A 72089-nucleotide genomic window follows, 5' to 3' on the forward strand; every position below is an offset into this window, starting at 1 on the left:
AATTCTGATTACTTACATCTCACATTTATATACAAAAGATCCCTGAATCAAGCAAAATGTCGTCGCAAAATCCTGTGTACCCTTCTCAGCGAAGCCGCCATTTTGAAAGAAATCGGTCATCGGTAGTGATGTCATACGTCAACATTGTTGCACATATTAGGCAATTTCTTTGAGGTGAAGGTCGGTTGAACAAGAGTAAACACAATGCCCATACCATTCCGATTGCACTTTTAGTATTGTGATGTATATTTTGCGCATCGTTCAGATATTTTTTCATGAAACTGATTTCAGTATCTATATATATCCATGTTCAACACCATATCATGTGTGGATATAAGGTATCCGTTTTTATTCTTTGAAAGCTTTTGATTGTTTGAATAATATTTACATGGGAAACTGTCTAAGTAAGTGTATTATACCACATTTTAAGCCTCTACACAAGTGTTGGAAGATCACACGTAGCCATTACTGCAACATGTGCTTTAGTTCCCGTGATGTGCAAAATTCAATACGTTGGGACAAATATTGCAGTTTCATATGAACAGGTTAATAAACAACGATTTAATTCCAACTTATAAGTAAAACGGATAATATTAATGAAAATGATTTGTACATTTTATCAAATGTAGGGGCACACATACTACTATTTAAAGGAATTGTCTTGTTCATTGTATTGGTTCGTGTCGTTTTTATAGACAAAACTATTATCAATATTAATTGACCAGGTGCGAGTTTGTCAAAACGTTTCATGATTCATTATCATTGTTTTTCGATAATAAAGTCAATTCAAATGCGATTAAAATATATCTGATGGCAGAATGTCTAACTCAAACAAATATTTATACGGAAATTGTTAAAAATATATACATCAGGTCAAGTCTTAATTTGGACAAGCATTACGTCCATTTTCTAATACTTCTTTACTGAAACATCGATCTCTTTGTACCTTTCATTGCATACTTATGAAGGGAATTGATTTTATAATCATGAGAAGAAAAGTCTTTTTCCTAAATGAATACTCAATGAACATTCAGGTGTTGTGAAATTTTCATTTATGCTAAATTGATGCTAGGCAGGTGCGCGTGTTGCTCACAATAAGATATGTAGTAAAACCGTGTAATTGTTGATATATTCAGGACACTATTTCAGTGATAATACCATTCATTTTATATTTTGGCTGAAAAGTGTTGAATTCTGACACAGAAGCCGAAATCTTTTACACATTGAGTGGAAAATAGGGCCTGATTTTTGATGTAGTACACTTGCATCTTTTCTTACAGATTGTGAAACTACCAAAAGGTATCCTCTCACATTGGGGAAATTTGTGTTGGAATAGTTTGGTTCACTGTGAACAAAACATCACGAAAATATACTGTCCATATCCACAGCAAATTCTCTCCATGTGATCGGAGTTACATTGACCTAATGTAAACCATAGCTGAGTTATGCCCCCTTATCTTTATACGTGCATGACCTCTCTGTCGACGTTTGACGTCATAGTAGAAAATCTATTTTTGACATTTATTGCGGGTCATTTTTGATTTTGTGAGTATGACGTTATGCATTAGCACATGCATCCATTTCATATACACTTATGTCGTTCAGATATCAAGCTGTATTTTCTTCGCTGACACTTCCCGTAAAGATGCCAAATTAAAAAAATCGTAGCAGAGTGCTTTTATTGGTGCATGATAAAAAACTGAGAAATTTACTGTTTTTGAACACACAAAAGTTTTGGACAACTTTTAGCAGTGTCTCTTTCTCAAACCCCTGAGGTAGCCGCAATTATATTTATACCAACGGATAGGAAATCAAATATCCTACATGTCTGTGCAATTTCATAGCCGTACGCAGATCCAGGGCCACGCGAGCGCAAATCTCGCACAACGTTCACTTTTCAAACTTTATGAAAATGTGCGCCTGAAAAAAACTCGGCATCCAGGGGGTTAACACTGTACTGCCATTAGACTTGCTACCATACCGCCCCTTTGAGAAAAGTGACCTTGCTGCAACATCGGACCCCAACATCCAGTATGGTTCAATTCAAAGAGCTAATCTACAGTATGTGACTGTATGGGGTAATCTAAGCTTGTTTTTTTCTGTTTTGTTTTGTTTTATGCATTTTTTGTTGTTTTGCTTTTGTTTTGATGTTTTTGTTTAGTGTGTGTATGCTTGTGTGTTTTCTGCTCCTTTTTTCAAAAACAAAAATTGGCTGTTCGGCGTGCTAAGCACTTTGCTGGAGACCTACTCCCACAGGAAATGCTTACAGAAGCACTCGGAATTAAGAGGTCTTGATTACACACAGTATATGCAGTTCAAAGCAAAGGGTTTTGCACATTAAATTAAATACATTATCACCTTCTTTTAAACACCTCTTCACGGATATCAGTCTTAGATTATTTTACATGAGCATGCACCATATTTACAACAGGGCACCAGACAGGTCATGATTTATACAAATTAATTTACAGTTAACATCTGTACAACAAATGTACGACACATCACACTTGATATTTGTCAGCCACCTTGAACAATAAAGCTATCAGTTAAGAGCTATCACGTAGCAACCATCTAATAAGCACACTACCTTTGTGCTTGTATCACAATGGAAACGATTCAGCCTACTTTGATCTATCATCTGTATACTGCATGCTAAAAGAAACCATACGAGAAATAGGCAGATTTTCCTCATCCAAATCAACCCATCTTACTGAGTGCACTACCCACCACCTCCTAACATAAAAGCCTGACTACATACCATCTTCCGTGGAAGACAGTGCAATCAGGAGAAGTGTCTGCATGTTCCAGCATTGAACGTGATGGAACATAATCTGCAAGGCATCCCTCTAGACACCTTGCTCCAGCCATGTTGCAATGATATACCTCTAGGGGAGGGATGATTGTGTTTAATGTGTCTTCAGCATTGGCAGCTGTCATTAAAGTCATTATATCACGTGATCTTGTGTTCTGCTGGCTTCAATGTGGTTTCCAGACATTATTACTTCTCTCACTCAATAAAACATTTATTAATCTATAACACATTGACTGAGATATTGGTAATGCCGAAAATCCCTAGGCACCACTTTGTCCACATTACAGAGTATACATTCAGTTTATAGTCATTTGACTGAAACTGCACCAAAAGTGAACGTTATTGTTTGTCTATCAAAGACCAGTGAACGCAGTTGACTACATAGCAAAATTGGGGGTTGGGAGGTGTAGCTCAGTGGCTGAGGTGCTCGGTCGTCTATTGGAAGGCATGGTATTGATTCCCCACATGAACCCATTTCTGGAGTCCCTCGCTGTGAAATGCGGGAATACATGTATTGCAAAATGTGGCGTAAAATTAGACTCACTCATATTTCATCATGGTCTGTAGGTGAGGGAGTTTGGACTAAATGAACCAGTAGTCTATAGCATGAGACATGATCATGATAGTCTGTATAGTGAACCAACAGTAACTTGTTTTAGTTCTTACAAAACGGTTCTTACAAAACCTACGATGACCATTAATGCATAAAGGGACAACCCTACCACCCCGCTACCTCCAACAATCTTTGCCAGTTTACAAATGCGCAGAATTTTGTGAGTGAGTGAATATGGCTCCATGCTGTTTTCAGTAATATTCCAGCAATATGGGGTTCAGACATTATACTCATGTCGGGAATTGAACTGGTCTTCAGCATAATGAACGATACTTTAACCATTAGGCTATCCCACTGCCCCTTTAACCTATGAACACAAAATGTCTGGAAATATAATGAAAGATTGGACTCAGCTGCCTGATATACATACAAAGCTTCATCATTTTCATCCAAGCCAAAAATACCCCCACTTTTTTGGAGTTATTGAAACTATTTTACAAGTTATGTTTTGTTTTGACATAATCATAATAAATTTAACACAATGGCATCAATGATGCATGTGATGGACTCCACAACTAGAAAGTACTACAATACCTATAAGAGGAGCCAGACAGAATGGACCTCCTCGGTGGTCTGTTTAACGTTTGGTTGTTCTTTAATGCCCCACTAAGCAATATTACAGCTATATCACAGCAGTCTGTCAATAAACAACTATTCAGCAGACGTGTCCATTGATCCTGGCAATTAGGACACAATGACATACAACCAAGTCGATGAGCCTAACCATCCAATCCTGTTGGTTGCCATTTACGATAAGACTAAAGTCTAAGTCTGTTTTATGGATATAGCTGGTTCATTCAAACCTAACTAATTAATGGCCTGTTTTCTTACTTGGAAGGACAGATGAGAATAGCACTATTCAACATGAATGGCAGTCCATGAAACATATTTAAAGGCACCGTATGAATGTATACCACACCGCACGTCTCTAACAATAAATAAAGCATTTCTCTCAATAATACTATCAGCCCTCAGGAAGCTTCCATACAATTTATTCAAAAACAAATAAGTATTTATAACCCTCTGATACCCTCAGCATTGGATGACCCTAGTAACAGTCTTATGAGCTAAAAGCACAAAGAAGATGATTAAAAACAGATACCAACATACCCTCTATTCCTTCGACACCTTACAAGAAATAATCAGAACCTTAAGCATGCCCACATGTGCATTCCTGTCTGCTGGCTCTAGTTTATATGATGCTGTTTTTAAAGTGCTAGCCCACAAAGATTATAATAAATATCCCACACAGACTCAGAATACAGATTCTGATCCAACCAGTCCTTGTTTCATCCCTTTCATGCTGAACAACAGGAAGGGTAACAGCAAGTATCATCTTTTAATATATTGAGTACCATGTGGACATTGGATGACTGACCTGCTTGTCTCATTCTTTCCATGTTGAATAAAATGCACCATAACAGTAAGTACCATCTTTAAACATACTGAGTATCATGTGGACACTGGTCAATCTGACCTGCCATTATTTCATCCTTTTTATGCTGAACAACAGGCAGGGTAACAGCAAGTATCATCTTCAAACATATTTAGATTCACATGAACATTGGTCATTCTGACTTGCTCTTGTTTCATAACTTTCAAGTTGAACAACAGGCAGCACATCAGTAAGTACAGTCTTTTACATTTGGGGTATGACATGGTGACGTAATACATGAACATGTATATTGTACTATTACATCTTGTCTTAAAACTACAGTTGAAAGTAGAAATGGATAAGAAAAGATAATAACATAACAAAAGCAGTTTTTTCAAGGGTGCCATTCATCTTAGGTATCAAGAGTTATCTCCCATATACTAAAAGCTCCAGCTCACCTGACTGATTATTAATGAGTAGACATTTAAACATTACTCCTGCAAATAAATGTTGTCATCAAGAAAAAATGTAATAATGTTGATATTTGTTTGAAAACAGACCAAAATAATGAATAATACCTTATTCTCAGCTTATTTACTTTCCTTACAAAAGAGGCCAACAAGGAGTCTTATATAAACCTTAAACCTGTCAGGCAATGACTGTCAAAACTCCAGTAAATGTGTGTATGGTCCATTGGTGTCACATGAAAAGACCTGTCTGTTGCCATAGGTACCAGCTTGGACAGAACATCCAGCTTCTCTGGAACCTTCAGTCTCCTGTAAGGCAGTTCGGCACAGCGACACAAAGTCTGCGTACAAGGACGCGCCTTCCTCTTTATCAATGTTTTTGTGATATTGCATTCTCTTGCCCTTTAGTGATCCACCAAGTGTTGCCTGTGGAATGATGAGGATGTTCCCAGGGAGGTCTAATATAGAAACACGTTTCCCTTCTGCAGTCTCACTTAACTGGGCAGACAGTGCACACTTCACTACAACCAACAACATTTATCATTACTTCACATTTATAGAAAATTTTATTACAGGGATGTCAGTCTTATCTTTTGTCCTTTTGTACATTGTGGACTAAAATTCAACACCAACATCTAATCAAATGAACAAAATATGATGTCACCGTAAGCAGAAATTCAGTCTCACTACAACAGAAAGCATTTACAATTATTTCATTTTCAGGGTTGTTGCTACCATTATGAAAAATGACCAGGCTTACACATGATATATGCTTTAATGGTCAAGTTCTAAATACTACGTAAACATAACATTTTGCAAATTATCAGGTTTACACTTAAAAAGAACTGACTTTGATGGCAATGAATATGTTTTTCAACATGACTGCAAATATTTGAAGTTCTTGAAAAGATAAAAGCATTACAGAAGAAAACAATGACTTTGTCTTATAAGTTGAAAAATATTACCCATTTTATCAAGGATATCAGCTGTAGCTCCCTTCAGAAAACACACATACATAACAAGTCCTTTTCCAATCTGAAATGTAATATATCCACAGATACCTGCTATAAATCATAATGAATAGTCAGATGATGCTGTACTACAGAAAGTAAGATATTCATTTATATATTTACTTGACTGTGTGGACTCTAGTTAGTAGGTTATTGATTTTGTACATGACATATGCTGGGCGGGGTCACTTAAATCTACATAAATTTTCGGGGAGGGGCATTTTACATGCTTCTCCATGAAAATCAGCTTAACTCAAACTCCACCACTCCACCCCCCGTAAATTATGGACTGTCCCTAAAGACAAGCCACCATACGTTCTATCCCCGAAATTAAGAGTATGAAAAAACAAGGAATGGCTTGATCTCTGTCGTTGTCGTTTGCGATATACCTCAACATATTTTGCTTCAGTATCCTCAGTAGCAGGCTGAACTTGTAAACGTGCGGACAGACATTGCTGTAAAACAATCCGAGCATTAGTTCCCTGCCCGCTCGCCATTGCAGTTTCGACCCTGCATGTACACATGTATGTGGACGTCCAGAGAGAGCGTCTGCATCCAAGGGAGGTAACTCTATTGTGCGTACAAAGATAAACGTATTTAATTAAACCTACAGCTGAAATCTATTACCAATACATGCTGAAATTACATAAGTGATATTGTAATACGAAGCAATAAAAAAGAGAGAAATTTATTCTTAACAAAATGCTCAGTGTCATTAGTCTAGATCTTAGGCGATTCAAAATGGCAGCTCCCACTGGGCATGACAGATCACGCCGTCCTACTGGAGAAGAGGAAGAAGATGATCCAGTTGAGACAATGTTGAAGAAAACAGGATGCGCCGAGTTGCATTATGCTGTTCAGGTACGCAGTGTGTGATTGGAAGTTCTGGATAATAATGGCGCACTTTTTTTCAATTTTCAGGCAGTCTCAACTAGATCTAACTCACTGACTGACACTGTGTCACTTTGCAAACTCACTTTGCGATTCAGTGAGCAAATCGGATTAGCCATTTATCTAATACCACTTCCTCAATCCCCACTTGGATAAAGGAGATGTGTGTGAGAATGATCAATAGCCCCACATTCACTAACCATACAGTATTTCACCCCTTATTTGGGTGTAAAAAGTTAGAACAAGTGCAAAGGTCATTCACAGTGAATCACACTAGAAGGCATGTTATCACGTAACACAAGCTGATATAGGCCGTTGGGCCCAAATGCGGACCGATGAATTACAATCTATCTCGAAAATAATGAAATATTATGAACGTAAAATAATCAATAAAACCCTGATCATAATCAAAACTTCATACCAAGTCTTATGAGTTTTTATGTACAGGCCAGTGACCAGTTATCGCTGCATACCAGTTATCACCATCGCCTGACTGCAGCACAGACAACTTGACCTATACTTTCATAGTATTTTGACACTGACACATCACAAACGTGATAGGCTACAAAAGTTAAAATCACTGCATTAATTTTACATTGTAGGAGTTACAAATGTGAATCCTCTTGGAAGACTAGACCCAAACATGTCAGGGGATGTCACATGACCATTAGTCAAATGTCCAAAATTATGAGAATTGGAAGAAAATCATCCTGACTATGTTGTGAATCTATGACATTACAGTTCAGTTCATAAAAAGAGTAGAGTTAAATTTGTGTAAACATATCCATAGTGCCAACACTTGATCACTGAACTTCGAATTGATCTAAATTTTCATCTCCGTTTTAGGGACTCAACAGATACCATGCAGAAGATACTGACAAAATATTACTAGCAGGCGACATGTCATTTTTCACCTTTTTCTTTACTTGACCCCTGAGAAAACAAACATTACCAAATCTGCAAACAACTACTCCAAAAGTCAGCTTTGTTAAGTTCATCCTCGTGGCAACATCTGAATATTCTCATCAGTTTGTATCAGCATCCATCAACATTTTTAAAGAGAGAGAGTTTTGTCCTTTTGTAATTTCTTTTTTTTATGTATAAATCCCAATCATGAAATTTCTTCAATATGTCAAGGTTTTAAACACAATATTTTTATCAAAACTAAATTATGGCACATTTGGTGAATAACATGGAAAATTCAGAAACAGCGATAACTGGTCTTGTTTAGTGTTGGGAATACACAAGATACACTACCATGCTTCATTTAGGCCATGTTTTGGAGAACACAATCAGAAACTGTGAACAAGCAGGGAGCAACGGTGAATAGCTGATCTATCACCCAAATGAATTTTGTTTCATTATATTAAGTAACAATGGAGCAAATCGTTCAAAACTCCTAAGATATGGCAATAACTGGTCCCAAGACTATTACTTTAGTCAGTAGAATTTTTGTCTTAAAAGTTAAAAACTATCATTAAAATATTGGCACAGTTCACTGTTTGTTATGAGGGAGGAGTGCAGTGAAAGGGACAGCCATGTATGCTATAAAAGATGGAGACAGGTTATTGAATAAATAACTTTGGTGGCTCTTGTGCACATGCTTCTTGATCACCTGGCTGTCCCTTTCTCTGCACTCTTCCATCGTAACAAACAGTGAATTGTGTCAATATTTTAATGATAGTTCGTTAAACAACTATTATGTTTTTAGGACAAAAATTCTGCAAAAACGGTGTCTTCCCACCCATTATGACTACTCCCAGTTTGACTGTTTATGAATGCAAACATATAATGGAACAACCCTTAAATTGAATAATGGATTGTACCTGTGTAGCTGATTACTCTCAGTTTGTCTTCTCTTTGGAAAAATAAGGGAGACTCCTATATCTTACCTATAATGATTAGAAGTAAAGTGAATCGGGGATCTTGTGGTCATTCATTGTTTGTTTTGATATTTGGAGAAAACTCTTCTACTCAGATTAAACCTATTGTGCAGGATATTTGAAAATTGGACTTAAAGGACTTACATTCAAACTATTAACCATAGAACACAAATATGTTCTCAATCATTTTTACCAAGTATGATTATGTCGTCGAATTTATTGCCCAAGCTGTTAATGCTACTTCCCTGAATCACTCTAGAACCATGATAAACATGATAAACCGGACAGAAACTCAAAATAATTGCATTTGAATTTTGGGGTTTGTGAAATGATCTATTGTCAATCTCAGCTGTAGTGATCTAAAAGCAGACAGATATAACTGACATGTATTGGAAACATCTATGTGTTCATGTGGTCATTATAACAGAGACATTACTCACTGCCTTTGGAACTGTCAAAATTTGAGAACAATTGTGTATTTTGTGCTTTGACGAAACACACATTTGTTTAAGCCATATCAAAGTACCAGGGCTCCATTGATCTGTCAATGGCAGACCCATCATACAACATATGTTATGTTTAGGATTTCACTTTCTTAGTAAAGTACAAATTCTAGTACTTTTTGGTTGAGTCCCATCCGGGATTCAAACCTGCACCCTCAGAGTCAGGCACCTAATCGCCAGCACACAACGTCAGCCGTCAAGCCCGCTGAGCCACCATGACTTCCACAATGGCTGAGCGGGCTTGACGGCTGACTTTGTGTGCTGGCGATTAGGTGCCTGACTCTGAGGGTGCAGGTTCAAATCCCGGATGGGACTCAACCAAGAAGTACTAGAATTTGTACTTTACTAAGAAAGTGAAATCCCAAATATAACATGTGTTGCATTTGACCACTTTCTAAATGGCATCGTGTAATCACGGACCCATCATAATGTTTACAAAGGCTATGTCGCTTTTGCTGCTCATAAAATTATGCGACGTCACAGTAACTTCGTAATTTACTTAATGTAGTGTAAATGTATATGATACATCATGTAATTCAGTATATCTGTATACTTGAACTCTTCCACAACAATCACCTATGTAGGTAGCCGAATAGGTCTTGTATGATCCTGGTACAGCTGTCAGCTATACCTGTTGGTGGACCAGTCTACCTGATGAAGGGGAAAGAGCTAGTAATTAATAACAACTCAAGTGGAACAGGTTTTGCAATGGACAGGTAGTCAAACTGGGAGTAGTCATAATGGAAATGAACCTCAGAGTTGGTATGTTTTGGTCATGATCAGTGTTTCATTGTGTATTGCGTTTATTAGTTTTCAAGTTATATTGCAATTCATTTGTCCACTTTTGAGCCAAACGGACTAAACCAGATATGTTCATGACTGCGTGTTTTCAAACTTCATGGTTTGTCAACCATAAATTCATTATTCACATGGTGTGATTATGTAAGAATGTTATCAAGGTTGTCTTCTTTGAACATGTCATCTGAGAATGTTATTGCTGTGTGTATATATTAATTTAATGTATAACCATCATCTGTGTACATGTACATTGTGGACCTCAAGACATCTCATGCTTATGCTAGCCTTTTGTCTTTTCTACAAACAACTGACAAGCTGAAGGTACTGGCACAATGTTGTATCATTTCACCAGTCAAATGTTTAACAGTACATCCACAAGTGAAATTTAGCCACGTGTATGTAACTGAAAATGAGAAAATATAATTTGGTTTTATTGTTTTGTTATCCATGGCAATATTGCTAAGAAAAAACCCACTGCTGTTGATTTCTCAGGAATGTATGGCAGAGACTAAGGATTGGCGCCTGTGTCAGGACAAAGTCAAAGCTTTCCGCAAGTGCATCGAGAATAGCATGCTGAATCAGGGGCCCAAGAGCTGACCGTGGCTGGACATGTCTTGCTCAGAGATGTTGAACTATTCATCCATATATTGCAGTTCATCGACAAGACGTAGCTTGCTACATTGTTCAAGGACACGCTTGTGTATCAGGAATATTGATCTATTTAATATATCATGTATGTTGTGAATGTTCAAAATGATGTTAGATGTTGATGAAGGTGGTTCTTTGACAGCTGAAGAATATCTCATCACCTGCTACTTGTACTTTTGTAGCAGACAATAAATAGCCTTCTATTGTCAAGTGAGACTGTGAACTTCCACCTCCACAAACATGGTAACAATACAAAAGAGGAGGTAAATTGTATGAGGAATCATCAGATTTATTAAAGATTTTCTATTTTTTAGTTGTCTTGATCAGTCGGTTGGCAAACTTGCTTCTATATTGCTGAATGTGATGATAAAGTTGACTTACTGACTCACTTACTCAACCATCGAACATAGTTCTCGGCATGTGTAGGAGAAATCATCGGTGTTCTCTCTGAATTTAAAGGTTATCAGACACAACATTGGATGTCCTGTAAAACCCTGTGACATTGCTAACAGATGATTAACTGAAGATTTAAACATTGTTCCTAATGAATCAATATTGCATCACACAACTTTAGTCCAAGGTTGTGGGATTGCCATTTGATTTTCATAATGACTCACCTGGTAGTTACTATTTGATGTAAAAGCATTATCACAGTGGGAGAAACTGACCTCACAAGATGTGAACAATATCTTGTGTCTTTGACACAGTTGCAGTAGTGTTAGCATGTCAGATAATCCAATGATCATTTAAATGGGATACGTGCCCTGTCAACCAACCGTCCAATCCAAATATGGGTTAATGAGTTGGTGGAGATATTACTGCTTGACAAGTATTAGATGAGCCACGACCTGACAAATGACCGCAACATGGGAACACCCTCCAGAACATTCCATTTGAAACCAGAGGGAAGCAGGTTGTCATCTATATATTGAAAAGTTTAATTTTCTCTGCGAATCGTGTCGTGTGGTGCCTTGCTGGACTAAATCGCTCTACAAGACACGTGTTAAACAGTAGCGGTATTGATTTCACGCCATGGTCAGCATGTATTGCACATGCTTAATCGCCAATCTACCTGTAGCAACCAAGTGTATTCATCCAGATTACTTGCCCCGCCTGCTCATCACAAACACGTTCACTGCACTGGCTCATCTAACACTTGTCAAGCTGTATGTAGAGCTCTTTTCCAGTTCAATGTTTGAGTGCTATGTTGATTTCAAGGAAATATGATTAAGTGGAGAGCAAAATGTATGTTTTTGTGTAGAACATTGACTTATACGACAAAATACTGTATTTGAAAATATAAGGAACCAGGTGTATTTTTACAACAGGTGGGTCTTAAGCAGCCCAGGTGAAAATGAAGCAAGTCTGACAAATTATAGCATCCTGCTATTTGTTGTGAAGTACCAAAATGTCAAGCTTTCTGTTGCCCCCAATTTTTAATCATTTAACTTTGATATTATTGTGTTATCAGTAAAACCATTGCAATAACTGACACATCAGAACTTCTGCAACTCTGCTCGACAAACAAATACAATAATAATTTCCATAAATATTATCTACTGTTATGACACTGTCATCAATTCACTCAGATTACACGAATATCCGATTTGTTGTAGCAATATGAAACCCCTGAGATCAAATATTATTTCCAATAATACAAAATAGTGATGCCCAGGCATATTTTACAATAATTCTATTTTCTGTTTTTACACAAAACAATGAAAGAAATGTAGTATTGTATCTATTATCTGAAGCATAAAAATAACTCACACAAAACCTCCCCATAATTTTATTCAGTCAGTAAGACATATTTATACTGTAAACGCAGTGGTGTACAAATTGATCCCCAAGAGTGAGCAAGCATGTATTTATTTTCAAAACAGCCTGTTGTGTACTTTCTACATGAGTCATCACATGTGTACAGAACATGTTATCACCAATTAATACAGGGAATAATGTCAAAACAATTTATCCGAATTGTTCGTAACGTAACACCAGTCTCAGCAATATTCCAACCACATCACCCTGTAAATATGCCAAGACGAAGCAAGCCAGTGATTGATATAATGAGCAATGATCCACACTATTAGGGTACACTCACACAACCTGGTCCTTCAGAGGTACTTAATAAAATTAAATATCCTCAGTGAAAGAATGTGTAAAAAAATACACCACATTTACTGATGCACAAGCAACACCGATTAACCTTCTGGTCGTTAATTGTTATATATGTGTGTTCTGCTGTGACTTGGTGAGGGAGATAAAGACACATTAATCTAGGGACTATTAATGGCACTTCAAATGAAAACTGCATCACATACCAATGACTACTAAAGACATGGCTTGTGTCTGTTTGTATTGCTTGTCTAGTATACTTAATGCTGTGAGATAACTCTCTTAAACACACACACACTGACACCCCCAAATCAATCAACCTGGAGAGAATAACTGTACTTTGAGTTAATCAGGAAGAGCTGCAACTTTTATTCTTCAGACTTCATACTGTATGATCAGTGCAAGAAATACATATTTGGCTGATTGTTTTGCATATACTGAGAGATAAAAAGCAAAAAAATCACTGCTGCTCGTAAGTAATATTTGAAATAAGGCCCGTCCAACTACCCAAGACAGGTCTGGTAAAAACTTAAGATGCTCCACTCATCTTTGCAAATTCACCAGGTCTCATCTGGTTAAATCCTTATTGGAGCTGGTAACATTTTAAAGTTAACAGTCCAGGCTAGCTATTCTCGAAACGTTCGTAGCCCTATGAACTTCTTAAGCCCATTCTTAACACAATGACTACGATCAAAGTTAAGAATTCTTAGGGCTACGAACGTTCGAGAATAAGGGCCCTGATGTCTGGCTAGGTTTTTGGCTCATTTCATACTCTGTCATAAATAATGCTGAATGTTTAAGGAAAATATTCGGACAGATCCACAATTACCTGTCAGTATCTTGTTGAAATATTTGTTTCTCACTCATTAACAGTACTAACCTGGGCTCTTATTCTCGAAAAATGTTCATATCCCTAAGGATTCGTAACTTTTATCGCAGCCAATGTGTTGAGAATGGGCTTAAGAAGTTTTTAAGACTACGAATGTTTTGAGAATAGCTTGCCTGAAATTTAAGAAATGAATATAATCCTTTTGCAGAGATGCTGTCCCTAAGTTAACTCAGTTAGCATTTACACTTTGATCAAAACTGATGCAAAAATTTTAAACACCATTCCAAAGAATTTTCATATTAAATAAAAATATATAGATTATAAGAACTAGTTAACACTGACCTCACCTGAATCAGTTGTAAGTATCCACATATAGCTTGCTACTGACTAACATGTGGTTCAAATTTATGTGTTGTACACAGGGTATTTAATGATTTACTTCAATGTATTTTTTTTTTTAAATTGTATATATATTTACTGCTATCATCAGATATTTTGTGTTGTTGTTGGTTTTTTTCCATTACGAATACATTAAAATCATATGGGTTGGCATCTCTGCTTTTAACCTCTTAGACTGATTTTAGGTAACTATTACAAGACCTGAGAGCCATCCAATGTCACCTCAACACCCTGCCAGCATTTATGATGACTGACAAAGCAAAAGGTACACAAACCAAATGTGAAGTTAAAACTCTATGTGCACATGAAAACATCAGGTGGAACATAAGTACAAGCCCAAGAGGAGCAGATGTGTACCCAGTTGTTAAGTGTTTCATTCCCCACATGTGCACCATATTATATGAAGCCCATTTGTGGTGTCCCCTGTCGTGGTATTGCTGGAATATTGCTAAAAGCAGCATAAAACTAAAACTCACTCACTCACATACCCAATATGAAAGGAGGGAGATCTGTTCCTTGAGATCATGATGATCACCATGACGAGTCTCACCAGAACAAATAGTGCTAAAATAAAAAAAATCATGATATGAGAAAACCATCATTAACTCGACAATCCATAGCAAATAGTGCTTGTTTGATTCCCTGGAATGATCTGAAGAGTAACATAATCGTAATTATTACATATCTAAGAGTTGAACAACATACTATCAAATGAAAACAAATAAAGAGGAACACTGCATTTCTCACTGACAAACAAAATGTTTTGAGGCAAATTCTGTCTAGATATGTACTGATACAACAGTTAATAAAGTTTTTAGGATTTCAGTCAGCATGCAGAAAGTGTTACCATGGTGACAAGCATAGTGTGGTATGCTGTCTAGAGATAAAATTGAAAAATATAAAGAAGGTGCCAAAATGGTCTCACTATGCACCAGCACGTACTTAATTTGTCCTGGATGCACAAGCATGTACTAAATTGTCCTGGCACCCAATTCAGTATCTCCTGACAGCTGGTACATGTACATATATTACACAGGGATTTTAACAGAGAATGCATGTTTCTGAGCTATATCACTCAAAAAGGAAAGAGAAAATGTAAATAGAAATACTGATATCTTCATACCAGAAAACAGGACACTGCACAGCAGCATCAAGCATGCCAAATAATATATACTACCTATCAAACGTTTAGACTCACTGTGTGTTAGATATGGTTACATCTCGGAAGAATTTCTCCACTAACTTGTGGTGAACCAGCTACAAACCTTATGCAGAAGAATCACATGAGGATCATGCAGCATATTGCTTAAAAGCATATGCAGATATTATTGTGCATGTGAACAGGTGCAGTTTATTGTAAAGTTTTGTTAAGAATTTGCCAATTTTCACTGAGTTTCATCATTTATTGAACTCTTAACAATAAACAACAAATCTGTTTAACAGTATCAGTTCATGTGGTTAACATCAACTTTAAACTGGGTGGAATATTTTGCAAAATCTACTTTAGGACAGTTCACACTGAAGTAAGTGGCTACACTTACACCGATGAGTCTAAACTTTCGATGGGAAGTCTAGACAAATACATTAAACTATGGCTCTACGAAGCTCATAGGGAACATTAAAAATACTAGTCCATTATAATTGAAGTTTGTTGCACACATTTTAACATAATATACAGTAATATCCATCAGATCGTTCCATACGAGTTTTGTTTAAAACATAGTTTAACATAATGAAATTGCAGTTTGAATAGTAAAATGTAATAACGCTACCACTTGTTCGTTGACTTCAAGGAAAATAGATCAAGATAAGGTGGACATATTTGTCCCAGTTGTTCACTGGCTATGGTTTTTGACATCGTTGTATAAAGAGGTTGATAACTATCACAATATCGGAATGCAAACGTCTGTTGACTTCTGACACTGAAATAACTTAATGTCACCCAATGACTTCAACAGGCTATGACTTCTCAATAGGCAAGGGAATGTGAATTATTTTATGTCTCTACAAGAATAACACAATTCACTGATAACTGCATTGATACATTTGTGATTAAGGGGCATAGCCAAAGATGATGAAAGAAATGTGTGACAGGCATTAAGGGACTGTTTATGGCACAGGGGTGGGATGATGATTTTAATGGAAGGTCACCCATTTTGTTCTGGGGGGTAGGGGGGTCAGCAATTTTGTTCATACCAATATTTTACAAAGCTATGTTTAAAAATATGGGCAGGGGGAGGGGTCATTGATTTTGTACATGCTACTTTGTACATAAATTGATGGGTGGGGGAGGGTGGTCAGTCACATTGTACAAGCTTCTACATAAAAATCATCATCACCCCCTCTATTCATAAATTATGAACGTCCATAAATCTGGGTAACATGGTATGCATGTATTCTTGGGAGGAGGTAAACACTGTCCTAGTACAACACATAGAATTAGGCTCTTTGGCTTATATTTCCATTACTTCAAATGGACAGCTGACTGTGACATGTTAATACAAACTTGGGATATGCTTCTATTTTCAAACGTATAATCATTTTTGTTATAATCTTTGGAATAATGAGATAGAGGGTAGAATTGAAGAAAAATTTGTAAGTCAAACATCAAATTCCCACTCATCAATGCTAGAGAGAAGGAATCAAAAGCTTTTATGAAACATTACATAATATGCCATGACAGTATAGCTCACCTGCTTATCCAGTCAACCAGGTGTAAACAGTTAATAGAAGTTGCTATCAATATTGATATTCAAATATTTTCTGCATAAATATTGTGTCCAAAATAAACACTTACAAATAGGATACAAATAACTAACTTTGTACCTTATTTCCAGTCAGGAAAAATTAAACTAGTAATTTTTTAATACCTTTCCAATACACAACAGGGCACAACACAACAGATGAAAGGTGGCAACTCACACAGTACCTGTTAGCAATGTCAACTGGACTCAAGACTTCACACTTCACTTGTTTCTTTGATCATTAGGGTTAGCTGTGTTAGTGAAAGGGGAGGTCACTCCCAACAGACTTTGGATGTCATTTTCTATCATAAGGATTAGACACCACTGTTCAATGACACACCTCTACCCAATCCTTATGACTGATCACCTCCTGTCAATCAAACTCATGAATCTCAAATCTTCTACATATCTCAAACCTAATCTCCAGTCTCAGCCTTTCCTTATATATTTATCATTATTTTTGTATTTATATCTCGAAGTTCGAGACACACATACAAATGAGATCTCAAAAGTGAAAACTGGTCCCAAGATCACCAAAATCATATAAATTTTGTATCTCAATCTTGAACCATACTCACCATAAAAAAACATTTTGCACACATGTTCAATGCGTTGTCAACAAACAATTAGTTGTACCAAATGTGGGTTCAACAAAAAGACGGACAGTTAAACATATGGATTATGTAAAGTGCCAATTTGTTGACAATCACCTTTGGGGCTATAAAAGCAATGTACACTGGTGTGCTTTTTAGAACACAGTCTTCAGTTACAGATATTTCATAATTGAAATGAAACTGAGATTTTTTGTTTTCTATATCATCATATATAGTCTGGTTCATAATTATTGAGAATTTTTCTTCTTACTTTGAGCTATCCTAACACCTCAACTGATTCACTGATACTTAAAACTAAGTAATGGTATAAGGGAGGTAACTCATCTTGGCCTACTGAGTATAGTACAATTAGAGTTACCTCCCCTGAATTTGTAGCAGACGTCATTTTCCTCAGCACTGTCAACAATGTCTGCTGAAGATAAAAGAAGGTTGATTTTTGAGTTGTGTAATCAAGGAATTGATGATGTAAATACACTGGCAGAGAGAACAGGAACTCCTCTTTCTACTGTGTATAGGATTAGGAAGAATTTTAAAGAGGGAAAGGATTTGGGGCACCAGAAAGGAGCAGGGAGACCCAGAAAATTGGACTTCTCAGATCGCGTCCGGCTGGGAATTTTAGCGTCTAAAAAGCAAAGGGCAAGCATCTCCAACATCAGGTATGAAATGATAGAAAGGGGATCAACAGTTGTATCAAAATCTACAGTTAGAAGAAATTTGATTGATCTTGGATGGGAGAAAAAGACTGGAATTCCTTCTCCTCTCATGAAACAAGAACATAAAGACAGGCGTGTTGAGTGGTGTTTGGCACATGAAAACTTTGACTGGGAAAATGTGATTTTTACTGATGAAAGCTCAATATGGGTATATCCCGATAATGTGAAAATATGGACAAAGTCTGCGTCAGCACCGTTGTATCGACGGCATAAATACAGCCCAAAGTTTCATCTATGGGGAGGGATACCCTTATTAGGAACGACCCCGCTGTGTGTGTTTGAGGGAAATCTGACAAGTCAACGCTACACTAACATATTAGATAATTTTCTCCTTCCAAGTGCACATGTGTTTTATGGAAATGACTGGATTTTGCAGCAAGATAATGATCCTAAACACACCGCAAAACATGCCAAGCAGTGGTTTCAGGAGAAAAATGTGACTGCATTACCATTTCCTGCATATAGTCCTGACTTAAATCCCATTGAGAACATTTGGGGGATGATGAAGGAATGTGTGAATCAAAAGGGGTTGACAAAAATTGAAGACATGAAGAGAGAAGTGGTCCGATACTGGGACAGCATAACTCACGAGACACTAACCTCTCTGATAGGAAGTATGCCTACCCGTATGCCTACCCGTCAAGGAGACTTGACAAAATATTAAATTGTTACCTACACAACATGAAAAGGTCAGTTCACTTTCACAATACGTTCAATTTTATCTGATTTGTTCTCGTTTAATAATATGAAATGCTTTAGCTATTCTCAATAATTTTGAACCATACTGTATGTAGTACTACGTACACAATGTGCATACATACAATGTATTTCAGTCTCAAATCAAACGATATCTCATTTCGATGGTCCTTTGGGGTTTGAGATCCAGGCCATGTATATCTCCAAAGAAAAATATGGCACTTTCTAAAGCTACTCAATTTTTTGTCTGTTTCCATAACAAGCACAAAATGCATTTTAACACAATAGCACTTACAGAATCCACTGAACTAGTAACTACAGATTTACCAAATTTCATTATATCTTAAAGAAAACAATATTAGCAGTAGCCCCAAACAGCTTGCCTATAAAGATGAAGTGCCAGCAGCATTGAAAATAAGATCTGCATCCCTTGAACAAGTTTAGAAGGTGTCAGTGGGAACATGTTTATGAAGTTTTGGCTTCACAGATCCGATGCTGTCTAGGGAAGAGGGAAGTCATTATAACAATCAACAGAAAACAGACTAGATGCCAGACGAACAGACCATGACTGAAGCTCAGTTGACTTTCTGTCAGGTGAGCGAAAAGCATCTGAAACACAACCTTACTCAGCGTGACAGGACTATACACACCACACTGTTAGACAGCAAACTGGAAACCTCAAAATATACAGCAATCATATCGAAAATATCACAAACAGGACACGTGATTTCACATACATCTCAGGTTAAACCTTCCTGAATATATAATGCTTTCAATATATATGTTGTATATATTACATAGAATTATGCATGGACTGTCATTCTTTACGATAGTACATGACAAATAAAAATATTTTACATTTGGTTCTTACGGCATATCACACAGTCTCAACGCTCTCTTACCAATCAAAATGATTCTTGTACCACAGTAAATATATTATGCTTTGAAAAATGATAATGTTGAAGTAACATGATCCTTCTTTCAGAAAATACTGATGCAGATTTCTGCTGTTTTGAAAATTCAAAATGAATAAAACATTTGCTTTGTTCATAATGTACATAAAAAGGGACTCGTAGAGTAAATGAGTTATGGCATCAGTATCAGTGATCGGCTGAAGAACTAAAGTGACGTTTCTTCAGGTTCACCCAGTAATGTCGTGTGGTTGACTTTTCCATTTGCGATGTTGCCGTTGCTCTTCTTGTCTTCAACATGGCCAAGGAGTTCATCCTCTTCGTCTTCTCCATCACTCTTCTCTGTTGTCCTTGCAAACAGTGTTGTCTCCTGTATGTCATCTAACAGCCCTGCAACATCAGCCCCACAACCATTATTCACCGAAAATAGCCAAATATACTCAGGGAAATAAATTAGGGATCACATGACAGCACAAGTGTTCCTTTAATTTTTGCCTATCTTTTTTCACAAGCTTTGTATGGCAAAGTATATAACAGAAACGCACCTTACCTTCAAGAACTTAAGACTTAAAATGTGCAGTTTGTTTCTCATTTTCAATACTAAAAACAAAGTAAAACTCTTTGCATGAACGAGTGCATCTTTCACCATGGTCACCACTTGGCTGCAAGTTGAAGATGAACAACCTCTTGCTTCACATCCCAGTGGAGTGAGTTGAGTTTTACAGAGTTTTAAGGAATAACTTACTGCAATATCACGGAGGGGAACCAGAAATGGGCTTCATACATTTCACCCATCTTGAACCTAGGTCTTTGATGTGATGGGTGAATGTTTAAACCACTAGGTCAGGCTACCCACCCATAACATACACTAAATAATGCAATGTTAACGCTGACAATATTTTGCAATTCAATGCAGTGACATTACATACAAAGTACATGCAGGCTAACACGATATAACCACTTTCTATATGGCATTGCATAATCATAGCTTTCAACCATGGGAGCCGTGCTAATTGACTCTTATCAGAGGGGTACACAAAGTAGCAGTGGCCGAGCGGGTTAGGTGGCTGTGCTGGAGATTATGTGCCTGACTCTGAGGGTATGGGTTCAAATCCCGAATGGCTGTCAACTAAAAAAAAAGTACTAGAATTTGTACTTTACAATGAAAATGTGATGCCAGATATAACATAGTATGCTACAATATAACAAGATGAGTCAGTCATCTCTCTGAATTGACCATGATATAATATAAGGAGCTAAACATTTTTGTTCATGTAATTATGAAAACAGACTTACAATCTGCTTGGTATTTTTTTGAAATATCAATCCCCGAAAAATCATACCACTTTACTGCCAGTCCATTAGTCACTTACAAATATAATGATGTAATTTTCTGAATAAAACTGACATTTTATGCTTATCCTGACTCACGACTTAAGCAATTAAGCATGAGTCAGGATAAGGAAAAATTTTAGCTTATGCTAAAACCAGCAACATATTTTTCCTTTATTGAAATTAATAATTACGATAAGTCATCTTCTATAGCACACAGTCTCCGAACACCAAGTGATTGTTCGCAGCAAGAATTCAGAATCTGAATCTTATTACCCCTGATAATAGACAAGGTGGAAAGTTATAAAGAGTAATGAATAAATCTCTACATTTGATAGTATTTTAGATACCCTTTTCATCAAGTCTATGTGATTAGACAAAAATCAGTTTAACTTGAAATACATAGAAATGGTTTCTAAAAAGAACTCCTTCAGCTATCTACAAATTGACAACAATCCACAATTAAACCTCAAACATATCAGCTCAATTACATATGCTTTCTCTACAAATCAAAATGATTCGATCCAGTACATACACTTGATACAGCTGGGACCACAACATATTGTCTAATATCTTCAGGTCCTAAAAACAAGTACCTGTTATTTCCAGATCGTAAGTTTGTAAAGGGACTTCCCCTTTAATCATGTACAACACAGACTTGCTAGGCCAGAACAGGTGAATGAGAACAGCATATGCCAAGACATCTGCCGCATACGATATACCTGAAGATAAACAATTATCATGCTTAATTGGATCAGCACCAAATCATGGGTGCGCGAGTTTAGAGGTACGCCACACTCAGCATTGTTCCTGCTATATGGCAGCGGTCTGTGAATGATTGATTCTAGACCAGACAATCCACTGATCAACAGCATGAGCATCAATCCAGGCAACTGGGAACCAAAGACTTGTGTCATTCAAGTCAGCAAGTCTGACCACCAGATGCCGTTAGTTGCCACTTATGACAAGCATGGTTTACTGAAGGCCAATATTCTCACCCGGAACTTCACAGGTCAGGACTGAATCATGTGAACACCTCAACAACAGTGAAAAATACTGTCAAGTTGTGAGTCTAAAGTGAGTGAGTTTAGTTTCATGCTTCTTCTAGCAACATTCCAGCAATATCAAGCCGGGGTCATCTGAAATGGGCTAATCACATTGTACCCATGTGGGGAATCAAACCTGGGTCTTTGGAATGATGAGTGAACACCAGAACCACTGGGGTACCCCCTGCTCCTAAACAACAAACAAAATAAAGATTTAACTGCATATACATACTGAGAACAGTTTTGAAGCGCCATAGAGCTGACACCTGTGTAGCAATGAGAGCAAGGACAGGCAGGTAGATGAACCAGACCAGACAGAAAGCACCAAAATGTTGGAAGAAGTTGAGGCGGTCGGGGTGGACGGCAGAACGGAATGTTTGGCGAAGCTCCCACAGAAACCACATCATAATAACCAGTCGAAATGCTAGAGTCAGATACCCAGAGTATGTCTGCCACTCATCCAGGTTGGATATGATGTCTACCTCTGTCTGAAACACAGCAGATAAGTGAACTATAATAAAAGCCACTAGCGAAGGGGCCACTAGATAGTTCATCATAAAAGTAGTTCAATTTTCATTGTTGGACTTGGAGTCCTTGTTATAAACACTGTTTACTGTATGTCAACTTCTGATCAGTCTTATTTGCGATATAACACATAAAAGACGGAGAAATCTAGACAAGCTACATAAAATTTCCAAAATAGGAGAGAAGGTGCACACATTCTTGAGAAAAGAAGAGTGGACACTTCAAAAGAGATTCCATGGTCATTTAGTAAATTTCTGGGACAAAAAGGTGTGTGCACCCCCTCCCTTGCATCTGCCTATGTATGTTTGTATTTCAATTTGCTCACAGAACAAGTCAAATAATAGAGTAACTTTTGTATTTCTCTTTAAACAACAACCACGTTAATGTCTGGAGTAGAACAATTGGCTATAGCTATCTTTCTATGCATTTTGTTTTTAAAAAATAAAATTACTGACATAGAAAATACCTACATATTTTTAAAAAGACTGAGTAAAGATCAGTATTACCCACTTATAACAAACACCATGGATAAAATACCCAGATGATAAAGAGCTGGATGTATCTACTTCACACCGACTTGACTAATCTTTCCTGAAACATCAAGTCCACTACAATGTCTTAAGAATAGATAAGAGGATATTCCATTCTGCTAGTGTTAGTACATGTATCTAAAATATAACTAGGACATATATATTCTTATAATGATATTCACAGAGTGAATGAATTAAAAAGATTTTAATTTGTAGCCAATCATAGCTCTATAAAACTGTCCTAAGGTCTGAGGAAGTAAGAGTGAGCGAGCAAGTTTTTACACTGCACTCAGGGATAGTCCAGCTATATGGTGGTAATCTCTGAACAATCCAGTCTGGACCAGATAATCCAGTGATCAACAGCATGAGCATCGATCTAAGCACCTGGGATACAATGACATGTGTAAACTAACCACCTAAACCCATAAGTCACCTCTTACAACAAGCATGGGTTACTGAAGATCAATACTAACCCAGATCTTCATGGGTTATGGTTTTACTGGATTCCAGTTCCAGTTAACTGTAGTCAACTCTCAAGTTTCAGAAGAGTATTATACACTGATGACATATACGATGACCTATCAAATACTTACTTTGTTCCAGACAAAGAGCACAATATTCAAGACAGTGTAGATTCCCCACAAAGTGAAGAGGACAGTGTTCCTGCTCAGTTTATCAGTGGTAATCTCCCACCCTTTGGCAATGAGCAGAAGAAACAGCATAAACAGACACTGACTGAGGACCCGGATGAGCGTGCCTGTTATGCCCAGCCACTCAGCACCCCACCCGTTGAAGGCGAAGATGGTGGTGTCGAGAAGGCTGCAGCTGATGCCAACCATCTCTAACAAGAAGCTGGCTGTGAAGATCTTCGTCAAGGTGTGCTGCTGTCTGAGGAATGCGTACAGCCACAAGAGAAACAGTAAAGTACACAACACTATGGCCATCAGGTGGATTTCAAACACATCGTGCAGCTCGAAGGAGAACTGGTGTTCAAAAGGGTTCAGATGTTTCGCACTGGGGTCGCCATTGACCATCCATATGTCATAGTCAACTGTTCCACGTTGGGTCTTGTTGTAGCCCCACTGACACTTGGGTTCTTGAACCCCATTACGATGGCAGGCCACTATACTGACATACCAAAACCTGAAACAGAAAAAATATTAAAAGTGGTTAGTTGGAAAAAATGTGTCCAGTACTGCTGTATGAACAACGCATTTTAAATACATTTTTAACTACGTAAGTTTTGCATTGTAACCTTGCGGTTGCTATTGTGTGGCTGTCCAACTTAGTCTTCACTTCTAAATCTCCTCTGAAACATCTGTGTATAATTAATGTTAAATCCGGGACAACAATTTCTTACTCAGGCTAGACCAATTATATTTCTTAGTTTTATGGATTTTTAGCCTCAGAAAACCCAAAGGCAGGAGTGACAATATTTTTTAAAAATGTCCAGTCAAAGTAATATTCTTTTTAAATGCTAGAAGAATTTTAGTTTTGGCAATTTATGAAGTGTAAATATGGCACATAACAATAAAAAAATTTTCTTGCAAGTTTTCATTTTTGGACAAAAAAGACCATCAAGATTATATTTTTGGTATAGAGAAAATTCTCAGTCTAAGTAAACTTACCCTCAGTACTTTTCATTACACTCCACCAATGAGTCTAACAAAACCTTATGGGAGGTCGCGTCAGGTAACCTTTGAGATTGACCAATCAGAACACAGCTTACCAAATCGCGAAAGTGGACATTCGCACATACCTTTTGAACTTTTTATCTCGAAAAAGTTCGTATCCGAACGATTCCAAATGCTATTTAGTGTACGATCCCTTTCGGGTGATGCACATGGCATCAAATACATAACCATGACAACAGTGAGTAAACAATCCTTGAAAATAGTGTTTTTGGCAATATTCAAGGATGTCGTCTTGCAGAAATATTGGCTAATGGTAACCATGTCAACAGAAACCCCAAAGAGTTTATACAGCTGGTCAAATAACTGTGTTATATACAGATTTTTGTTTGTGGAGAGATCTGTGTCAGTAACCTGAATATTTTGAAAGTCCCTCCGATCCCTAAATAGAAGCCGTTGTTTGATTGGTTCAATCTATTTAACTGTCTCGCGTTTGATTGGACGGTTATAAGTAGCTCAAAGGTTACCTGACGTGACCTTCTACTAGGTTTTGCTAGACTCAGTGGTGGAATATAATGAAATACACTGAGACTAAGTTTGCTTAGACTGGGAAAATTCATTTATTCCAAATTGTTGAAAAAAAACCAACCAGTGGATCAGTAGAACAAGAAATTAAATTGGCCTGGCCTAAGGTAAAAATTTTACTACTTTTTAAGTTTAATCCAAATAATAATTGGAAGTACACTCTCAGTGATTGCCAGTACACAAAGTGTGCAATCTAACCCACTCAGCCACAGTGGCTTCCACAAAATCTGTATTCCAACAACTGATAATTACAACATGCACTTTGTGTACTCCTGTGATAAGCTGGCACAGTTCCCATGGCCGACAGCTATGAATCCACAATACCGAAGGCTATTAATATACAATCAGGAAAAACAAAACCTGATCATGATGAATGATACCAACTATGATGTTGCTGAAAGGAATTGTCATCTGATTTTAAAGAAGCAAGGGTACTAAATATGTAACATTTATTAAGCGTTATTCTGAAATAGAACAGAAAATGAAATATAATTGAGACACCTGAAAATACTGCACATTTCCTAGCAAAATAAGAAAATAATGTTTAAGCACATACTTTTACCTGATAAATATTATCAACCATATTAGAAAATACAGAATAAGATTTGAGTCCCTTCCATAATTGCTGATAAGTAAAATGCCAGCTTTCCTGACTTCAATTTGTTTTTGAATATAACAGTCAATCATTTAATGTCGAAACACTGAATGCTTAGGGGCTCAAAAATAGATCAATTGCTATATTCATTTAAAGCAATATTAACATGTCCAAGAAAGTAATAGTGTGTTCTTCCCACCACGAGAGTTTGTGCTATCAGATTATGAAGGAAAGGGCACATCAGACAGGGGTCCAAGTCCCATTAACAAGTAACTCAATTGTTTTTTCCATTCGTGAGAACAATGCTTCAAGTTCTCATTCAGTCTTGTTTGTCTTCATCATTGTTCAAGTCATAACCATCAAAATCCACTCTAACAAACATCTTCAAAGATGCTCGTTTTGTGTTATTAACACTGGCTTAACCCCCTGCATGCCACAGGGACATACATGTCCTTCCACGTCATCCCTCACTTTGAAGTCCAATAAAATCCTAAATATACCATGCATATATATATATACATCACAGTTTTGAATTCTGCTGAAAATTCCCTGTTTCTTGATACCATCAACTGCATAAAATTGCCTTTCAAAGTAGGCTTCTTCGTAAATGTCGCCATTTTTCACACTATACAAAATCATGATTCAGAGCGTTATTTGCTGTATGTTTTGAAATGTGAAAATCGGATAATTACTGTATTTCAAAAATAGCAAATTAATGATCACTGATATCAAGTTTTCACGTAACCAGTAATGATACACTTACACAAACACTGAAGTGCGCTTTCCGCCATATTGGATAGTGTTTACAACATCACGTTTCGAGTAGGCCGATATTGAGACACCTAATACATCACGTATATTTCATAGTCAGCTGCGACAAATGCATCAATGCACTCCCCAAACATTTTAGAATGAAATTACAAATGGTCTTTGTTACCAATACCAACTGTCTAGATAAAACGAAACGAAAACTACTGGGTATCTTCAAAGATGCTCGTTTTTGTGTCCTTAAAGGTCACATGCAACGTAAAACACAACTTTGCAGATTCTGGTACCTTTAGGTATGCACTTACCAAAACAAATCATAAAAAATGCCAATTCAACCTATAAAGTTGAAAAACACGCGATGAAAAAAAAGCCCGCGAAATCGGAGTTCAAACGTTTCATTAAATTCCCCCCAGTGCTGGGGGGAAAACTGGTTTCAACAGCTGTGCTGCGCTGCGTCCATAACGCATGCGCAGTGAATAGGTTCATGGAGCTTGAAACAGTATCCATGCCCAGCGTCTGAGGTCGTGAGCAGTAGTCTAATCTTGGTTGTGTACACAAACAAGTAATTAATCTACTCGTTACGTAAAACAACTTGTTGACTGTAGTAAGCAGTTTCTGTCACAGAGAAAGCTCATTGTCTGGTTTATTCACACCTATATGTCTGTCTGCCTGTCTGCCTGTCTCCTAAAGACAACATGCAATACACAGCTTCAATCATTGACTACGTGCAATTTGAACTTAACACCTATCAGACTATACGACATAAAGAAAATAAGTTGATTTATGACTCGTGCCACCGAGTCCCGTGTCTGCCACATCATGTAATTAGGCACGTGTGATACACACGACATGTTTTTATGTCTGTGGGTTGCAAACAAACCACATTCATTTTTTTCGGATGACTGGATCTGACGGAAACTCGTACAAACTCTTGTCTCTTTCAAGTCCTGCTTTGTACTTGGACGAATGACAGATTCCAGTCACGCGGTAGTTTACTATCTCTACTGACATGATTTTTTATTGGATCCAGCACAAATTCAGAGAACATGTATTTTCCAAACCCAGCATCTCTATATACATTCTTCATGGATAACGACTTCTTTTAGTGTATATGATTTTATTTGACAACAGTATATGAATCCTTACTGAAACGACGCATCAAGTACACAAAAAGAAGTTGTTATCCATAAAGAATCTTACTTTCTTGTGACTGGTTATACTTCTAAAATGCCCATCAAACAGATCATCTTTCTGTACACACAAGGAGCTCTCAGCATATCAGCAAAAGGAGCAGCCAATCGGAAGCCATCGTTACACTTGAGTGCATATCCACCCGCTATGACTGGGTTCGGTCTCCGGAGTGCTTCGTTTCAGGGAAAGTAAGCCCAAGTACAAAATATTGCACTTTTGAATCGCGATTGTACGCTTATAATTTTGTTTATTTGTTTTTTTCAAAAGCATCAATGTATATTATATGTCATGAATAAGTGATAAATGTGTTTTAGTTATGTTTGATTTTTTGGTTGCATGTGACCTTTAACACTGGCTTAAGAATGCAGTTTACCAGGAGCAACAACAGCCAGCACCACAGAGCAAATATCTCACTATACAGTAGTGCCTCCACCCTTTATGATCCTTAGGGTTGGGGTTAGGGTAAGGCACCCTTTATGATCCTTAGTTTTAGGGTTGGGGGTTAGGGTTAGGGCTTTGGTGATTTGTTTGATTGGCATTATTAGAAGTTGATGAGTGATTAAAGAGAGTAAGATTCTTTATGAATAACAACTTCTTTATTACATATGATGCAATGTTTCGGTATAATCTTGGACTGATTAATCATCATTATTTATTTTGCTGCAGCTGCATTGCTTGCAGACTGAAAAATATTGAAAAATCATTTCCAAGCCAGTCCCTGGGACTAACAGGCACATATAATGAACACCACAGGAAACACATTTTTGAAAAAATGAAATCTCATAAAAGTAAACTTTCATCATCAGTTTATGTTTTCCATTTGATAAGAAAAAAAAGCTCAGGTGCATTTCTCCTGCTGTTCAGTTTATTTACCAGTCCAAGATTAATTGTACCAGTTAGAAACTGTTAGCATGGTTAATAATCTGTAAATGTGAACACCAGCAGGTTATAATAGCTAAACCGGTCACCCACATCTGTGCTACATATGCTGCAAGAAAGGGATAAATCCACTAACATATGTCATTTATTCCACTAATATATGTCATTTATTCCACTAACGTATGTCATTTATTCCACTAACATGTCATTTATTCCACTAACATGTCATTTATTCCACTAACATGTCATTTACTCCACTAACGTATGTCATTTATTCCACTAACATGTCATTTATTCCACTAACATGTCATTTATTCCACTAACATGTCATTTATTCCACTAACATATGTCACTTATTCCACTAACAGATGTCATTTACTCCACTAACATGTCATTTATTCCACTAGCATATGTCATTTATTCCACTAACATATGTCATTTACTCCACTAACATGTCACTTATTCCACTAACATATGTCATTTATTCCACTAACATGTCATTTATTCCACTAACTTATGTCATTTATTCCACTAACATATGTCATTTACTCCACTAACATATGTCATTTATTCCGCTAACATGTCATTTATTCCACTAACATATGTCATTTATTCCACTAACATATGTCATTTATTCCAATAACATATGTCATTTATTCCACTAACATATGTCATTTACTCCACTAACATATGTCATTTATTCCAATAACATGTCATTTACTCCACTAACATATGTCATTTATTCCACTAACATATGTCATTTACTCCACTAACATATGTCATTTATTCCACTAACATGTCATTTATTCCACTAACATATGTCACTTATTCCACTAACATATGTCATTTATTCCACTAACATATGTCATTTACTCCACTAACATATGTCATTTATTCCGCTAACATGTCATTTATTCCACTAACATATGTCATTTATTCCACTAACATATGTCATTTACTCCACTAACATATGTCATTTATTCCACTAACATATGTCATTTATTCCACTAACATGTCATTTATTCCACTAACTTATGTCATTTATTCCACTAACATATGTCATTTACTCCACTAACATATGTCATTTATTCCGCTAACATGTCATTTATTCCACTAACATATGTCATTTATTCCACTAACATATGTCATTTACTCCACTAACATATGTCATTTATTCCACTAACATATGTCATTTATTCCACTAACATATGTCATTTACTCCACTAACATGTCATTTATTCCACTAACATGACATTTATTCCACTAACATATGTCATTTATTCCACTAACATATGTCATTTACTCCACTAACATGTCATTTATTCCACTAACATATGTCATTTATTCCACTAACATGTCATTTATTCCACTAACATATGTCATTTATTCCACTAACATATGTCATTTACTCCACTAACACATGTCATTTATTCCAATAACATGTCATTTACTCCACTAACATATGTCATTTATTCCACTAACATATGTCATTTACTCCACTAACATATGTCATTTATTCCACTAACATGTCATTTATTCCACTAACATATGTCACTTATTCCACTAACATATGTCATTTATTCCACTAACATATGTCATTTACTCCACTAACATATGTCATTTATTCCGCTAACATGTCATTTATTCCACTAACATATGTCATTTATTCCACTAACATATGTCATTTACTCCACTAACATATGTCATTTATTCCAATAACATATGTCATTTATTCCACTAACATATGTCATTTACTCCACTAACATGTCATTTATTCCACTAACATGTCATTTACTCCACTAACATATGTCATTTACTCCACTAACATGTCATTTATTCCACTAACATATGTCATTTATTTCACAAATTGTCATTGATTCATGTACATGAAGCATTTGTAACAACAGCTCCACTGTTGTAGTACCGTAGTGATGATGATGTAATCACCTGTTCATCACAAAATTATGTCACATCATTTCAACAACAGAGTAAAACGGTGTCCTACAAGTTTTGTTTGTTTGATTTTTTAGAGCTTAACTCAACAGGATTTAAGCTATATGACAGCAGTCAGTAAATGATCCAGACTCTACAAGTAGACATTGTGATTGGAGTTTTGCCTGGTAAAATCTTCGATCCTACTAGTAGAGATTGCAACTGAAGTACTCTGATTACATAAAATAACCTATGCAATCACAATGTCTACCAGTAGAAGCTCAAATATGTCAGGGTAAAGATTGCAAATCTACACTTATGCAAGCAAGTGAAATTTAGAAAAAAAAAACAAATTTAGTTTCATATTTTGTAGAATATAACAATATAAAAATGTAGAAAAATCGGTAAAATCAGCATTGTTTGAAGAAAGAAACTTGTTTGAACAAAAACATATTTATTAAGTGAATAATGCTGAAAAATAAAACATATTGTTGGGGATATATACATATCCAGGTGTCTCACATCATTAGTACTAAATCCATCATGAAAGTCATCTTATATTCCTGTTGTTTACACTGAGATATTACATGTGTGCTATCTTTAATCCCCCCACACCTACATCTAAAAGTCTCTGTTAAAAGTAGGAATTTCATTCAGATATAATTCTCAACTAATGATGAGTAATCGTTCTAAAGACATTGCTTTCCAAAGATGTAGAGAAGTAATCAGGCAATTATTATTAGGTGGGACATGTGGATCATAGTCACCAGTCTAGAAGTAATCTCCCTCAACCAGACTTCAAGAATGAACACAGGTTGGAAAAGCACAAGGCTCAAGTACATATGTGCTTGTAAGGGCAGCTGTGTAACTAACAGATGTCGTCCTTAAAAAAACAAGAAGTAAATGTTCTACAAAGTGTAACCCATCTACAACTAATGCATGTCAAAATAAAGTTTAGTACAATTGCTATCTTCATTGCTACCTGTTTGTAAGTAAGAAACAGTCCATACATGAGTAAAATGCATATTATAGTTCATCAAGTACAATCTCTTTGTTGTTATCCCACAGATAAATCAGAGTTTACAATTCAGTAGAGACTACAACTGCAATTTCAACTAGTAGGATCGGAGATTATAACAGTAGAGACTCCCATTGCTATGTCTTTAGGATCTGAGACTCTCCCAGTAGAGACTCCAAATGCTAACTCTACTGGTAGAATTAGAGATTTTACCAGATCACTGTCTCTACCCTGACACATACATTAACAGTAGAGGACACAACACGTACGAGAGACGGTCTCCCGTTACACATACAACTGACTACCTGAGAAGGGGCCACTGACATTCGCATGACTGCCTGATCACAGAGTTATTCTGCATGTCACACAAAAACATGTCTAAAAATGTTATTTATGAAACTAATTAGTCTTTGAAAAATGTTCAAGTTGGTGTGCATCAAAAGCTGCATATATATTATAAATCTACGATGAATGAGCTTTCAGAAAACACTAAATGTAAGTTTCTGAAAAATATGTACATAGCTGAAATTCTCTGTTAAATATCATCAATTTTTGCTCAAAACTTGCACATTTTTTTCATTTTTTTGAAAATTTAATTTCCTCTTTTTATGTTTTCATTCACGTCATCCAATAACTTGACCATCAGTCAATAACTGTAGCAAATTTTGTTTAATCATTTTCATAAATACCACTTTTAGACACGTTTTTGTGTGACATGCAGAATTTCCTGTCTGTGATCAGGCAGTCATGTGTATGAGTGACCCCTTCTCAGGTAGTCACTTTTACACGTAACCGGAGACTGTCTCACGTACACGTTATGTCCTCTACTGATCAAGCTGACTGCAAGTCCCATACTGTCCAAGTGTTACAATCACTTTGTGGAGCGACTGAGTTCAGCTTTACGCAGTTTTTAGCAATAGTCCAGCAATCATGGCAGACTACACGAGAAACCGGTCCGGGGCTTCACACATAGTACCCATGTGGGGAACTGGCTAACCACCAGGCTATCCAACCATCTGCTTTGTGGAACACATGCCTCAACCTTTGTAACCTTGATGACCACTATCCGTGAAAAACTACAGTTGACTGAACATTGATTGGTGTATAATCATGATAATAATTCTGCGTATTGTCATTATCATGCATTATTCACACTGATCCCAACAATCAAATCAAACATAGGTCTATGGAGCTTGTTAACCAAAAATTATCATAAATGCACACAGTTCTACATTCTGACCTCTTCTCATGACCTGATTATATTTTCAAAAGCAAGCATATTAATCCGAAGATCAATATACAAATGCAAAGGTACGCTGGATTCTAAATAACTACACCAATCAACAGCTGATAAAATCCTTCCAAGAGTCAGTGAAATTATACAGAGTTTGTTAGATGTAAATTATTATTATTATACATGCAAGCAGTCCTACATTTTAACCCCTTCTCAGGACCAAAATATACACCATTCAAAATCAGCAGGGGATATTCCATTTTGCAAGCAGAGCACAAGCCAATGCCACTGCATATGAGAAAAAGTAATATATACAGATAAAATATTTCCAAAGGAATAGAATAGATTGTCACATTTTCCATTAATTTCTCTTCATCATCTGTTTCCTCCCTGACTTCATCATTAGCAGTTTATCAATCTTGTAAATCCAATAACCCTTAACTTTTGAATAATATAGTAAACTTACCAAGATCAGTACACAAATTCAAGTGCACAGTAGATTCTCAACAAACTAAACAGATCAATAGCTGATAAAATCCTTCTAAAGTGAGTGAATTTATAGATTCTGTCATACTGGTTCCCTGGAGGCCGGGTATTGGGTCAACACCACCTGATGCACTTGACAACTTTATACACTGCAACTAGCGCTAACATTAACTGGTCTCATATGATCAGGTAGATTTAACAAGGACATTCTCCATCTGTCTGCCAGCAGCATATATCACCTGTCTCATCGATCAGCATACAAGATGTAAAAACCGTGAAACCTCGGCCTTGAACACATATAGATCAATAGGGATTTGTGCATCCATTTGTGCTGAATGAGCTTCAATGTCCTCCGTGTCAATACCACACCTAATGCTTTAAACATGGGAGTTTATACTGTGTGGATCTAGTCTAAAGGAACCAGAATTATTGTTGATAGAAATAGTGAGTGAGTTAGTTTAGTTTTACGCCGCTTTTTAGCAATATTCCAGCAATATCACGGCGAGGGACACCAGAAAATGGGCTTCACACATTGTACCCATGTGGGGAATCGAACCCGGGTCTTCGGCGTGACGAGCGAACGCTTTAACCATTAGGCTACCCCACTGCCCCTTTTGATAGAAAGAACTACACATGATTATTGACATTTGTGGCACTGTGATATCGATATCATATACATGTATATAAAATATGATGTAAAGATTTGTGGCATCGATATCATACATAACATATCATCGTGATGTAAGTAAGTTGTGTATTATGCCCTATTTAGCAATATTGCAGCAATATCATAACAGGGGATGCCAGAAATGGATTTCACACATGTAGTGAATCCAACCCTTGCCTTCAGTATGTCACAGGTAAACGCTTTAACCACCACACCCACCTGTGACCCCTGTCATGATGCAAAGACAATGTGGAATCAATATCAAACAAAAGTTATTTACATACCTAAACAGACTTGTTATTGTCAATTTCTCAGGACAGAAATTAAATGTTTTGTTAAAACTGGGTATCCACAAAGCAATCCGTGCACACACTTGACAAAGACGTCTCTGAACATGTGGAACATGTTGATGTGTTTTGGAACATCTGTATATTTTCTCAAAAGTTTATTTTCTGTACCCATGAAGGTACGGGTTAGAATACTGAGCTTCAGTAACCCCAGTCTAAGTAAACTTAGTCTCAGTGTATTTCGTAACACTCCGCCACTGAGTCTAACAAAACCCTGTAGAAGGTCGCGTCCACCACTGAGTCTAACAAAACCCTGTAGAAGGTCGCGTCAGGTAACCTTTGAGCGACCCATGACCATGATGACCGTCCAATCAGACGATTAAATAGATTTCACCAATCTGACAACGGCTACTATTTAGGGATCGGAGGGACTTTCAAAATATTCAGGTCACTGACACAGATATCTCCACAAACAAAAATCCACATATAACACATTATTTGAACTGCAGTATATACACTTTGGGGTTTCTGTTGACATGGTTACCATTAGCTAATATTTCCGCAAGATGACATCCTTGAATATTGCCAAAAACAATATTTTCAGCGACTGTTTACTCACCATTGTCATGGTTGTACGTACGACGTGTGCATCACCTGGAAGCGAACGTACGCTAAATAGCATTCGCAATCGTTCGGTTACGAATCTTTTCATGATGAAAAGTTCAAAAGGTACGTGTGAATGTCCACTTTGGTAAGCTGTGTTCTGATTGGTCAATCTCAAAGGTTACCTGACGCGACCTCCCATAAGGTTTTGTTAGACTCAGTGGTGGAGGGTAACGAAAAGTACTGAGGATAAGTTTACTTAGACTGCAGTAACCCATGCTTGTTGTAAGAGGCAACTATAGGATTGGGTGGTCAGACTTGCTGGCTTGATTAAGACATGTCGATGGTTTCAAATTGTGCAGATCAATGCTCATGCTGTTGACCACTATATTGTTTAGTCAAGACTTGATTATTTACAGACTGCCGACATATACCTAAGATATTGCAGAGTTCAGAGTAAAACTAAAACTAAACTCACATACTCACTATTTTCTGATATTTATTGATAACTGAACAATACTTAGTCAGCAATCATCAAACTGTATGATGTATATCAATAGCTAGTCCTATGCTTGAGCCACCATAGAGGCATTAATGGGCAGCAATAATATTATATTTTAATGGTATAGTTCCAAAAGGACCCTGTACACTGATCTAAGGAATATACTAACACAACCACTATGCGGCAAGTCTTGGCAACTGTTCAAACTGCTGGCTACGATACCATAACACAGACATAACGCCTCTATTAAGCCTTAGCACTTAAATCACTACATCTCCTTGTATATTCATGGCAGTATTTATCAATTTTATTTTTTCAGCAATCCAATCTTTGTGGACAAATATCATGAATACAGCATAACTTCTTTGAGTAGCAGTTAGAACATGTAGAAGTTGATATGATAAACGAAGAGAAGAGGTCTATGGATTTACAATTTCTTTAATATGACAAAAGCAGTGTTTTAGTGTAGCTGCCAGTACCAACACTTGCCCATTTACCCAACTCCTATTGGTTTAGTAGAAGACACCACTGGGGATTGCTAATCTGTTGTAATCCCTTATCTTGTACCCTGTGACATAGCATCCGAGACCAAATGGGATAAAATACTATTACTTTTGACTCAATGTTTGTCTATATGTATTAATTATATATACAAGTTATCCTATTATACAATTTATCTGTTTATACAACTTAGTACAACATCAGCATTAGAGCGACGATATATCATAGTATCGATAATCACGATACTTTATCGAATGATAAATATATCAATACTTTTTTTTCGTATCGTGATATGTATCGTTGACATCAAAATTGTTAATTGTTACTAGAATTTGACAGATATGTCAATATTTACACATTGTATCATTTCAAGATATCGCGATATGTATTGTATCGTGAATTTTTTGTATTGTCACACCTCCAATCAACAAGGTATCACATACTACAAGGTTTCGCTGCACACCTTTCACACTTAATCACCAGCCAAATGTGATACTGACCCCTAGTGTTTGGAGCTACTCCATAACAGGGTCCATGGTTACCATGGTAAAAAGAGACCATGGTGCACCATGTATTACCATGGTTTGCCATGGATGGCCACTGAAACATGAGAACTACTTCCAGCTCATCCAGAAGTTAGCAGAAAATAAAAAGTGTTTTCAGCCTCATCGGTCTATGATGCATAATGCTTCCAATCAGTAATACTGAAGCCCTAATCATGGCAGATACACATCGATGACCTGAGGTTGAGCATGAGGCTCCAGCCATCGCAGCAGCAGAGAAGCAATGGCAGAGTCAACAATGGTACATGCTATAATGGCTTGATTCCCCATTAGTGGTGATTAGTCAGCCTCACCTCAAAGCATGGGACCCTGGAGCAATTTCCACACCAGAGCCACACATTGTGCAATAATGATGTACTAGAAGGCAGGGTTACTTCAAGCTTACTGTCAGTTAAACACTCTTCATTTCCTGAAAACACTAGTTTCACTTAGTTGACTCAGATAACACATCCCTGATGGTGATGAGGCAAAGCAGAATTTCATAATGGCTGTATTATTGCACTTACACAGTGATGTTCATGTTAGCAGTGAAACTGAACACTCTTGGAAAGGGATGGTAGGCACTGCTGTGTGAAGGTCTTCAGTTCTGTCAATTCGGTACACGAGATATGATCATAATGCAGATTACTGACAAAAAGAGCCAAACCTCACATTGTTTAATAACATGCAAAACAAATAACCATAATCTTTGTTATTTTGAATGAACAAAACAGTCGTTTTATGGCTAGACAAAACTGACGGTATGAAAACCAAATCTACTGAATTTATTGACTGCATACCGTGGGGTACTGTTTCAATCCTAGTACATGTCGTGTTTGCGTGGCTGGCAATGTGTACGTGTTTATATAAGGGACAGTATTGCATCATGTTTACTGATAGTCCATGGAGTAAAGATGTGCACTGGCTGATAAATTGCATTGATATACTCATGGAAACGAAAAAGGGAACACATGAGAGTACAAGTGTTCCTATATTTATTTCCAGAATTTCACCCACAGTGCAATACATACCTTGTGAAGAAACCTGGAAAAGAATATTGCAACACCTGCACTTTTATGTGTTCCCTTATTTGTTTCTATGAGTATATGTATGGTAAATGAGGTACCTGTGTTGCAATATACTGGGAATGTTTGACAGTGACACTAATTGTACAAGTCAATCCTATTTTCTGATTATAAACAGCAGACTTGAAAATAAGTTTCATAGACAGGAATTCTATTTTCCTTTCTGTACAATTACAAACTTTTCAATACAATTACAAACTTTGCTGTACAGTTAATGGTATCATAGTACACTAGTTTGTCATTGAATAACAAATTAAAACACCTGTTAATGAAAATGTTTGTGTAGATTTTAATCAAAACCTTATAGAAAATCACAAAACTTTACATAAGTCTATTACCCAATACACAAGTTCTTGGAAGTAATATTGCTGTCCCAAGATGACCAACGTTTATTTTGTCCCTCAGACAAGTTTGTATGTATCATTAGAAAAGTTGATTTCAGTGTATCGGAAATACTGTGCAGTCAATGCCCTGAAGCCACCAAGATACCATCACCTTACACCGACACCCCCTTCAGACAGCGTATGATGACAACCAGCACTTGTTTTATCCTTCTGCTGAGTGTTGGAGAGGGTAACAAGAGTTACTATCACCATGTACGACTTAGCCTGGGATCAAAACCATGAACATGGCCAAAAGTTCCCCACTCATACAAAAACCATGACACATACCGAGACACATCTAGTTTTATGCTGCTTTTAGCAATATTCCACTATATCACAGTGGGGAACACCAGAAATCTGGTTTCACACAGAGCATCCTTGTTGGAAATTGAACCTGTGTCTTCTGCAAAACAAACAGACACTTCAAGCTGATCACTAGGCTACCCTACTGCCTCTACAAACCAGAATACTTACCAACCTTACCAACTTTGAACATGATCAAAAGTACATCACAACAAACCTTCTGACAATCCATGGATAGATATTCTTCCAACAACATAGGGCTTAAACAACTGCCATTTATCATGTTTACCCCACTTACTACATCTTCAGCAATTATGTGACATATCTAAATAGCATTACAAATTTTATAACATATATAGTAAGTAATTTCAACAATATGCAAAGTGTTCATTTATTTATTTCCAGAATTTCACTCACAGTGCAATACATACCTTGTGAAGAAATATGGAAAAGGATAAAGGAACGCTTGTAATTTCACCTGTTTCCTTATTCATTTCCATGAGGAAACAGAACACAAAAGTTGTAGGACAATTTTAGGATAATTTCACCAGTGTACCAAGTATCTGAACCCCAACTTGCACCATGTCAAATATCTCTCAGTGAACAGAGAAAACATAATCTGAAAAGCAATTTTTTCATTCACTTTTTAGATTTCTCATTTCACATAAGCTTCCTGCAGATAACCACCAAATAAAAAACAAGCACAATTTTCACCATGAATTTGCCCCTAAAGTTGTAACAAAGTTGCATCTCCGTTCCTTGACACTTGAAACTCAAACAAAAAGCAAATAAATGTTTGCATAATTACATGATCATGGAGGCAGTCACTTGGACAATATCAGTAATTGAATCATGATGAAATGTGTGATTACCCATGCCATGCGATGATACCATTATCTCATTCTCAATGTGTAACAATGTGTAGGACACCCTTCATCCTGTTTATAATTATTTTTGTCAATGGCATCTAGATTCCATCAGAGTACAGGTGATAATTGCCTGCATACCTATAAGCATTCTCTGTGAAATACATAATGTAACTAGATTTGCATGCAACTGTCAACTCTCCATCACATTAGGAGCTGTGCAACAGATGCGCTTGACAAACTTGCATTCACAGTCATGGTTATTCAGAGTTTTCACTTATTAGTTTCTCTGTTTGACAATGTGTTCCACCAGCTCCAATTCCCAGAATAATGATTGTGATGATATATTCCAGCTAAATAGTGCAAATTCTGAAGTGGTAGTTACTTCTGGGTGTACGCATGAAGGTCCGGGATAGAATAGGCCTTCAACAACACATGCTTGTCGTAAAAGGTGACTATGTTTGTCATAAGAGACGACTAACGGGATTGGGTGGTCAGGCTTGCTGACTTGGTTGACAAATGTCATTGGTTCCCAATTGAGCAGATCGATGTTCATGCTGTTGATCACTGGATTACCTGATCCAGGCTCGATTATTTATAGACCACCACCATATAGCTGGAGTATTGCCGAGTGTGGCATAAAACTAAACTCACTTACTCACTCAAGCCAATCAGTAAGCTAACCCACCAGCCCAGTTACCATAGTTATTTGAATCTTGGGACCTTTGACTTTGATTTTACATGAAGCCTCTAACCTTTACAAGTACAACTTTTCGGAATAACCAAAAGGTTTCATGAACAATTGAAACTACAGCCAAAGTGTAAGCATACTGACATTCATTCACAATCACAGCCTTGACACTGGAGCAGGTGAGTGAGTGTTTTTTATGCTGCTTTTAGCAATATTCCACCAATATCACAGCGATGGACACCAGAAATGAGCTTCACACATTGTCTCTATGAGGGGAATCAAACCCGGGTTTTTGACTGGATGAGCAAATGCTTTAACCTCTAAGCTACCCCATCACCTCTAAGGGACACAGTGAAAGTGGCTTTGAACACTGCACCCAACTGGGAATTACACTTGGTCTTTCTTGTACAAAGTTAAAATTTGAACCATTAAGCTGACCTCCCATCCCTGTTACCAAAGTTATCTGAATGTAGGAACACTTCAATTTAATTCAGCTTTCAGGTTTTCACCCATTAGAAGGTTTCCTGAACAATTCCAAAGAGTGAATGAGCATTGTGTAATGATAATTGATATCTTTAGCTACATTCTACAATAGGCATGGAAATCAGAAATGGGCTTCGAAAATTGTAGTGAGTGAGCGAGTATAATTTTACACCACCTTTAGCAATAGTCAACCAGGGGGACATCAGAAATGGGCTTCACTTACTGGACATATGATATGTGAATCCAATCTGGCCCTGATTTCTCGAAACAAACTTAAGTCTGAGTTTTGACTTAAGTTCAAGTTTTTGCTCAAATTTGAGAAAATGCAAGAACACGCATTTTCCAGAATGAAAGGAAATTGGCATCCAGCTCAAACATAGTAGACAATCCGAATTTGGTGGACAGAATTCTTTAGTTGTTTTGACTTTTTTAGTCTAAAAAATGCGGTTGAGATAAAAATTCAGCAGTTTCAAATTGTCAGACTCAGTTTGAGATTTGAGTTAAAACTTAAGTTTGTTTCGAGAAATCGGGCCCTGGGTCCTTGGTGTGATGAGAAAACACTTGAGGATATCGCACCCCACGCACTGCTAGAGACAGTACTACACATGCTACAATTGTTAGTAAATATTAATAATCAACCTATAATCATGTAGTATAGTCAAGTTTCATTTATGAATAAACTCATAAAGCAAACACGATGATATAATTAATCATAAAAAAAATTAATTAATCAACATGATATCTGGATGTAGGTCAGGGTTACTTTGAGGATTGAAGGACAATTGACACCAATGGAGATTCCTGCTCACACATTGCAGGCAGACCCAAAAGTTGGACAACCTTCCCCTACTCAATCTAATACAACTGAATGTCTTGTACACGAAATAGCAAGACTGTACCCAAAGAAAATATACATGACTCGAAGTGATTGATCATCTTCAAAACTGTAACTATGACTAATGACATTGTATTCAATGACCCGGAAATGTTTGAGACTGAGGGACATTGAGGTGGCACGGATGTTATTACAATTACTATTAATAGCATAAAATCGGTTTAGCAAATTTTAGTAGCCTCTAAAAACCATACTCAACTTGTTTTTCTTTGTTACACTTCACAGTGTCACACCAACCATGAGTGAATGAACTTGCATTACCTATAAATTAACAGCATTAATTGTATGAGGAATCAAATGTTTATGGTGTGGTTTGAAATATAAAATCCAGCACGGAATTATGGAATCACCAACAACAGCATTTAAACAGAATATGGCGCTTGATATAGATATGGCAGAAATCAGCATCTCAGTAGTATCCACAATAAGGCAGACAACACATGTTTGGCAGGCAACATTAATAGTTTTGAACTGTGTTCACCATGTGCAGTGACATAAAAGTGGAAAAAAAATGAAAGCAGGAAACAAGAAATAAAAGGGTGGCAATTCAACTGACACAAATACAAGTCAAAGGGAATATCAAGAGACTGGTTTAGGAAATATTACCAACTAGGATATAATTGAGTAGTATACAGACTACTCTGTATAAAGCTTTATTTCCCGTTCCACCATTCTGTATACTACTCAAGGTACTATGAGTTGCTAACACTCCTACCAACTTTCAACTTTGGTATCTTACATTTTTTCCTGGCTCACTGGATTTCAAACTGGCTCTTTTGAAAAAATTTAAAAAGCTCCAAAGAATCAGAATAAAAATTCAACTCTCAAAACCTGAGATAAATGTGCATTTTGAGTTGCTTTGGGAATTCAAGAAGACAGTGAATACGGTTAAGTCATAGACGTACGGAGAGTGAACATTGTAAAGTTTTACACATTTTAATATTCCATTATCAGGACTTTACCTTCTCACAAACATGGGGGTCGAATTAGTTTTAAGAGTCCTTACAAGAAACATGAGGGTCCTGTGATTTAACGGTTTTGAGAACTGTTTGTTTTGATAATTTCCTCACAACCCGGGATGAATCAGTGATCATGTGGACTGGTAGATGAAATGATGCAAGTAACTGCTCTGAAAGTCACACCCAAACACTCAGCAAAGTCAAAGATGTACTGTGGGTACAGCATGTACAGTGAACAATATGGTGCGTCCGTCTGGGTACAGTGAATTATTTTTTGCATCCATTCACTACATTTGTACATACTGAATTATTTTCATTGTTCATATACCTGAATCATTCGGTGAGTTATTGAAAGTACTGCTATCAACATGATCAATATTATGAAAACTCGAGGAATACAAGCATATAGCATGGTTCAGCAGCTTCCTCTGCGAATATAATGCAAAATGAAAATTGATAAGCATTAGTATTTGTATTGCAACATCCATTGTAATTGCATATAGAGGGATAAATTAAAAATCTGGTGTATATACTCTAAGATGGACAAAAATCACTTGGTACGTTTTGTTTTGATAGAATTTGCAGTATGCACTGTCATGTCTGTAAACAAAATTATGAATAATCTGGTAAATGCATCGAAGCTGAAGAAAACAAGAAGATAACAACAACATTGATCATAATTTTAAATTTAGGGTAAAAAATATCTTGACAACATAAAAATTAAACATGGATTATGCATGATGAAATCAAGCAATATTTAACAAATAACTCTATTTCAAAATTTTAGTTTTCAAATCTGTGAGTTCGCCATAAATTCTGTCTGTGAGTTGGGAATATGTATGAATTATCTGAATCTACAAATGATAATCCACAGGTCAAAAGTGTATCACATGACAATGTGAATTTGTATAAGGGCATAAACTTGAATAATTGGTTTTGGGACACCTGAGAAACATTGTTTGGGGGAGGGGTTGGGGGGTCGGTTATAGGTTGTAGTCAAAAGAGGGGGAAAAAGGCCAAATGTCAAATGGGCTGTAAGGAAACTTAACATAGGCCTAAAAAAGGGCTGAAAAATATATACAAATTTATAAATAAAAAAGTGAAATAGTGTAAATAGTATTTGGTTTGTTGTTGTGATTTTAATTGAAATTTGAACATGACTTCTTGACTCTGCGTCATGACTAATCCGTATGGGATGTTTGAGTTTGTTGTTACAAGTTTTCAATCCAAAACCAATAGAAACATGTGAATGTTTGTTTTTGTTGTAAGTTTTTCATCCAGATCTTATTAAAACATTGGATGTTGTTTTTGTTGTTGAAAACCAAATCTGAACATAACCTCTGTCACACAAAACAGAGGCTGACAAACTTGTTTCAGTCCAAGTAAGAGCTCAGGTGAGTGGTACCTTAGATTGACTGATTCCCAATTAAAAGTAGATAAGTTGTTAATTAATCTTCCTTAATTGGTATTTGGAGATGTTAACGAAACAAACTGATTCTTAATTAGATCAATCATCCTTGTTTTCATGGGCGAAGAAGGCTGCAACACAAGACCTGTTTAAGCCTTTATCACCTGTTTGCTACTGACCGGCAACTAGCCTATTTATCTATGGCAAAGAGTGGTTTGTGGATGGGACATTCAAAATGTCAAGTCATCTGAAAGATGCTTCACGTCCTACCTCATCCACCCCAAGGCTGATACATCATGAAAAAATGAATAAGTGTAAATGATGAACAAATGAACTTGCATACATGCTTGCATATTACCATGCCATTACAATTTTATTAATGTTATGATGATATATTTATGTTTTATGTGTCAATAAAAATTGTAAAACCTTTCTACACTTTTTTCTTTTCACCCAATATGACTAGGAATAAGGCTATTTTGACTTTTGTGACAGCCCATTTGACTTTCATCTCGGCCCTTTTGACTTTGCACTTGTCAGCTCTTTTGTCCTTTGGCCCATTTGACTAGTTCATTTTTTTATCAAGTGAATGACAATACAATATGTTACCAAGAGTGATGACAATTTATAAGATGTACAACTTCTCTTATTCTGTGAAAGGCCACTTTCCGACATAGATTCTAATGTTGTGGTCAAGCAAGTGATGTTAACAGAACCAGGTCCCACTAAGTAATGGAACGAATTACGGCAAATTTGTAGGAATTGCACCTTAAATGTAAACAAACGCAGCCCACAAGCGAAACAATTGCAGCGATATCAGTAGTTTAGCGGTAATAACATAACACAACGTCCCTATCGGAAACAGTGTCGGTAATACTTAAAACAAGATCGGCCATCTTCGGAGATTTCTTGGCTCAGTTCTGTGATTTGTCAATCGCGTCCGGAAACTCACACATCAAAACATGGTGTCACTGGAAGGAGTACCCGTCTCAGTGAGTTTTGTTTTTAGTTTCTACTGTCTTCATTTTCATAATTATCCATCTTTGATCACCCGTGTTGAATGCGTTTAGGTATGAGGTGTTGTCAGAGCTATAAATTATTTTTTTAGGAAAAGATCGTCACTGCAAAAGAGCGTCATAAGTCATGCCCCCGGATGCTTCCGATGTTCAGACGCAAACAATCTCCGGAGGGCCTGAGAACATAACAGTAGAATCTATGTTGAAGCATCATCTTTCACAGAATAAAAAAAGTTGTATAGCCAAACAAATTGTTATCATTTTTCATTACAACTCAGCTTCTAAAATGCCCATCAAAGAAATAGCATACGAACATGATCAATTTTGAATGATCAGTGCCCAGGACCATTAAAGTATACAGCATGGTTCAGCATGTTCTTTCCTGAATAATATGAAAAGAAATAAATTTTGAGAGTGCAGTACCATATTTTAACATGTTTAATGTAAATGATATACACTACCGTATATATAATGTATAATCAATTACGACTACGGCTGAAGCCATCAGTAAGCCACAAAGTAAGTTAGATATTAACGAATACAGCTCCAGCTGTTGGTATCATCTATGCAGAATATGATATGTACATACCTTGGCCGTTCTGTGTCCCTTACTTTGTAGGTAAACTGGTACCCTGGTACTACATTCTGGGGGTCGTCTTCATCCAAACATAACTTATTATGCGGACAGGGTACCCTCCTGAGAAAATCTTGTTCTCCTTTGGGGTTACAATCAACATCAAATGCGATTGTGTCTATCTTGTTGAACATTCTTGGACAAGCAGTGTCCCGTGGCAACGTCCGATTTGTGTAAAATTCTATAAAATATTCACTATCAACCACAACAAGCTTAAGATCCAGGCTTACACTTGAGTCTGTGGTGATGTTTCCAAAAATATAACCTTGTGTTCGGTCTAAATCTGGAGATGTAGTCTTTTGAAAACCAAACTTTGCTAGAAACAAGAAAAATCCTTCCGAGTTCCATGTTCCTTTCAAGTGAAGACATGAGGTGTACGGTAATAAAATGGCGATGATAAGAAGCAGCTTCACGTATGAAGGTTCCATTTCTGATATAAATCCCTACGCATCAGTTGTTTGTTCATATCTGATGCAGGCGCATACTTCTACACTTGGAATATATTTCACGCCGGGTTGTCACTGTCAGCTGCGTCCGCCATCTTTACAACAGATGTCATGTGACATCAACTTCCGGATGTACACGCTTTTTCTCAGCAGACTTGCTGTGAGTCTCTTGTGAATATCAGCTTAATGGCTCAAACGCTAAAACATCCCTTCCGGGTTTTCTCTATTTTTTCCTTGTAGTAAATTGTTATATTTTCACTGATAGAGCGGTAGGGAACAAACTTGGTGAAGTGGCCGGTGAAACTAAAATATTTCTGGTTAAAACTTTCTTGGCTGTTTTTGCACATAAAACGCTTTCAAAAGATCACACGGACGGGAAAATTTCTGTCTTAGTAGAGTGCGTATGCATAACTGCTCAATACAATGTTGACTGAAGGCGTTTATTGGAGAAGAGCGTGGGGCACGGCTATTGGGTATACTTATATTCGTATTCTTAAATGTTTACTATGTTTATATAATGAAATAAAGTTTACCCCTGTTATGGCTTCTGCAAGGCTAGAGGTATACATGCATGTAGCATTAATTAAAGTACTATCGAATTTGCTAAAACAATGCTTTTGGGGTTTAATATTTTTTAAAGGCGATAAATGTACTTTTAGCACCAGTGGACTCGACCATGCATGCAGTATTTAGGCAGTGAACACAGACAAAGAGATTAGGGCAAATGAAAAATACAAGGCAAAATTCAACTTTAGATAGATAGATTGGATAGATTGGATATTTATATAGCGCACAAATCCACGCACTAGTGCATGCTCAAGGCGCTGGTATTTTTCCCTCGATCACCGGATGTCAATCTCAACAGCACATCGTATTTCAATCTCAACTCCCTGGGGAGTATACAACTCTTACTGCCACTAGGCGCACCAAGTTTATTGTGGCTCTCTCATCCTAACGAGGTACCCAATTGACAGCTGGGTGGACTGGGACATATAGTCACAGCACTTTGTCCAAGTTTACTGCAGGTTGCTGTACCCGCAACTAGGTGTATGCACGTGTTCAAGCGGCCACCATCTGGTCATATACCAACGGATTCGTGGGTTCTTTTAAGTGCAAAGGGTTGTGTACTGTACACTAGGGGTTGTGACAACACTGAAAGAGTCTGCACACAAAGTTGACTCCAAGGTTTTTACACCCGGTCACAGGTGGGCTCGATCCCGAAACCGAAACCGAAACCTCGCTGGATCACTAGTCTGGCGCCTTAGCCAGCTCGCCCACCATGCCTACTTTACACTTGAAAATCCTATAAGATACAAAAATGCAAACATTAGGCACTCGTTATTAGGATAAAACAGTCTCCAGCATAATATGCAAAACACAAATATATGATACTAGGGACAAACACACCACCATCGAATAACTACGTCTAGTTTGTTTCATTTTGGTCACCGTCAATACAGCTGGCGGATGCAGTATTTTCAGAAAGGATGTGTGGGTTTGGGTGTGCGGATCCAGGAATTTTCAAAGGGTTGGGGTAGGGGTGGAGGTGTCAAGAGGTATGCATAGTTTTCATCCCTTTTCACGAGAGCTCCGGAGTTCAATGGACGTTTAATGAACTTTCAGGACAAAGGAGGGAGGAGGTGCATACCCCTGCACACCCCTGCACACCCCTGCACACCCACAACCACAACCACAACCACACCCACAACCACAACCACAACCGCACCCACACCCACACCCACAACCACAACCACAACCACAACCACAACCACAACCGCACCCACAACCACAACCGCACCCACACTCACAACCACAACCACACCCACAACCACAACCACAACCACAACCACACCCACAACCACACCCACACCCACAACCACAACCACAACCACAACCACAACCACAACCACACCCACACTCACAACCACAACCACAACCACACCCACAACCACAACCACAACCGCACAAACACCCACACCCACAACCACAACCACAACCACAACCACAACCACAACCGCACCCACAAACACAACCACAACCGCACCCACACCCACACCCACAACCACAACCACAACCACAACCACAACCACAACCGCACCCACAACCACAACCGCACCCACACTCACAACCACAACTACACCCACAACCACAACCACAACCGCACTCACACCCACACCCACACCCACAACCACCACAACCACAACCACACCCACAACCACAACCGCACCCACACTCACAACCACAACCACAACCACAACCACAACCACAACCACAACCGCACCCACAACCACAACCACAACCACAACCACAACCGCACCCACACCCACAACCACAACCACAACCACACCCACACCCACACCCACACCCACACCCACACCCACACTCACACCCACACCCACAACCACACCCACACCCACACCCACAACCACAACCGCACCCACAACCACAACCACAACCACAACCACACCCACAACCACAACCGCACCCACACCCACACCCACAACCACACCCACAACCACAACCGCACCCACACCCACACCCACACCCACACCCACACCCACACAGACACCTACACCCACAACCACAACCGCACCCACACCCACACCCACAACCACAACCACAACCACAACCACACCCACAACCACAACCACAACCACACCCACAACCACAACCGCACCCACACTCACAACCACAACCACACCCACAACCACAACCACAACCGCACCCACACCCACAACCACAACCACAACCACAACCACAACCACAACCACAACCGCAACCGCACCCACACCCACACCCACAACCACAACCACACCCACACCCACACCCACAACCACAACCGCACCCACACCCACAACCGCAACCACAACCACACCCACACCCACAACCACAACCGCACCCACACCCACACCCACAACCACACCCACAACCACAACCACAACCACAACCGCACCCGCACCCACACCCACACCCACACCCACACCCACACCCACACCCACAACCGCACCTACACCCACACCCACACCCACAACCACACCCACAACCACAACCGCACCCACACCCACACCCACACCCACACCCACACCCACAACCACACCTACACCCACAACCACAACCGCACCCACACCCACACCCACACCCACACCCACAACCACACTCACACCCACACCCACACCCACACCCACACCCACAACCACAACCACAACCACAACCACACCCTCACCCACAACCACAACCACAACCACAACCACACCCTCACCCACAACCACAACCACAACCACAACCACACCCACAACCACAACCACAACCACAACCACACCCTCACCCACAACCACAACCACAACCACAACCACAACCACAACCACAACCACAACCACAACCACAACCACACCCCTCGGGATCCGCCTGTGCGTGACTAAGCGACTGCCTATATCCTGGAGATCCCTCTGGAATTCCCTCGCACTGAAGTACATTGAATATACATTTTTGTTTCTCATGATATAGACACTTTTATCTAAAACTCACCGTTTTAACATTAATTAAAAAACAAAAAAAAAGAAATGTGCATACAGCTACCACAGTCTGTAGACTGATTACATAGGCACACAATCGTCACAACGTCATTGACAACCACGGAATTCCCCATGTTGGTGGTGTCGGCAGTTTGGACGGTGTTCAAATACTGTCCTACTTACATATCATTTTAAGAATCTTTTATCAGACGATATTATTGAAATCTGTTGCCATGAAAGGCGACTATGCTTATCATAAGAGGCGACTAACGGGATCGGGTGGTCAGGCTCGCTGACTTGGTTGACACATGTCATCGGTTCCCAATTGCGCAGATCGATGCTCACGTTGTTGATCACTGGATTGTCTGGTCCTGACTCGATTATTTACAGACCACCGCCATATAGCTGGAATATTGCTGAGTGTGGCGTAAAACTAAACTCACTCACTCACTCACTCACTGAAATCTGTATAACTTTAAGCATACACTTTAAGCATAAGCATAAGTCATCCGACAGCTGGACGGACCACCCCACCCCTGCTGGCAGTGTGTTCTTCACTCTATGAGAGTACATACTCAGCTGAACTCACACGAAGTGATTTCATATATTTAGTGCCATTGTATAAACTACTTCACACTGATGTCCAAATGAAACAAGCCTGGATTACTGAATGACTGGTCTAAAGTAATCCATGCTTGTTAAAAGGGGTTGGGTGCTCACTGGATTGTCTAGTCCGGCTCGATTATTTACAGAACGCCACCGTTTAGGTGGGATATTGCTGAGTGCGGCGTAAAACATCAAACCAAATGAAACCAACTTCAGAAACTGGAGGAACCACTCATTCATTCATTATAAGCATATATTAGTCAGTAGGGGAGGCAATTAATAAAATATTAATACACATATTTGTACAGGATCTTGGATATTGATTGGAAACTTTCAAACAAAATAAAAAAACAGAAAGGGCATTTTGTTTTCATTTTCGGCGAGGGTCATAAATAATGAAAATATGGACAAAGAGAGGTAAATGAAAAGCACCAGAAGAAACTCCCATTGCAATCTCTACTGTAGAATCTCCAGATCGTGAACTCTGGACATATATATTTATCGACATGTTTTGAGAATGGGAAAAGCCGACACCACAATAATTCTAACCATTGAGTGAGTATGAATTTAGGCCGCTTTTAGCACTATTCAAGCAGTATCAAATGGGGATACATCAGAAATGGGCTTCACACATTGGGCCCATGTGGGGAATCGAACCCGGGTCTTTGGCGTGACAAGCGAACACCTGAACCACAAGGTTACCCTACCGCCCCTTAGAACTGCTTGAGGCTCATCTACATTTTAACAGAAGGATGGATGTCCAAAGGCGTTACCGTTACACTGCATGTCAGCGGAGTGGTGGTAAGTCGACATGGCGTCAGCCTCCGCCCTGATGATCCGATCATATACCTACTTATGTCACAAGAAACTCTGCATGAACCTGTGACAAACTCTCACACTTACGGTCTCGTATTTGTTCTCTCGTTGTATTAATTCGACATTATTTGAGGCGCGTATGCGCGCACTCACAGCTAGAGAGAATGATTGAGTTCGCGAGAGTGAGAGAGAGAAAATCTAGACAACAATTTTACTTGTCCCCCCCCCCCCCCCCCCCCCCCCCCCGCATGCTTTTAATGAAAATTAATAGTCACGTTAGAGGAGTGACAGCGAGAGTGAGAGAGACGATCTCTGCTAGGCAACAATTAATCATGAGCTACCCATCCCCCTCTCTCCCTCCCTCTTCACCCTCAACCCCCCCCCCCCACCCCCTCTCTCTCTCCGTTTCTCTCTACCTGTCCCCTTCTCAAAAAAAGCATTTTTGATCATTCGTTATTTTTGTGGTTCCAAGGCCCCACCCTCTTTTGTGTTTACACGCTGAAGGATTTGACAACCACATTTACAATCAGTAGACCGAATACAGTGCATACATATTTTCATTATCAACGATTTTTCTCACAATAGTAATGCGGTCTAACGGAACGGAGCTATGCATCTATGTACACCAATACGGGATTTATTCTGCCTACACGCAGCAGATGCTCATGAATATGGTGGTAACATTTGCTAGACAACTGATCCTAAGTGCTTTCAAATGGCTAGCTACATTTGAATAGAATAACGGTTATGTGGAGTTTTAAATTCAGCACTGGCATCTAGGATCGTAATATAATACATATAATAGCAACCATGTTTTATACTGCCGTTTTAGTAGTTTAATTTACACGGTGTGCACCCCCCCACCCCCACACCACTCCCCAATGTTTCCACCTGTCTATACCTCGTCCTAGTTGTATCAACAATCTTTCCACCTCCCAAGGCTTTACATTGTCTTAACTGTATCAAGAATCCTTCCACCTCCCTTGGGTGTACCTCGTCCTAGTTGTACCAACAATGTTTCCACCTGTCTATATCTCGTCTTAGTTGTATCAACAATGTTTCCACCTGTCTATACCTCGTCCTAGTTGTATCAACAATGTTTCCACCTGTCTATACCTCGTCTTAGTTGTATCATCAATGTTTCCACCTGTCTATACCTCGTCCTAGTTGTATCAACAACATTCCCACCTATCTATACCTCGTCCTAGTTGCACCAACAATGTTTCCACCTGTCTATATCTCGTCTTAGTTGTATCAACCATGTTTCCACCTGTCTATACCTCGTCTTAGTTGTATCATCAATGTTTCCACCTGTCTATACCTCGTCCTAGTTGTATCAACCATGTTCCCACCTGTCTATACCTCGTCTTAGTTGTACCAACAATGTTTCCACCTGTCTATATCTCGTCTTAGTTGTATCAACCATGTTTCCACCTGTCTATACCTCGTCCTAGTTGTACCAACAATGTTTCCACCTGTCTATACCTCGTCTTAGTTGTATCATCAATGTTTCCACTTGTCTATACCACGTCCTAGTTGTATCATCAATGTTTCCACTTGTCTATACCACGTCCTAGTTGTATCAACAATGTTTCCACCTGTCTATACCTCGTCTTAGTTGTATCAACAATGTTTCCACCTGTCTATACCTCGTCCTAGTTGTACCAACAATGTTTCCACCTGTCTATACCTCGTCTTAGTTGTATCATCAATGTTTCCACTTGTCTATACCACGTTCTGGTTGTATCATCAATGTTTCCACTTGTCTATACCTCGTCCTAGTTGTATCAACAATGTTTCCACCTGTCTATACCTCGTCTTAGTTGTATCAACAATGTTTCCACCTGTCTATACCTCGTCCTAGTTGTATCAACAATGTTTCCACCTGTCTATACCTCGTCTTAGTTGTATCAACAATGTTTCCACCTGTCTATACCACGTTCTGGTTGCATCAACAATGTTTCCACCTGTCTATACCTCGTCCTAGTTGTATCATCAATGTTCCCACCTGTCTATACCTCGTCCTAGTTGTATCAACAATGTTTCCACTTGTCGATACCTCGTCCTAGTTGTACCAACAATGTTTCCACCTCCCAAGGCTATACATTACCTTAAGTGTATCAAGAATCCTTCCACCTACCTTGGGTGTACCTCGTCCTGATTGTATCAACAATGTTTCCACCTCCATACCTCGTCCAAGTTGTATTAAAATGTTTCCACCTTCCCAGGCTATACCACCGTTCTGGTTGTATCAACAATGTTTCCACCTGTCTATATCTCGTCCTAGTTGTATCAACAATGTTTCTACCTGTCTATACACTCGCCCTAGTTGCATCAACAATGTTTCCACCTCCCAAGGCTATACATTGTCTTAATCGTATCAAGAATCCTTCCACCTGCCTTGGGTGTACTTCGTCCTGATTGTATTAGCAATGTTTCAATCTGTCTATACCACGTCCTAGATGTATCAACAATGTTTCTACCTGTCTATACACTCGTCCTAGTTGTATCAACAATGTTTCTACCTGTCTATACACTCGCCCTAGTTGTATCAACAATGTTTCCACCTCCCAAGGCTATACATTGTCTTAATCGTATCAAGAATCCTTCCACCTGCCTTGGGTGTACTTCGTCCTGATTGTATTAGCAATGTTTCAATCTGTCTATACCACGTCCTAGATGTATCAACAATGTTTCTACCTGTCTATACACTCGTCCTAGTTGTATCAACAATGTTTCTACCTGTCTATACACTCGCCCTAGTTGTATCAACAATGTTTCCACCTGTCTATACACTCGTCCTAGTTGTATCAACAATGTTTCTACCTGTCTATACACTCGTCCTAGTTGTATCAACAATGTTTCCACCTCCCAAGGCTATACATTGTCTTAATCGTATCAATAATCCTTCCACCTGCCTTGGGTGTACTTCGTCCTGATTGTATTAGCAATGTTTCAATCTGTCTATACCACGTCCTAGATGTATCAACAATGTTTCTACCTGTCTATACACTCGTCCTAGTTGTATCAACAATGTTTCCACCTCCCAAGGCTATACATTGTCTTAATCGTATCAAGAATCCTTCCACCTGCCTTGGGTGTACTTCGTCCTGATTGTATTAGCAATGTTTCAATCTGTCTATACCACGTCCTAGATGTATCAACAATGTTTCTACCTGTCTATACACTCGCCCTAGTTGTATCAACAATGTTTCCACCTCCCAAGGCTATACATTGTCTTAATCGTATCAAGAATCCTTCCACCTGCCTTGGGTGTACTTCGTCCTGATTGTATTAGCAATGTTTCAATCTGTCTATACCACGTCCTAGATGTATCAACAATGTTTCTACCTGTCTATACACTCGTCCTAGATGTATCAACAATGTTTCCACCTCCCAAGGCTATACATTGTCTTAATCGTATCACGAATCCTTCCACCTGCCTTGGGTGTACTTCGTCCTGATTGTATTAGCAATGTTTCAATCTGTCTATACCACGTCCTAGATGTATCAACAATGTTTCTACCTGTCTATACACTCGCCCTAGTTGTATCAACAATGTTTCCACCTCCCAAGGCTATACATTGTCTTAATCGTATCAAGAATCCTTCCACCTGCCTTGGGTGTACTTCGTCCTGATTGTATTAGCAATGTTTCAATCTGTCTATACCACGTCCTAGTTGTATCAACAATGTTTCTACCTGTCTATACACTCGCCCTAGCTGTATCAACAATGTTTCCACCTGTCTATACACTCGTCCTAGTTGTATCAACAATGTTTCTACCTGTCTATACACTCGTCCTAGTTGTATCAACAATGTTTCCACCTGTCTATACACTCGTCCTAGTTGTATCAACAATGTTTCCACCTGTCTATATCTCGTCCTAGTTGTATCAACAATGTTTCTACCTGTCTATACACTCGCCCTAGTTGTATCAACAATGTTTCCACCTCCCAAGGCTATACATTGTCTTAATCGTATCAAGAATCCTTCCACCTGCCTTGGGTGTACTTCGTCCTGATTGTATTAGCAATGTTTCAATCTGTCTATACCACGTCCTAGATGTATCAACAATGTTTCTACCTGTCTATACACTCGTCCTAGATGTATCAACAATGTTTCCACCTCCCAAGGCTATACATTGTCTTAATCGTATCACGAATCCTTCCACCTGCCTTGGGTGTACTTCGTCCTGATTGTATTAGCAATGTTTCAATCTGTCTATACCACGTCCTAGATGTATCAACAATGTTTCTACCTGTCTATACACTCGCCCTAGTTGTATCAACAATGTTTCCACCTCCCAAGGCTATACATTGTCTTAATCGTATCAAGAATCCTTCCACCTGCCTTGGGTGTACTTCGTCCTGATTGTATTAGCAATGTTTCAATCTGTCTATACCACGTCCTAGTTGTATCAACAATGTTTCTACCTGTCTATACACTCGCCCTAGCTGTATCAACAATGTTTCCACCTGTCTATACACTCGTCCTAGTTGTATCAACAATGTTTCTACCTGTCTATACACTCGTCCTAGTTGTATCAACAATGTTTCCACCTGTCTATACACTCGTCCTAGTTGTATCAACAATGTTTCCACCTGTCTATACACTCGTCCTAGTTGTATCAACAATGTTTCTACCTGTCTATACACTCGTCCTAGTTGTATCAACAATGTTTCCACCTGTCTATACACTCGTCCTAGTTGTATCAACAATGTTTCTACCTGTCTATACACTCGCCCTAGTTGTACCAACAATGTTTCCACCTCCCAAGGCTATACAAAACCTTAAGTGTATCAAGAATCCTTCCACCTACCTTGGGTGTACCTCGTCCTGATTGTATCAACAATGTTTCCACCTCCATACCTCGTCCAAGTTGTATTAAAATGTTTCCACCTTCCCAGGCTATACCACCGTTCTGGTTGTATCAACAATGTTTCCACCTGTCTATATCTCGTCCTAGTTGTATCAACAATGTTTCCACCTCCCAAGGCTATACATTGTCTTAATCGTATCAAGAATCCTTCCACCTGCCTTGGGTGTACTTCGTCCTGATTGTATTAGCAATGTTTCAATCTGTCTATACCACGTCCTAGTTGTATCAACAATGTTTCTACCTGTCTATACGCTCGCCCTAGCTGTATCAACAATGTTTCCACCTGTCTATACACTCGTCCTAGTTGTATCAACAATGTATCCACCTGTCTATACACTCGTCCTAGTTGTATCAACAATGTTTCTACCTGTCTATACACTCGTCCTAGTTGTATCAACAATGTTTCCACCTGTCTATACACTCGTCCTAGTTGTATCAACAATGTTTCTACCTGTCTATACACTCGCCCTAGTTGTACCAACAATGTTTCCACCTCCCAAGGCTATACAAAACCTTAAGTGTATCAAGAATCCTTCCACCTACCTTGGGTGTACCTCGTCCTGATTGTATCAACAATGTTTCCACCTCCATACCTCGTCCAAGTTGTATTAAAATGTTTCCACCTTCCCAGGCTATACCACCGTTCTGGTTGTATCAACAATGTTTCCACCTGTCTATATCTCGTCCTAGTTGTATCAACAATGTTTCTACCTGTCTATACACTCGCCCTAGTTGTATCAACAATGTTTCCACCTCCCAAGGCTATACATTGTCTTAATCGTATCAAGAATCCTTCCACCTGCCTTGGGTGTACTTCGTCCTGATTGTATTAGCAATGTTTCAATCTGTCTATACCACGTCCTAGTTGTATCAACAATGTTTCTACCTGTCTATACACTCGCCCTAGCTGTATCAACAATGTTTCCACCTGTCTATACACTCGTCCTAGTTGTATCAACAATGTTTCTACCTGTCTATACACTCGTCCTAGTTGTATCAACAATGTTTCCACCTGTCTATACACTCGTCCTAGTTGTATCAACAATGTTTCCACCTGTCTATACACTCGTCCTAGTTGTATCAACAATGTTTCTACCTGTCTATACACTCGTCCTAGTTGTATCAACAATGTTTCCACCTGTCTATACACTCGTCCTAGTTGTATCAACAATGTTTCTACCTGTCTATACACTCGCCCTAGTTGTACCAACAATGTTTCCACCTCCCAAGGCTATACAAAACCTTAAGTGTATCAAGAATCCTTCCACCTACCTTGGGTGTACCTCGTCCTGATTGTATCAACAATGTTTCCACCTCCATACCTCGTCCAAGTTGTATTAAAATGTTTCCACCTTCCCAGGCTATACCACCGTTCTGGTTGTATCAACAATGTTTCCACCTGTCTATATCTCGTCCTAGTTGTATCAACAATGTTTCCACCTCCCAAGGCTATACATTGTCTTAATCGTATCAAGAATCCTTCCACCTGCCTTGGGTGTACTTCGTCCTGATTGTATTAGCAATGTTTCAATCTGTCTATACCACGTCCTAGTTGTATCAACAGTGTTTCTACCTGTCTATACGCTCGCCCTAGCTGTATCAACAATGTTTCCACCTGTCTATACACTCGTCCTAGTTGTATCAACAATGTATCCACCTGTCTATACACTCGTCCTAGTTGTATCAACAATGTTTCTACCTGTCTATACACTCGTCCTAGTTGTATCAACAATGTTTCCACCTGTCTATACACTCGTCCTAGTTGTATCAACAATGTTTCTACCTGTCTATACACTCGCCCTAGTTGTACCAACAATGTTTCCACCTCCCAAGGCTATACAAAACCTTAAGTGTATCAAGAATCCTTCCACCTACCTTGGGTGTACCTCGTCCTGATTGTATCAACAATGTTTCCACCTCCATACCTCGTCCAAGTTGTATTAAAATGTTTCCACCTTCCCAGGCTATACCACCGTTCTGGTTGTATCAACAATGTTTCCACCTGTCTATATCTCGTCCTAGTTGTATCAACAATGTTTCTACCTGTCTATACACTCGCCCTAGTTGTATCAACAATGTTTCCACCTCCCAAGGCTATACATTGTCTTAATCGTATCAAGAATCCTTCCACCTGCCTTGGGTGTACTTCGTCCTGATTGTATTAGCAATGTTTCAATCTGTCTATACCACGTCCTAGATGTATCAACAATGTTTCTACCTGTCTATACACTCGCCCTAGTTGTATCAACAATGTTTCCACCTCCCAAGGCTATACATTGTCTTAATCGTATCAAGAATCCTTCCACCTGCCTTGGGTGTACTTCGTCCTGATTGTATTAGCAATGTTTCAATCTGTCTATACCACGTCCTAGATGTATCAACAATGTTTCTACCTGTCTATACACTCGTCCTAGTTGTATCAACAATGTTTCTACCTGTCTATACACTCGCCCTAGTTGTATCAACAATGTTTCCACCTCCCAAGTCTATACATTGTCTTAATCGTATCAAGAATCCTTCCACCTGCCTTGGGTGTACTTCGTCCTGATTGTATTAGCAATGTTTCAATCTGTCTATACCACGTCCTAGATGTATCAACAATGTTTCTACCTGTCTATACACTCGTCCTAGTTGTATCAACAATGTTTCTACCTGTCTATACACTCGCCCTAGTTGTATGAACAATGTTTCCACCTGTCTATACACTCGTCCTAGATGTATCAACAATGTTTCTACCTGTCTATACACTCGTCCTAGTTGTATCAACAATGTTTCCACCTCCCAAGGCTATACATTGTCTTAATCGTATCAAGAATCCTTCCACCTGCCTTGGGTGTACTTCGTCCTGATTGTATTAGCAATGTTTCAATCTGTCTATACCACGTCCTAGATGTATCAACAATGTTTCTACCTGTCTATACACTCGTCCTAGTTGTATCAACAATGTTTCCACCTCCCAAGGCTATACATTGTCTTAATCGTATCAAGAATCCTTCCACCTGCCTTGGGTGTACTTCGTCCTGATTGTATTAGCAATGTTTCAATCTGTCTATACCACGTCCTAGATGTATCAACAATGTTTCTACCTGTCTATACACTCGTCCTAGATGTATCAACAATGTTTCCACCTCCCAAGGCTATACATTGTCTTAATCGTATCAAGAATCCTTCCAATTGCCTTGGGTGTACTTCGTCCTGATTGTATTAGCAATGTTTCAATCTGTCTATACCACGTCCTAGATGTATCAACAATGTTTCTACCTGTCTATACACTCGCCCTAGTTGTATCAACAATGTTTCCACCTCCCAAGGCTATACATTGTCTTAATCGTATCAAGAATCCTTCCACCTGCCTTGGGTGTACTTCGTCCTGATTGTATTAGCAATGTTTCAATCTGTCTATACCACGTCCTAGTTGTATCAACAATGTTTCTACCTGTCTATACACTCGCCCTAGCTGTATCAACAATGTTTCCACCTGTCTATACACTCGTCCTAGTTGTATCAACAATGTTTCTACCTGTCTATACACTCGTCCTAGTTGTATCAACAATGTTTCCACCTGTCTATACACTCGTCCTAGTTGTATCAACAATGTTTCCACCTGTCTATACACTCGTCCTAGTTGTATCAACAATGTTTCTACCTGTCTATACACTCGTCCTAGTTGTATCAACAATGTTTCCACCTGTCTATACACTCGTCCTAGTTGTATCAACAATGATTCTACTTGTCTATACACTCGCCCTAGTTGTATCAACAATGTTTCCACCTCCCAAGGCTATACATTGTCTTAATCGTATCAAGAATCCTTCCACCTGCCTTGGGTGTACTTCGTCCTGATTGTATTAGCAATGTTTCAATCTGTCTATACCACGTCCTAGTTGTATCAACAATGTTTCTACCTGTCTATACACTCGCCCTAGCTGTATCAACAATGTTTCCACCTGTCTATACACTCGTCCTAGTTGTATCAACAATGTTTCTACCTGTCTATACACTCGTCCTAGTTGTATCAACAATGTTTCCACCTGTCTATACACTCGTCCTAGTTGTATCAACAATGTTTCCACCTGTCTATACACTCGTCCTAGTTGTATCAACAATGTTTCTACCTGTCTATACACTCGTCCTAGTTGTATCAACAATGTTTCCACCTGTCTATACACTCGTCCTAGTTGTATCAACAATGTTTCTACCTGTCTATACACTCGCCCTAGTTGTACCAACAATATTTCCACCTCCCAAGGCTATACAAAACCTTAAGTGTATCAAGAATCCTTCCACCTACCTTGGGTGTACCTCGTCCTGATTGTATCAACAATGTTTCCACCTCCATACCTCGTCCAAGTTGTATTAAAATGTTTCCACCTTCCCAGGCTATACCACCGTTCTGGTTGTATCAACAATGTTTCCACCTGTCTATATCTCGTCCTAGTTGTATCAACAATGTTTCCACCTCCCAAGGCTATACATTGTCTTAATCGTATCAAGAATCCTTCCACCTGCCTTGGGTGTACTTCGTCCTGATTGTATTAGCAATGTTTCAATCTGTCTATACCACGTCCTAGTTGTATCAACAATGTTTCTACCTGTCTATACGCTCGCCCTAGCTGTATCAACAATGTTTCCACCTGTCTATACACTCGTCCTAGTTGTATCAACAATGTTTCCACCTGTCTATACACTCGTCCTAGTTGTATCAACAATGTTTCTACCTGTCTATACACTCGTCCTAGTTGTATCAACAATGTTTCCACCTGTCTATACACTCGTCCTAGTTGTATCAACAATGTTTCTACCTGTCTATACACTCGCCCTAGTTGTACCAACAATGTTTCCACCTCCCAAGGCTATACAAAACCTTAAGTGTATCAAGAATCCTTCCACCTACCTTGGGTGTACCTCGTCCTGATTGTATCAACAATGTTTCCACCTCCATACCTCGTCCAAGTTGTATTAAAATGTTTCCACCTTCCCAGGCTATACCACCGTTCTGGTTGTATCAACAATGTTTCCACCTGTCTATATCTCGTCCTAGTTGTATCAACAATGTTTCTACCTGTCTATACACTCGCCCTGGTTGTATCAACAATGTTTCCACCTCCCAAGGCTATACATTGTCTTAATCGTATCAAGAATCCTTCCACCTGCCTTGGGTGTACTTCGTCCTGATTGTATTAGCAATGTTTCAATCTGTCTATACCACGTCCTAGATGTATCAACAATGTTTCTACCTGTCTATACACTCGCCCTAGTTGTATCAACAATGTTTCCACCTCCCAAGGCTATACATTGTCTTAATCGTATCAAGAATCCTTCCACCTGCCTTGGGTGTACTTCGTCCTGATTGTATTAGCAATGTTTCAATCTGTCTATACCACGTCCTAGATGTATCAACAATGTTTCTACCTGTCTATACACTCGTCCTAGTTGTATCAACAATGTTTCTACCTGTCTATACACTCGCCCTAGTTGTATCAACAATGTTTCTACCTGTCTATACACTCGCCCTAGATGTATCAACAATGTTTCCACCTGTCTATACCACGTCCTAGATGTATCAACAATGTTTCTACCTGTCTATACACTCGCCCTAGTTGTATCAACAATGTTTCCACCTCCCAAGGCTATACATTGTCTTAGTCGTATCAAGAATCCTTCCACCTGCCTTGGGTGTACTTCGTCCTGATTGTATTAGCAATGTTTCAATCTGTCTATACCACGTCCTAGATGTATCAACAATGTTTCTACCTGTCTATACACTCGTCCTAGTTGTATCATCAATGTTTCTACCTGTCTATACACTCGCCCTAGTTGTATCAACAATGTTTCCACCTCCCAAGGCTATACATTGTCTTAATCGTATCAAGAATCCTTCCACCTGCCTTGGGTGTACTTCGTCCTGATTGTATTAGCAATGTTTCAATCTGTCTATACCACGTCCTAAATGTATCAACAATGTTTCTACCTGTCTATACACTCGTCCTAGTTGTATCAACAATGTTTCTACCTGTCTATACACTCGCCCTAGTTGTATCAACAATGTTTCCACCTGTCTATACACTCGTCCTAGATGTATCAACAATGTTTCTACCTGTCTATACACTCGTCCTAGTTGTATCAACAATGTTTCCACCTCCCAAGGCTATACATTGTCTTAATCGTATCAAGAATCCTTCCACCTGCCTTGGGTGTACTTCGTCCTGATTGTATTAGCAATGTTTCAATCTGTCTATACCACGTCCTAGATGTATCAACAATGTTTCTACCTGTCTATACACTCGTCCTAGTTGTATCAACAATGTTTCCACCTCCCAAGGCTATACATTGTCTTAATCGTATCAAGAATCCTTCCACCTGCCTTGGGTGTACTTCGTCCTGATTGTATTAGCAATGTTTCAATCTGTCTATACCACGTCCTAGATGTATCAACAATGTTTCTACCTGTCTATACACTCGCCCTAGTTGTATCAACAATGTTTCCACCTCCCAAGGCTATACATTGTCTTAATCGTATCAAGAATCCTTCCACCTGCCTTGGGTGTACTTCGTCCTGATTGTATTAGCAATGTTTCAATCTGTCTATACCACGTCCTAGATGTATCAACAATGTTTCTACCTGTCTATACACTCGCCCTAGTTGTATCAACAATGTTTCCACCTCCCAAGGCTATACATTGTCTTAATCGTATCAAGAATCCTTCCACCTGCCTTGGGTGTACTTCGTCCTGATTGTATTAGCAATGTTTCAATCTGTCTATACCACGTCCTAGATGTATCAACAATGTTTCTACCTGTCTATACACTCGTCCTAGTTGTATCAACAATGTTTCCACCTCCCAAGGCTATACATTGTCTTAATCGTATCAAGAATCCTTCCACCTGCCTTGGGTGTACTTCGTCCTGATTGTATTAGCAATGTTTCAATCTGTCTATACCACGTCCTAGATGTATCAACAATGTTTCTACCTGTCTATACACTCGTCCTAGTTGTATCAACAATGTTTCCACCTCCCAAGGCTATACATTGTCTTAATCGTATCAAGAATCCTTCCACCTGCCTTGGGTGTACTTCGTCCTGATTGTATTAGCAATGTTTCAATCTGTCTATACCACGTCCTAGATGTATCAACAATGTTTCTACCTGTCTATACACTCGCCCTAGTTGTATCAACAATGTTTCCACCTCCCAAGGCTATACATTGTCTTAATCGTATCAAGAATCCTTCCACCTGCCTTGGGTGTACTTCGTCCTGATTGTATTAGCAATGTTTCAATCTGTCTATACCACGTCCTAGATGTATCAACAATGTTTCTACCAGTCTATACACTCGCCCTAGTTGTATCAACAATGTTTCCACCTCCCAAGGCTATACATTGTCTTAATCGTATCAAGAATCCTTCCACCTGCCTTGGGTGTACTTCGTCCTGATTGTATTAGCAATGTTTCAATCTGTCTATACCACGTCCTAGATGTATCAACAATGTTTCTACCTGTCTATACACTCGTCCTAGTTGTATCAACAATGTTTCCACCTCCCAAGGCTATACATTGTCTTAATCGTATCAAGAATCCTTCCACCTGCCTTGGGTGTACTTCGTCCTGATTGTATTAGCAATGTTTCAATCTGTCTATACCACGTCCTAGATGTATCAACAATGTTTCTACCTGTCTATACACTCGCCCTAGTTGTATCAACAATGTTTCCACCTCCCAAGGCTATACATTGTCTTAATCGTATCAAGAATCCTTCCACCTGCCTTGGGTGTACTTCGTCCTGATTGTATTAGCAATGTTTCAATCTGTCTATACCACGTCCTAGATGTATCAACAATGTTTCTACCTGTCTATACACTCGTCCTAGTTGTATCAACAATGTTTCCACCTCCCAAGGCTATACATTGTCTTAATCGTATCAAGAATCCTTCCACCTGCCTTGGGTGTACTTCGTCCTGATTGTATTAGCAATGTTTCAATCTGTCTATACCACGTCCTAGATGTATCAACAATGTTTCTACCTGTCTATACACTCGCCCTAGTTGTATCAACAATGTTTCCACCTCCCAAGGCTATACATTGTCTTAATCGTATCAAGAATCCTTCCACCTGCCTTGGGTGTACTTCGTCCTGATTGTATTAGCAATGTTTCCACCTGTCTATACCACGTCCTAGATGTATCAACAATGTTTCTACCTGTCTATACACTCGTCCTAGTTGTATCAACAATGTTTCCACCTCCCAAGGCTATACATTGTCTTAATCGTATCAAGAATCCTTCCACCTGCCTTGGGTGTACTTCGTCCTGATTGTATTAGCAATGTTTCAATCTGTCTATACCACGTCCTAGATGTATCAACAATGTTTCTACCTGTCTATACACTCGTCCTAGTTGTATCAACAATGTTTCCACCTGTCTATACACTCGTCCTAGTTGTATCAACAATGTTTCCACCTGTCTATACACTCGCCCTAGCTGTATCAACAATGTTTCCACCTGTCTATACACTCGTCCTAGTTGTATCAACAATGTTTCCACCTGTCTATACACTCGTCCTAGTTGTATCAACAGTGTTTCTACCTGTCTATACACTCGCCCTAGTTGTACCAACAATGTTTCCACCTCCCAAGGCTACACAAAACCTTAAGTGTATCAAGAATCCTTCCACCTACCTTGGGTGTACCTCGTCCTGATTGTATCAACAATGTTTCCACCTCCATACCTCGTCCAAGTTGTATTAAAATGTTTCCACCTTCCCAGGCTATACCACCGTTCTGGTTGTATCAACAATGTTTCCACCTGTCTATATCTCGTCCTAGTTGTATCAACAATGTTTCTACCTGTCTATACACTCGCCCTAGTTGTATCAACAATGTTTCCACCTCAAAAGGCTATACATTGTCTTAATCGTATCAAGAATCCTTCCACCTGCCTTGGGTGTACTTCGTCCTGATTGTATTAGCAATGTTTCAATCTGTCTATACCACGTCCTAGATGTATCAACAATGTTTCTACCTGTCTATACACTCGCCCTAGTTGTATGAACAATGTTTCCACCTCCCAAGGCTATACATTGTCTTAATCGTATCAAGAATCCTTAAACCTGCCTTGGGTGTACTTCGTCATGATTGTATTAGCAATGTTTCAATCTGTCTATACCACGTCCTAGATGTATCAACAATGTTTCTACCTGTCTATACACTCGTCCTAGTTGTATCAACAATGTTTCTACCTGTCTATCAACAATGTTTCTACCTGTCTATACACTCGTCCTAGTTGTATCAACAATGTTTCTACCTGTCTATACACTCACCCTAGTTGTATCAACAATGTTTCTACCTGTCTATACACTCGCCCTAGATGTATCAACAATGTTTCCACCTCCCAAGGCTATACATTGTCTTAATCGTATCAAGAATCCTTCCACCTGCCTTGGGTGTACTTCGTCCTGATTGTATTAGCAATGTTTCAATCTGTCTATACCACGTCCTAGATGTATCAACAATGTTTCTACCTGTCTATACACTCGCCCTAGTTGTATCAACAATGTTTCCACCTCCCAAGGCTATACATTGTCTTAATCGTATCAAGAATCCTTCCACCTGCCTTGGGTGTACTTCGTCCTGATTGTATTAGCAATGTTTCAATCTGTCTATACCACGTCCTAGATGTATCAACAATGTTTCTACCTGTCTATACACTCGCCCTAGTTGTATCAACAATGTTTCCACCTCCCAAGGCTATACATTGTCTTAATCGTATCAAGAATCCTTCCACCTGCCTTGGGTGTACTTCGTCCTGATTGTATTAGCAATGTTTCAATCTGTCTATACCACGTCCTAGATGTATCAACAATGTTTCTACCTGTCTATACACTCGTCCTAGTTGTATCAACAATGTTTCTACCTGTCTATACACTCGCCCTAGTTGTATCAACAATGTTTCCACCTCCCAAGGCTATACATTGTCTTAATCGTATCAAGAATCCTTCCACCTGCCTTGGGTGTACTTCGTCCTGATTGTATTAGCAATGTTTCAATCTGTCTATACCACGTCCTAGATGTATCAACAATGTTTCTACCTGTCTATACACTCGTCCTAGTTGTATCAACAATGTTTCTACCTGTCTATACACTCGCCCTAGTTGTATCAACAATGTTTCCACCTGTCTATACACTCGTCCTAGATGTATCAACAATGTTTCTACCTGTCTATACACTCGTCCTAGTTGTATCAACAATGTTTCCACCTCCCAAGGCTATACATTGTCTTAATCGTATCAAGAATCCTTCCACCTGCCTTGGGTGTACTTCGTCCTGATTGTATTAGCAATGTTTCAATCTGTCTATACCACGTCCTAGATGTATCAACAATGTTTCTACCTGTCTATACACTCGTCCTAGTTGTATCAACAATGTTTCCACCTCCCAAGGCTATACATTGTCTTAATCGTATCAAGAATCCTTCCACCTGCCTTGGGTGTACTTCGTCCTGATTGTATTAGCAATGTTTCAATCTGTCTATACCACGTCCTAGATGTATCAACAATGTTTCTACCTGTCTATACACTCGCCCTAGTTGTATCAACAATGTTTCCACCTCCCAAGGCTATACATTGTCTTAATCGTATCAAGAATCCTTCCACCTGCCTTGGGTGTACTTCGTCCTGATTGTATTAGCAATGTTTCAATCTGTCTATACCACGTCCTAGATGTATCAACAATGTTTCTACCAGTCTATACACTCGCCCTAGTTGTATCAACAATGTTTCCACCTCCCAAGGCTATACATTGTCTTAATCGTATCAAGAATCCTTCCACCTGCCTTGGGTGTACTTCGTCCTGATTGTATTAGCAATGTTTCAATCTGTCTATACCACGTCCTAGATGTATCAACAATGTTTCTACCTGTCTATACACTCGTCCTAGTTGTATCAACAATGTTTCCACCTCCCAAGGCTATACATTGTCTTAATCGTATCAAGAATCCTTCCACCTGCCTTGGGTGTACTTCGTCCTGATTGTATTAGCAATGTTTCAATCTGTCTATACCACGTCCTAGATGTATCAACAATGTTTCTACCTGTCTATACACTCGCCCTAGTTGTATCAACAATGTTTCCACCTCCCAAGGCTATACATTGTCTTAATCGTATCAAGAATCCTTCCACCTGCCTTGGGTGTACTTCGTCCTGATTGTATTAGCAATGTTTCAATCTGTCTATACCACGTCCTAGATGTATCAACAATGTTTCTACCTGTCTATACACTCGTCCTAGTTGTATCAACAATGTTTCCACCTCCCAAGGCTATACATTGTCTTAATCGTATCAAGAATCCTTCCACCTGCCTTGGGTGTACTTCGTCCTGATTGTATTAGCAATGTTTCAATCTGTCTATACCACGTCCTAGATGTATCAACAATGTTTCTACCTGTCTATACACTCGTCCTAGTTGTATCAACAATGTTTCTACCTGTCTATACCTCGTCCTAGTTGTATCAACAATGTTTCTACCTGTCTATACACTCGTCCTAGTTGTATCAACAATGTTTCCACCTCCCAAGGCTATACATTGTCTTAATCGTATCAAGAATCCTTCCACCTGCCTTGGGTGTACTTCGTCCTGATTGTATTAGCAATGTTTCAATCTGTCTATACCACGTCCTAGATGTATCAACAATGTTTCTACCTGTCTATACACTCGCCCTAGTTGTATCAACAATGTTTCCACCTCCCAAGGCTATACATTGTCTTAATCGTATCAAGAATCCTTCCACCTGCCTTGGGTGTACTTCGTCCTGATTGTATTAGCAATGTTTCAATCTGTCTATACCACGTCCTAGATGTATCAACAATGTTTCTACCAGTCTATACACTCGCCCTAGTTGTATCAACAATGTTTCCACCTCCCAAGGCTATACATTGTCTTAATCGTATCAAGAATCCTTCCACCTGCCTTGGGTGTACTTCGTCCTGATTGTATTAGCAATGTTTCAATCTGTCTATACCACGTCCTAGATGTATCAACAATGTTTCTACCTGTCTATACACTCGTCCTAGTTGTATCAACAATGTTTCCACCTCCCAAGGCTATACATTGTCTTAATCGTATCAAGAATCCTTCCACCTGCCTTGGGTGTACTTCGTCCTGATTGTATTAGCAATGTTTCCACCTGTCTATACCACGTCCTAGATGTATCAACAATGTTTCTACCTGTCTATACACTCGTCCTAGTTGTATCAACAATGTTTCCACCTCCCAAGGCTATACATTGTCTTAATCGTATCAAGAATCCTTCCACCTGCCTTGGGTGTACTTCGTCCTGATTGTATTAGCAATGTTTCCACCTGTCTATACCACGTCCTAGATGTATCAACAATGTTTCTACCTGTCTATACACTCGTCCTAGTTGTATCAACAATGTTTCCACCTGTCTATACACTCGTCCTAGTTGTATCAACAATGTTTCCACCTGTCTATACACTCGCCCTAGCTATATCAACAATGTTTCCACCTGTCTATACACTCGTCCTAGTTGTATCAACAATGTTTCTACCTGTCTATACACTCGTCCTAGTTGTATCAACAGTGTTTCCACCTGTCTATACACTCGTCCTAGTTGTATCAACAATGTTTCTACCTGTCTATACACTCGCCCTAGTTGTACCAACAATGTTTCCACCTCCCAAGGCTACACAAAACCTTAAGTGTATCAAGAATCCTTCCACCTACCTTGGGTGTACCTCGTCCTGATTGTATCAACAATGTTTCCACCTCCATACCTCGTCCAAGTTGTATTAAAATGTTTCCACCTTCCCAGGCTATACCACCGTTCTGGTTGTATCAACAATGTTTCCACCTGTCTATATCTCGTCCTAGTTGTATCAACAATGTTTCTACCTGTCTATACACTCGTCCTAGTTGTATCAACAATGTTTCCACCTCAAAAGGCTATACATTGTCTTAATCGTATCAAGAATCCTTCCACCTGCCTTGGGTGTACTTCGTCCTGATTGTATTAGCAATGTTTCAATCTGTCTATACCACGTCCTAGATGTATCAACAATGTTTCTACCTGTCTATACACTCGCCCTAGTTGTATCAACAATGTTTCCACCTCCCAAGGCTATACATTGTCTTAATCGTATCAAGAATCCTTCCACCTGCCTTGGGTGTACTTCGTCCTGATTGTATTAGCAATGTTTCAATCTGTCTATACCACGTCCTAGATGTATCAACAATGTTTCTACCTGTCTATACACTCGTCCTAGTTGTATCAACAATGTTTCTACCTGTCTATACACTCGCCCTAGTTGTATCAACAATGTTTCTACCTGTCTATACACTCGCCCTAGATGTATCAACAATGTTTCCACCTGTCTATACCACGTCCTAGATGTATCAACAATGTTTCTACCTGTCTATACACTCGCCCTAGTTGTATCAACAATGTTTCCACCTCCCAAGGCTATACATTGTCTTAATCGTGTCAAGAATCCTTCCACCTGCCTTGGGTGTACTTCGTCCTGATTGTATTAGCAATGTTTCAACCTGTCTATACCACGTCCTAGATGTATCAACAATGTTTCTACTTGTCTATACACTCGTCCTAGTTGTATCAACAATGTTTCTACCTGTCTATACACTCGCCCTAGTTGTATCAACAATGTTTCCACCTCCCAAGGCTATACATTGTCTTAATCGTATCAAGAATCCTTCCACCTGCCTTGGGTGTACTTCGTCCTGATTGTATTAGCAATGTTTCAATCTGTCTATACCACGTCCTAGATGTATCAACAATGTTTCTACCTGTCTATACACTCGTCCTAGTTGTATCAACAATGTTTCTACCTGTCTATACACTCGCCCTAGTTGTATCAACAATGTTTCCACCTGTCTATACACTCGTCCTAGTTGTATCAACAATGTTTCTACCTGTCTATACACTCGTCCTAGTTGTATCAACAATGTTTCCACCTCCCAAGGCTATACATTGTCTTAATCGTATCAAGAATCCTTCCACCTGCCTTGGGTGTACTTCGTCCTGATTGTATTAGCAATGTTTCAATCTGTCTATACCACGTCCTAGATGTATCAACAATGTTTCTACCTGTCTATACACTCGCCCTAGTTGTATCAACAATGTTTCCACCTCCCAAGGCTATACATTGTCTTAATCGTATCAAGAATCCTTCCACCTGCCTTGGGTGTACTTCGTCCTGATTGTATTAGCAATGTTTCAATCTGTCTATACCACGTCCTAGATGTATCAACAATGTTTCTACCAGTCTATACACTCGCCCTAGTTGTATCAACAATGTTTCCACCTCAAAAGGCTATACATTGTCTTAATCGTATCAAGAATCCTTCCACCTGCCTTGGGTGTACTTCGTCCTGATTGTATTAGCAATGTTTCAATCTGTCTATACCACGTCCTAGATGTATCAACAATGTTTCTACCTGTCTATACACTCGTCCTAGTTGTATCAACAATGTTTCCACCTCCCAAGGCTATACATTGTCTTAATCGTATCAAGAATCCTTCCACCTGCCTTGGGTGTACTTCGTCCTGATTGTATTAGCAATGTTTCAATCTGTCTATACCACGTCCTAGATGTATCAACAATGTTTCTACCTGTCTATACACTCGTCCTAGATGTATCAACAATGTTTCCACCTCCCAAGGCTATACATTGTCTTAATCGTATCAAGAATCCTTCCACCTGCCTTGGGTGTACTTCGTCCTGATTGTATTAGCAATGTTTCAATCTGTCTATACCACGTCCTAGATGTATCAACAATGTTTCTACCTGTCTATACACTCGTCCTAGTTGTATCAACAATGTTTCCACCTCCCAAGGCTATACATTGTCTTAATCGTATCAAGAATCCTTCCACCTGCCTTGGGTGTACTTCGTCCTGATTGTATTAGCAATGTTTCAATCTGTCTATACCACGTCCTAGATGTATCAACAATGTTTCTACCTGTCTATACACTCGCCCTAGTTGTATCAACAATGTTTCCACCTCCCAAGGCTATACATTGTCTTAATCGTATCAAGAATCCTTCCACCTGCCTTGGGTGTACTTCGTCCTGATTGTATTAGCAATGTTTCAATCTGTCTATACCACGTCCTAGATGTATCAACAATGTTTCTACCTGTCTATACACTCGTCCTAGTTGTATCAACAATGTTTCCACCTCCCAAGGCTATACATTGTCTTAATCGTATCAAGAATCCTTCCACCTGCCTTGGGTGTACTTCGTCCTGATTGTATTAGCAATGTTTCAATCTGTCTATACCACGTCCTAGATGTATCAACAATGTTTCTACCTGTCTATACACTCGCCCTAGTTGTATCAACAATGTTTCCACCTCCCAAGGCTATACATTGTCTTAATCGTATCAAGAATCCTTCCACCTGCCTTGGGTGTACTTCGTCCTGATTGTATTAGCAATGTTTCAATCTGTCTATACCACGTCCTAGATGTATCAACAATGTTTCTACCAGTCTATACACTCGCCCTAGTTGTATCAACAATGTTTCCACCTCCCAAGGCTATACATTGTCTTAATCGTATCAAGAATCCTTCCACCTGCCTTGGGTGTACTTCGTCCTGATTGTATTAGCAATGTTTCAATCTGTCTATACCACGTCCTAGATGTATCAACAATGTTTCTACCTGTCTATACACTCGTCCTAGTTGTATCAACAATGTTTCCACCTCCCAAGGCTATACATTGTCTTAATCGTATCAAGAATCCTTCCACCTGCCTTGGGTGTACTTCGTCCTGATTGTATTAGCAATGTTTCAATCTGTCTATACCACGTCCTAGATGTATCAACAATGTTTCTACCTGTCTATACACTCGTCCTAGATGTATCAACAATGTTTCCACCTCCCAAGGCTATACATTGTCTTAATCGTATCAAGAATCCTTCCACCTGCCTTGGGTGTACTTCGTCCTGATTGTATTAGCAATGTTTCAATCTGTCTATACCACGTCCTAGATGTATCAACAATGTTTCTACCTGTCTATACACTCGTCCTAGTTGTATCAACAATGTTTCCACCTCCCAAGGCTATACATTGTCTTAATCGTATCAAGAATCCTTCCACCTGCCTTGGGTGTACTTCGTCCTGATTGTATTAGCAATGTTTCAATCTGTCTATACCACGTCCTAGATGTATCAACAATGTTTCTACCTGTCTATACACTCGC

The 72089-nt window shown here is 38.8% G+C and overlaps 2 protein-coding genes across 2 annotated transcripts; both read right to left on the bottom strand.

Annotated features, from left to right (window-relative positions):
* Positions 1-2438: 2438 nt before the first annotated feature.
* Positions 2439-6828, bottom strand: LOC137294161 (D-aminoacyl-tRNA deacylase 2-like). The gene is made up of 3 exons (XM_067825145.1): positions 6667-6828; positions 6233-6302; positions 2439-5788 (listed from the first exon to the last, which is right to left on the bottom strand). Exons 1-3 carry the CDS (start codon positions 6799-6801, stop codon positions 5463-5465), a joined length of 531 nt encoding a protein of 176 aa, XP_067681246.1. The 5' UTR covers positions 6802-6828; the 3' UTR covers positions 2439-5462.
* A 13324-nt stretch (positions 6829-20152) lies between these two features.
* LOC137294438 (transmembrane protein 145-like) lies at positions 20153-46107 on the bottom strand. Its single transcript, XM_067825447.1, has 5 exons — positions 45554-46107; positions 24048-24597; positions 22632-22887; positions 21950-22075; positions 20153-20411 (listed from the first exon to the last, which is right to left on the bottom strand). Exons 1-5 carry the CDS (start codon positions 46024-46026, stop codon positions 20230-20232), a joined length of 1587 nt encoding a protein of 528 aa, XP_067681548.1. The 5' UTR covers positions 46027-46107; the 3' UTR covers positions 20153-20229.
* Positions 46108-72089: the final 25982 nt, after the last annotated feature.

The sequence above is a fragment of the Haliotis asinina genome, chromosome 8 (assembly GCF_037392515.1).
Source record: "Haliotis asinina isolate JCU_RB_2024 chromosome 8, JCU_Hal_asi_v2, whole genome shotgun sequence".
NCBI lineage: Eukaryota > Metazoa > Mollusca > Gastropoda > Lepetellida > Haliotidae > Haliotis > Haliotis asinina.

Bases quoted from the DNA above. Each gene is read 5' to 3' on its own strand.
- LOC137294161 (XM_067825145.1), bottom strand. From the start codon at position 6,801: ATGTGTACATGCAGGGTCGAAACTGCAATGGCGAGCGGGCAGGGAACT. The intron at 6,303-6,666 runs GTATATCGCAAA...ATTACATTTCAG, and splicing joins CTGAAGCAAAATATGTTGAG to ATTGGAAAAGGACTTGTTAT. The intron at 5,789-6,232 runs GTAATATTTTTC...TGTTGGTTGTAG, and splicing joins TGATATCCTTGATAAAATGG to TGAAGTGTGCACTGTCTGCC.
- LOC137294438 (XM_067825447.1), bottom strand. From the start codon at position 46,026: ATGGAACCTTCATACGTGAAGCTGCTTCTTATCATCGCCATTTTATTA. The intron at 24,598-45,553 runs GTATGTACATAT...TTTCTGTTTCAG, and splicing joins AGGGACACAGAACGGCCAAG to GTTTTGGTATGTCAGTATAG. The intron at 22,888-24,047 runs GTAAGTATTTGA...GCTGTGTTTCAG, and splicing joins TGCTCTTTGTCTGGAACAAA to ACAGAGGTAGACATCATATC.